The sequence below is a fragment of the Anastrepha obliqua genome, chromosome 5, assembly GCF_027943255.1.
Source record: "Anastrepha obliqua isolate idAnaObli1 chromosome 5, idAnaObli1_1.0, whole genome shotgun sequence".
NCBI classification, from domain to species: domain Eukaryota; kingdom Metazoa; phylum Arthropoda; class Insecta; order Diptera; family Tephritidae; genus Anastrepha; species Anastrepha obliqua.
Window position 1 is genome coordinate 55,359,264 of NC_072896.1, and position 72,089 is coordinate 55,431,352.

At 34.3% G+C, this 72,089-nt stretch overlaps 11 protein-coding genes across 11 annotated transcripts; all 11 read left to right on the forward strand.

Moving 5' to 3' along the window:
* Positions 1-2,341: 2,341 nt before the first annotated feature.
* Positions 2,342-2,802, forward strand: LOC129248772 (uncharacterized). Its single transcript, XM_054888388.1, has 2 exons — positions 2,342-2,390; positions 2,484-2,802. The coding sequence occupies exons 1-2, from the start codon at positions 2,377-2,379 to the stop codon at positions 2,800-2,802; spliced, it is 333 nt and encodes a 110-aa protein (XP_054744363.1). The 5' UTR covers positions 2,342-2,376.
* A 5,237-nt stretch (positions 2,803-8,039) lies between these two features.
* Positions 8,040-8,390, forward strand: LOC129249462 (histone H2A-like; the record flags this gene model as incomplete). Its single annotated transcript, XM_054889289.1, has 1 exon — positions 8,040-8,390. A coding segment is annotated over exon 1 (351 nt), but the record flags the coding sequence as incomplete, so codon positions are not given.
* Positions 8,391-13,856: 5,466 nt separating this feature from the next.
* LOC129249424 (histone H2A-like) lies at positions 13,857-14,207 on the forward strand (the record flags this gene model as incomplete). Its single annotated transcript, XM_054889235.1, has 1 exon — positions 13,857-14,207. A coding segment is annotated over exon 1 (351 nt), but the record flags the coding sequence as incomplete, so codon positions are not given.
* A 5,452-nt stretch (positions 14,208-19,659) lies between these two features.
* LOC129249423 (histone H2A-like) lies at positions 19,660-20,010 on the forward strand (the record flags this gene model as incomplete). The annotated part of the gene is made up of 1 exon (XM_054889234.1): positions 19,660-20,010. A coding segment is annotated over exon 1 (351 nt), but the record flags the coding sequence as incomplete, so codon positions are not given.
* A 5,459-nt stretch (positions 20,011-25,469) lies between these two features.
* Positions 25,470-25,820, forward strand: LOC129249422 (histone H2A-like; the record flags this gene model as incomplete). The annotated part of the gene is made up of 1 exon (XM_054889232.1): positions 25,470-25,820. A coding segment is annotated over exon 1 (351 nt), but the record flags the coding sequence as incomplete, so codon positions are not given.
* Positions 25,821-31,279: 5,459 nt separating this feature from the next.
* Positions 31,280-31,630, forward strand: LOC129249420 (histone H2A-like; the record flags this gene model as incomplete). Its single annotated transcript, XM_054889230.1, has 1 exon — positions 31,280-31,630. A coding segment is annotated over exon 1 (351 nt), but the record flags the coding sequence as incomplete, so codon positions are not given.
* Positions 31,631-37,089: 5,459 nt separating this feature from the next.
* Positions 37,090-37,440, forward strand: LOC129249421 (histone H2A-like; the record flags this gene model as incomplete). The annotated part of the gene is made up of 1 exon (XM_054889231.1): positions 37,090-37,440. A coding segment is annotated over exon 1 (351 nt), but the record flags the coding sequence as incomplete, so codon positions are not given.
* Positions 37,441-42,899: 5,459 nt separating this feature from the next.
* Positions 42,900-43,250, forward strand: LOC129249417 (histone H2A-like; the record flags this gene model as incomplete). The annotated part of the gene is made up of 1 exon (XM_054889227.1): positions 42,900-43,250. A coding segment is annotated over exon 1 (351 nt), but the record flags the coding sequence as incomplete, so codon positions are not given.
* Positions 43,251-48,709: 5,459 nt separating this feature from the next.
* LOC129249419 (histone H2A-like) lies at positions 48,710-49,060 on the forward strand (the record flags this gene model as incomplete). The annotated part of the gene is made up of 1 exon (XM_054889229.1): positions 48,710-49,060. A coding segment is annotated over exon 1 (351 nt), but the record flags the coding sequence as incomplete, so codon positions are not given.
* A 5,461-nt stretch (positions 49,061-54,521) lies between these two features.
* On the forward strand, positions 54,522-54,872 carry LOC129249418 (histone H2A-like; the record flags this gene model as incomplete). The annotated part of the gene is made up of 1 exon (XM_054889228.1): positions 54,522-54,872. A coding segment is annotated over exon 1 (351 nt), but the record flags the coding sequence as incomplete, so codon positions are not given.
* Positions 54,873-60,333: 5,461 nt separating this feature from the next.
* LOC129246840 (histone H2A-like) lies at positions 60,334-60,684 on the forward strand (the record flags this gene model as incomplete). The annotated part of the gene is made up of 1 exon (XM_054885493.1): positions 60,334-60,684. A coding segment is annotated over exon 1 (351 nt), but the record flags the coding sequence as incomplete, so codon positions are not given.
* Positions 60,685-72,089: the final 11,405 nt, after the last annotated feature.

Genomic DNA, 72,089 nt, shown 5'->3' on the forward strand with positions numbered 1-72,089 from the left:
TTTAGAAGTGGCAGATCTACCTTAGGAGCCATGCAAGATGTAATACCTAGCGTAGAAGATGCCCAGGCAGGTAATTGATACTCCAAACGCTTAGTATTACTAGCCACACTGGATATTAGAAATGCTTTCAACAGTTTAAATTGGGACGACGTAATTGAAGCCTTAAAGGTAAAATTCAAGATCCCGAATAATCTATTGAAGATTATTCGCAGCTATCTAAGCAAACGCGAGAAGGTTGTAAGTCCAAACAAATAACAGCAGGTGCGGCCCAAGGATCAATACTCGGACGTGAACTCTGGAACATAAGCTACGATGAAATCCTTCGAATGGAGATGCCTAAAGATGTGCATTTAGTGGGATACGCGGATGACATTGCAGCTGTAATAATCCCCCGAAACACTGACGAAGCCAAAAGGAAGTTAAATCAGGTGATGATCCGAGTTCAGATATGGCTAGAAGTCCATGGATTAAAGCTGGCCACAGAGAAAACAGAGCTAATCCTTCTAACGAACATACGTATCCCATTAGAAGTAGACATACATGTACTTGATACCACTTTATCGACAAAAAGAGTGGTCAAGTACCTAGGAGTGCAATTAGACACAAGGCTAACCTACTGGGCGCATATAAACCATGCTGCCACAAGAGCTGCCAAGGTAAGCGGCATGTTAAGTAACTCATGGCAATCCTTGGAGGTCCAACGCAGTACAAGCGAAAACTTTTAATGGACACGACGAACTCGATTCTCTTATACGGATGCGAAATATGGGCAGATTCGCTAAGGGTGCAATGCCGGCGGAAAACTTTGCAATCTGCGCAACGCACCTACGCTCTCAGAGTGGCTTCGTCATACAGAACAGTATCTGAAGCAGCGGTGTTAGTTATTAGCGGAACCATCCCTATAGATATTCTAGCACAAGAGCGCAAACGGAGATGGGAGGCAAAAAACACAGGAGTCCCAGGACCATGCTTCTCCGAGATTAGAATTCAAACGTTCACACTTTGAGAGGCTACATGGAACTCTGAACGGTACGGTAGATGGACAGCTAATACCCGATCTAAAAAAGTAGGTAGAAAGAAAGTACGGTGAGGTCAACTATTACCTCACACTGTTTTTGTCCGGACATGGGTTATTTCGCAAGTATTTGTGGCGAATAGGAAAAGTGTGCCAACCAAACTGCATATATAGAGATACTGAGTATGATGATGCGGAGCACACCTTCTTTAAATGCGAGAGGTGGAACATAGAGAGAACAGGTCTGCAACGAGCTATTGGTGTATTTAAACCTGAAGAAATCATCGAGAAAATGATGATAGACGAAGAAAAATGGAATGCCATCACAAATTTTGTGGAGGATATTATCCGAAAAAAGAAGCGCGAAATGGAAAGCTATGCTGAAGAGCATTGAGCATAGGTTTCTCAAAACAGACGTCCCTGGACGCAGGTGAGTAAGTAAGTGCCATTCTTAGGACGTCATCTTGGCCCTCTACCTCGAAGCAATGCGGAAGCAGTCCCGGGGTGGAGGGAAAAATCCAAGAGAAGAGGAGGGATATTTTTAGTGGAATCACCACACACGTAGTAGCGACGGTTACTATATGGTGCGAAGGCATTTTTAACCCAACCTCACCGCCACAAAAAAAAATATAAAAAAATGGGATATTCTTTTAAAAATGTATCATAATTAACTATTGGTAAATTATTTATACTAGAACCATAATATGAATTTTTAAAATCTAGAAACATATTATATAATGTATCAAATTTATTTTGATTAATAGATAGTTGCATATCATAGTTTGGATATCTATTTGTATTTAATTTAACTACAACATTTTCTAGCACAAGGAATTGCCCGTGAAGAGTGCCGCTTTAGTATGGCTCGACTTCGTGCTTCTCAATCACAAGAGCAAAGCGAGGCAGCCTGTGAAACGGCTCGGTTGGCAATGCGAAATCGTCGAACGAATAACAGAGATCAACAAGTAGTTTTAGTAATTCAAACGAATGTACCACTGTTGAATCGCCAACAAAAAGATGTTTATGAAACATTAATGAAGGCAATTGACGATAGAAATGGTAGTTTATATTTCCTTGAGGCCCGTGATGGAACTGGTAAGACATTCCTCATGTCAGTAATTTTAGCCACTGTTCGTGCGAGATCCAACATTGCGCTTGCAGTTGCTTCTTCTGGAATAGCAGCTACATTGGCTGTGTTCGTAAATGCAACATGACGCGCAAACTACAATTGCATAACAAACAGAACGTTCAGAAATGCCAATATCGCAGAACTGCAATAATCAAGCGTTCAAAAAGACAACAACTCTATCAGTTGTCACACATAATTTCTATCAAAAAATTGTTTACTGCATTTAACTACGATGTCTGATGAAAAGTAAGCAAAACTGTTTTATTTTAATTGTTGTATTGAAATTTAGTTAAATTATGTTAATAATAATTGTATAGATTACTATTTTTACATTTTTAGTGAAAATCTCAGTAATGCGGAGACACAGTTATTGCTGAGAGTACGGTTGAATATGGAGGACGAGTTTAAATCGGGTAGAAGGAAAAAAAATGTATTGTGGAAGAAAGTTGTGACCGAAGTTAAAAATGTAAATCCCAATATAAGACTGGACAGTACCACAGCGCAGAGAAAATGCTTAAATCTCTTGGTAACGTACAAGCGCATTAAGAAAAGAAATAATTCTTCCGGTAGAGAAGCTACATCCTGGAGGTATTTTGAGGACTTCGGCGAAGTTTATGATACAAGGCACTCAATGACTCCTCCAACAGCAAATTATTAAAGTGAAACTATAAATTATTAATTTTCATAAAACTTATAAAACCTTACTTTAAAAGTGGCCCAATTCATTCGGAAACGGGAATAGAAAATGTCCTCGGGAAACGACTTTATTGTTTTAATAAACGATTTGTTTTTAGGTATTTTTCTTTTTAAAGACAAACATTTGTACCTAAACGTTTTTCTCTTTGACTTCAATAGCCTTCTTTTTCTTAAATTTAAAGAAAATCTATCTTTTCTTTGCTCACAAATTTCGTCTAGTGTTGAATTCAGCAAAATTTCCATTTTAGTATTATACGCGTTCAAAAATGCAAACAAACGTATTTGCAAATTGTCAAAAATTGTATAAGAAGTATCAAATGTCAAACTTGCAGTGTTGCCACTGATGCTTATGCTGCAAGTCATGTCGCATTTACGCACACAGCCATTGTTAGAAGGATGCCGTACGGCTATTCAGCATTAAAAGTGCCGTTAAGAATCAACAAGTCATATTTCAAAAAACTCAGCAATGGCCAAAGTTTTATCAGCATTGAAAATCATCATCTGGGACGACTGGCGCATAAACGTGCATTAGAAGCACTTGACCGAACATTGAAAGATATACGCACTGGCTCAAGATGTTTTGGAAGCGCAGTGATTTTACTGTCTAGCGACTTCCGCCAAATACTGCCAGTAATTCCAAGATGAACGGCTGCTGACGAAACAAACGCTTGCCTCAAATCATCGAATATGGCGCTATGTAAAGAAACTTCAGCTGGCAACAAACATGAGAGTTGCATTACGTAATGATACATCTACTGAAGATTTCTCTAACTATCGGTAATGGCATTGGAACAATGTAGAGGGTCTTAGACACTCCAAAAAGTTCCTAAGTTTCAACTCTGAAAGAGCCAACATGGCCCTCACGTTAAACAAAAAGAGCATTCGCACTCTCACAGGCGCCCTCACGGGTCACTTCACCTGCAACAAACACTTACATAAATTAGGCATAACTAACACCAGCACCTGCAGATTCTGCTGCGAAGATGAGGAGTCTATGGAACATCTCATTATCGAATGTCCGGGGTTGACGCATAGAAGGAAAAGGTTTTTAAACAAGTTCATGCTTACAGATGAAGACCTTCAATCACTCCCTCAGAAGGAGCTGGTACAATTCATAAGCATACTTAACAGTCAATAGACAGCATAGGGTGCACAATAGATCAATATGGTCGCAGTGCTAAAGGGCTACTCCTTAACCCTTTACAACCGTTAACCATTAACCATCGGTAATGGTCGAGTACCTGTCGACGAATCGAGCAGATTGATTTCATTTCCTCAGAATTTCTGTAACTTTGTCTCATCGAAAGACGAACTTATCAGTAAAGTATTCCCAAACATCATTAATAACTACAAAAATAATGAATGGTTGAGTGAGCGAGCAATTTTAGCGGCTAAGAATAAAGATCTAGATGACCTAAGCTGCATAATTCAAAATGATATCATTGGAACAATGCATTCATTCAAATCTATTGACTGTGTAGCAAATGAAGATGAAGCCACCAACTATCCAATTGAATTTTTAAACTCCTTGGATGTGCCTGGCTTACCACCGCACAATTTATGCCTAAAAGTTGGCTCCGTAGTAATCATGCTTCGAACCATAAGCCCAGCAAAACTTTACAACGGTACGCGTTTGGTGGTAAATAAATTGATGAACAATGAGATTTACGCGACGATACTCAGAGGAAAATTCGAAAGTGAAGAAGTTCTCTTTCCGAGGATCCCGATGATCCCAACCGATCTTCCGTTTGAGTTTAAAAGACTTCAATTTCCGATCCGTCTTACATTCGCCATGACCATTAAAAAATCACACGGCCAATCCTTAAAAGTTTGTGGTCTGAATCTAGAAAATCAATGTTGCTCACTTGGTCAATTATATGTGATATGTTCACGGGTCGGAAAACCATCTGCGTTATTTGTTCTTGTACCTGATAATAAAACAAAAAATGTCGTGTATCACAAGGTGCTTAACTGAAGAGTGCAATCTATTAAAGCTTCATTGAAATACTTGATTAATAAAAAATGAACTTAAAAAAATCAAAAATCTGCTTTTTTATTGCCTCTAGGGCGGAACAAAGTTAGCCGGGTCAGCTAGTTATAACTATAAAGGTTGGTACTCAATGGTTATACTAGGCCTCGTTTACCACATATGTTTTTATTGTACATAAATTTTCATAGGTTTAGGTTTATGCATATAAATGTTGGGGCACCCGGCTGCTGCAATGATTCTCAAATTTTCCAGCAGTCGTTCTTAAAGCAAATTCCTCAAACCCCTCTTCTCAGCGAGGGGGAACCGACATACTATACTTAAGGCCGCAACTTCAGCGCAGAACACAAACCAGACTCAACCGCTTAGATTTGATGCTCCTTTTAAATTAAATTTATTCATTATTTTATTATTAAAGGAATGGAGCCTAATTGAAGTACTAGAAACTTTTTGTTCGACTAGTTTTAAATTAAAAGTTTGAATTCAATTTATCTGCAAATTTAAAATAAAAATAGTTCATTTATCACATAATTGGTTATCTCCTATTTGAGTCCTTTTTGGGAGAATATAAATAAGTTTTAAAATTATGCCAAAGACATTCCAAATAATAATGATAACCTAATGTATAATCAAAAGAAACATAAGTTTAAAACTCGTAGATAAATACAAATGTATGTTAGGATAATCCTTGGGCAATAAATGAAATGAAATATCACATAATTGTAAAGAATTGTTTTTAAGTACCATTCTAAATATAAAGATTTATACCCGCCAATGATATGGTGTCCGTTACTGTAGCACTCCACTTCTCGCTAAAAAGCATGTACACCAAGGAATGAATGCAAAAAAAAAAAAAAATATATATATGGATATATCTGAAGGTGACGTATTCATTTGCTGAATTAGTAAATTAATTTGTCATATAGCAGCACTAAATAGCACTGGAACGTGAAAATTTGATTATCATCTTTTCGCTCTGCTTCTCAAATTTTAAAGAGAGTTAAACAACATATCGAATTCCAGAAATTATCTTTATTTACCAGTGCTCTATTGGTGTAGTGCGTACAGTGCATAAAGTGAGTGAAGTGTTTAAAGTGTATAATACATACGTGGAATTTGAATTGAGGTTTTATTCTACAATATATAAATAAAGATGTCTGATTCAGTTGCTGTTGTCAATGTAAGCTCCCCAGTAGCTACTGCTGCTACTATTGCTGAAAAGAAAGTTGTTGCCAAAAAGGTTAAGGCAGCTAAGCCCAAAAAGCCGTCGGTTGCCCCTACCCATCCACCAACACAACAAATGGTCGACGCATCAATTAAGAATTTAAAGGAACGTGGCGGTTCATCACTTTTGGCGATTAAGAAATATATTAGTGCGACATACAAATGTGATGCCCAAAAATTGGCACCATTCATTAAACGCTATTTGAAATCGGCTGTTACAAGTGGCAAATTAATTCAAACCAAAGGAAAAGGTGCGTCCGGTTCATTCAAACTATCAGTTGCAGCCAGTAAATCAAGCGAGGGAAAATTGAAATCAAAAGCCGTAAAATCAGCAGAGAAGGTTAAGGCTAAAAAGAAGGCAGCAGATAGTGGTGCATCAAAGAAAAAATCATTGAGTAAAGTCAAAAAGGCGGCAAGTGGTGAGAAAAAGGTAAAAAAATCTGTTGCCAGTAAGAAAACAGCTGAAAAGAAGAAAACTGAAAAGGCTAAGGCGAAAGATGCAAAAAAGGGTGGTGCATTAAAAGTGAAACCAACTAAAGCCAAATCTGCAACTGCTAAGCCAAAAGCAGCTAAAGCAAAAGCAACTGCTGCTAAAACCAAGAAGTCTGCATCTAATAAAAAGCCAGCCGCAAAAAAACCTACAGCAGCAGGTAAAAAGTAAATAATTTACGGTGTTTGTAAGTGAGTTATAAACGGAACCTTCATGGTAAATTAATAATAAGCCCTTTTCAGGGCTACAAAATCTCTTAACAAAAAGATCAAAAGTGAATTTATTCCTTACAGTGTGTAGAAAACATTAAAAAAATAAAAACCAAGTAGTTCAACAAACTCAACAACAAAATCATATTTAATAGACTAATGAAACCATATGAACATATTCTTCAATATTAAGGAATTTTAAAATTAATTTCAATGTGCATACATACATATCGCACCCTAAATACAAAAGGGACACAACTCAAAATGTTCCTTCTGCTCAAATATGAACGAAACGTTATCAATAAAACGGTCCGCGAATGACATATGGCAAAAATAAATTTTTTGTTTTTTGATAGGACTGTTATAAGCTTACATGGCAAATTTCAGCGTGATATGTCACATAGTTTGTTTTCTGTGCTACTGTAAACAAGTCAAGCTCGAGTTTGGAAAATTTTGAGTTGTGACCCTTTTGTATTTAGGGTGCGATATGTAGAGATATTAATTAAGACATTTTTTCATTCTCTTTGTTAATTTATATTTTATGGCCCTGAAAAGGGCCTTGTTTTGTTAATATATTTATATACCTTTAGTTCAGTTGGAAAAATTATTTGGAACTGGTATATTTGGTAACAGCTTTGGTACCTTCACTGACGGCATGTTTGGCCAATTCACCGGGCAAGAGTAAACGTACAGCAGTTTGAATTTCGCGACTGGTGATGGTTGAACGTTTGTTATAGTGAGCTAAACGCGACGCTTCCGCAGCAATGCGCTCAAAGATGTCATTCACAAAACTATTCATAATGCTCATGGCCTTGGATGAAATACCGGTATCAGGATGTACTTGTTTCAACACTTTATAGATGTAGATGGCATAACTTTCCTTCCTCTTACGCTTCTTTTTCTTATCATTTTTAGTAATATTCTTTTGAGCCTTACCGGCTTTCTTCGCTGCTTTTCCACTAGTTTTTGGCGGCATTTTAATTTCTTCACAACTTTGACGATTTTATGATTTTATTTTCACTCACACTATTTGTCACTTATTATACCTACCATGCGTCATGTGCATGCTTTAGTGTATATTTGCCGACCAACTCTTCGGCGAGACAATACGAAGTAGTAGTACACACACGATGCTCAACAGCACAGCATAAGGGTTGGTGCTCAGCATAGCGAAAAAGTATATAAGCAGCGCACATTTTGTGTATCAGTGAATAGTGTGCTTATACTTTGAGTATAATACAGTACAGTGCTTTGTCGTGTAGTGAAGTGAACAATCTATAGCAGTGAAAATGTCAGGCCGTGGTAAAGGTGGTAAAGTTAAGGGAAAGGCAAAGTCCCGTTCAAATCGTGCTGGTCTTCAATTTCCAGTTGGTCGTATTCATCGTTTGTTGCGCAAAGGCAATTATGCTGAGCGTGTTGGTGCCGGTGCTCCAGTTTATCTAGCTGCAGTTATGGAATATTTAGCAGCTGAAGTTCTTGAATTGGCTGGTAATGCTGCTCGTGATAACAAAAAGACAAGAATCATCCCACGTCATTTACAATTGGCCATCCGCAACGATGAAGAATTGAATAAATTGTTGTCCGGTGTAACTATTGCTCAAGGTGGTGTTTTGCCTAATATTCAAGCTGTACTTTTGCCAAAGAAGACCGAAAAGAAAGCATAAAGTGAAAAATATAGGCGAATTATAATTATAAATACCGACGCAAACAAACCGTCCTTTTCAGGACGACAAAATACATTTACAAAGAGATTTAAATAATTTCTCACTAAATGTGTTATTTTTTCATACATATTATCGAATGTGAATAGACGCATGTATATTTGCGCCAAAACTGCGGCATATAAACTGGTTATTTATACATATTCACTCATACATGTGTATACATGCCTACTGACTGTACGCTCGTGTATAAATGAAGTGGAGTAGATAAAGAAATGCATATGTATGTTTGTATGCATGTACTACGTACGTTAACGAAAACACAAAAATATCTACACATATATGTTTACGCATAAATATTCCAATAAAATGTTTGATCTTTTTCGTTAAACGAATTGTGGTCCCGAAAAGGACCGTTTTTTCATAATAGTTTTCTTATTCATTTAATATTCTTAATAAAGAACGTGGCATCCCATTAGGTGTATTATATTTTTATACATATTACCGAATTGCGCCAAAATTGCTGCTTATAAACTGGTTATGTGTGCATATACATACGTACATAAACGTGTATACATGCATGCCGACTATACTTAAAAACACACGAGTATAAATGATATGGAGTAGATAAAGAACTGTATAGGTATATACTACATACATTTACGAAAACACAAAAATATCTACACATAGAGCCTATTCGTAAATGCATCACTGCGCTGCATAATATGATTATTCTGCACTGCCACTGCTAATCAGCACACATCTGTTGCATCAGCCATTTTTATGATTTGTGTTTTGCTGCTATTTGCGCACAATATACTGCATTGTTGCCTTTTCGACCACTTATGAGTTGCAGCGTTGCCAATTTTTGCATTTACGAACAGGTCCATATATAGGCATAAATATTTCAATAAAATTTTTGATCTTTTTCGTTTAACAAATTGTGGTCCTGAAAAGGACCGATTTTTTGTAAGTTTTCTTATTGATTTAAGCACGTTCACCACGAATACGTCTGGCCAATTGAATATCTTTTGGCATAATTGTAACACGCTTAGCATGGATGGCACACAAATTGGTATCTTCAAAAAGACCAACCAAGTATGCTTCACTTGCTTCTTGTAGAGCCATAACAGCAGAACTTTGGAAACGTAGATCTGTTTTGAAATCTTGCGCTATTTCACGAACCAAGCGCTGGAATGGCAATTTGCGTATCAATAATTCGGTACTCTTTTGATAGCGACGAATTTCACGCAACGCCACTGTACCTGGACGATAACGATGTGGCTTTTTAACTCCACCAGTTGCTGGTGCACTTTTGCGTGCAGCTTTTGTCGCCAATTGTTTACGTGGTGCCTTTCCACCAGTCGATTTTCGGGCTGTTTGCTTTGTACGAGCCATTTTTCACTACTCACTACTCACTTTATTATTTTCCCACACTTGAACACTACAGAACACTATACACTGTACTAATAACAAATTGTATGACGTTCACATCTTAAGTCGCAATTTCCTCTAATACGTTTCATAAGTCCATGTATTATGTAGGTATGTGTTAAAGCGAGATAGATGTATGGTGTACCTTTTGTCTTGGGTATTGCAGTTGTGAGATTTTGGTATAAATAGATGTGCTCTCGCTTCTGTTATTTCATTGGTGGTGAAGTGTCACAGTGTTAAAGTGTTAAATTCTTACTTGTGCAAATAGTAAATACTAAAAAATGACTGGTCGCGGCAAAGGTGGTAAAGGATTGGGAAAAGGTGGCGCCAAACGTCATCGCAAAGTTTTACGTGATAACATCCAAGGTATCACTAAACCAGCTATTCGACGTTTAGCTCGTCGTGGTGGTGTAAAACGTATATCTGGTTTGATATATGAAGAAACCCGTGGTGTTTTAAAAGTATTTTTGGAGAATGTTATCCGTGATGCAGTTACCTATACTGAACATGCCAAAAGGAAAACAGTTACAGCTATGGATGTTGTGTACGCTTTAAAGAGACAAGGCCGTACTTTATACGGTTTCGGCGGTTAAATAATTTCTTGCGTTCATATTTAAAAAACATAAAAACGGTCCTTTTCAGGACCACAATATTATTTTAACAAAGACTCAAAATTTTGTACAATTAAGATTTTTAAACAAAATCACAATTCTGTGATTCTATATTTCATGTGCACAAGTACATAGGTACATACTCATTATACAACTAAATAGATTATGACTGTATTTTAACACCCAGGCCTCTAACCTGATATATAATATTTAATTTTTAAATAATTTTTTTTCGCTAAATAAATACAACTTTTTAAAAATATATATGTAGTTAAAATTATATTTTTATATTTATATTTATTTCTTTAACTTTGGAATCCAATCATACTCTTACTACCTTTGCCTTTTGCCTTCGCCAAGCATACAAGTTGTATACGTGTATGTAAGCACGTATGTATGTATGTACATATGGGAATTTTGTACCTTGCTTTGACATATATTGCAAATTTTTTAAAGAAAAAGTTAAATTTTTTTATTAATTAAAATAATATTTAATTAATTAAATAAAAAATTTTGTATGCACACACACACATATATATATATATATATTTAAAAACGCAATTGATTAGTGAATATTTGCATTAATATCAAAAAATTAAGTATTATATTAAAATAAAATTTACATAATTCACATTAGTGAGATTTATTTATTTCATTACCATCTTTCATTTCAACCAAAACTAAAGTTTTCAATATTCATCAAAATATTGAATGATTTCATGCATCCAACTAACGCCACTGACAATTGCTCTGGTGATACCATGGAGATATTTAATTTTATTTTTTCAAACATATTATTTTAAGTAATATATAAAATAAAATGTTTAGATGATTGATAATTTGATATATTTTATATTTTCAATAGGAATAATTGATTTATATTACGGAGTTTTAAGAAAATCGACTAAAATTAGCGAAAATTTAATATTTTGAGTACAAAGTTTCGACTAAAACACTCGTTACAAGAAAAATATTGATTTTATTCCAATTTAAGTATGTTGATATGAAAGTGACACATGCATACTATCGTTTTACATATTCATTTGTTGAATTAGTAAATTCAGTGAATTTTAGTGAATTAAATAAATCTTAAAGTTTGTCATATAGCAGCACTAAATAGCACTGGAACGTGAAAATTTGATTATCATCTTTTCGCTCTGCTTCTCAAATTTTAAAGAGAGTTAAACAACATATCGAATTCCAGAAATTATCTTTATTTACCAGTGCTCTATTGGTGTAGTGCGTACAGTGCATAAAGTGAGTGAAGTGTTTAAAGTGTATAATACATACTTGGAATTTGAATTGAGGTTTTAATCTACAATATATAAATAAAGATGTCTGATTCAGTTGCTGTTGTCAATGTAAGCTCCCCAGTAGCTACTGCTGCTACTATTGCTGAAAAGAAAGTTGTTGCCAAAAAGGTTAAGGCAGCTAAGCCCAAAAAGCCGTCGGTTGCCCCTACCCATCCACCAACACAACAAATGGTCGACGCATCAATTAAGAATTTAAAGGAACGTGGCGGTTCATCACTTTTGGCGATTAAGAAATATATTAGTGCGACATACAAATGTGATGCCCAAAAATTGGCACCATTCATTAAACGCTATTTGAAATCGGCTGTTACAAGTGGCAAATTAATTCAAACCAAAGGAAAAGGTGCGTCCGGTTCATTCAAACTATCAGTTGCAGCCAGTAAATCAAGCGAGGGAAAATTGAAATCAAAAGCCGTAAAATCAGCAGAGAAGGTTAAGGCTAAAAAGAAGGCAGCAGATAGTGGTGCATCAAAGAAAAAATCATTGAGTAAAGTCAAAAAGGCGGCAAGTGGTGAGAAAAAGGTAAAAAAATCTGTTGCCAGTAAGAAAACAGCTGAAAAGAAGAAAACTGAAAAGGCTAAGGCGAAAGATGCAAAAAAGGGTGGTGCATTAAAAGTGAAACCAACTAAAGCCAAATCTGCAACTGCTAAGCCAAAAGCAGCTAAAGCAAAAGCAACTGCTGCTAAAACCAAGAAGTCTGCATCTAATAAAAAGCCAGCCGCAAAAAAACCTACAGCAGCAGGTAAAAAGTAAATAATTTACGGTGTTTGTAAGTGAGTTATAAACGGAACCTTCATGGTAAATTAATAATAAGCCCTTTTCAGGGCTACAAAATCTCTTAACAAAAAGATCAAAAGTGAATTTATTCCTTACAGTGTGTAGAAAACATTAAAAAAATAAAAACCAAGTAGTTCAACAAACTCAACAACAAAATCATATTTAATAGACTAATGAAACCATATGAACATATTCTTCAATATTAAGGAATTTTAAAATTAATTTCAATGTGCATACATACATATCGCACCCTAAATACAAAAGGGACACAACTCAAAATGTTCCTTCTGCTCAAATATGAACGAAACGTTATCAATAAAACGGTCCGCGAATGACATATGGCAAAAATAAATTTTTTGTTTTTTGATAGGACTGTTATAAGCTTACATGGCAAATTTCAGCGTGATATGTCACATAGTTTGTTTTCTGTGCTACTGTAAACAAGTCAAGCTCGAGTTTGGAAAATTTTGAGTTGTGACCCTTTTGTATTTAGGGTGCGATATGTAGAGATATTAATTAAGACATTTTTTCATTCTCTTTGTTAATTTATATTTTATGGCCCTGAAAAGGGCCTTGTTTTGTTAATATATTTATATACCTTTAGTTCAGTTGGAAAAATTATTTGGAACTGGTATATTTGGTAACAGCTTTGGTACCTTCACTGACGGCATGTTTGGCCAATTCACCGGGCAAGAGTAAACGTACAGCAGTTTGAATTTCGCGACTGGTGATGGTTGAACGTTTGTTATAGTGAGCTAAACGCGACGCTTCCGCAGCAATGCGCTCAAAGATGTCATTCACAAAACTATTCATAATGCTCATGGCCTTGGATGAAATACCGGTATCAGGATGTACTTGTTTCAACACTTTATAGATGTAGATGGCATAACTTTCCTTCCTCTTACGCTTCTTTTTCTTATCATTTTTAGTAATATTCTTTTGAGCCTTACCGGCTTTCTTCGCTGCTTTTCCACTAGTTTTTGGCGGCATTTTAATTTCTTCACAACTTTGACGATTTTATGATTTTATTTTCACTCACACTATTTGTCACTTATTATACCTACCATGCGTCATGTGCATGCTTTAGTGTATATTTGCCGACCAACTCTCTGATAAACGGCGAGACAATACGAAGTAGTAGTACACACACGATGCTCAACAGCACAGCATAAGGGTTGGTGCTCAGCATAGCGAAAAAGTATATAAGCAGCGCACATTTTGTGTATCAGTGAATAGTGTGCTTATACTTTGAGTATAATACAGTACAGTGCTTTGTCGTGTAGTGAAGTGAACAATCTATAGCAGTGAAAATGTCAGGCCGTGGTAAAGGTGGTAAAGTTAAGGGAAAGGCAAAGTCCCGTTCAAATCGTGCTGGTCTTCAATTTCCAGTTGGTCGTATTCATCGTTTGTTGCGCAAAGGCAATTATGCTGAGCGTGTTGGTGCCGGTGCTCCAGTTTATCTAGCTGCAGTTATGGAATATTTAGCAGCTGAAGTTCTTGAATTGGCTGGTAATGCTGCTCGTGATAACAAAAAGACAAGAATCATCCCACGTCATTTACAATTGGCCATCCGCAACGATGAAGAATTGAATAAATTGTTGTCCGGTGTAACTATTGCTCAAGGTGGTGTTTTGCCTAATATTCAAGCTGTACTTTTGCCAAAGAAGACCGAAAAGAAAGCATAAAGTGAAAAATATAGGCGAATTATAATTATAAATACCGACGCAAACAAACCGTCCTTTTCAGGACGACAAAATACATTTACAAAGAGATTTAAATAATTTCTCACTAAATGTGTTATTTTTTCATACATATTATCGAATGTGAATAGACGCATGTATATTTGCGCCAAAACTGCGGCATATAAACTGGTTATTTATACATATTCACTCATACATGTGTATACATGCCTACTGACTGTACGCTCGTGTATAAATGAAGTGGAGTAGATAAAGAAATGCATATGTATGTTTGTATGCATGTACTACGTACGTTAACGAAAACACAAAAATATCTACACATATATGTTTACGCATAAATATTCCAATAAAATGTTTGATCTTTTTCGTTAAACGAATTGTGGTCCCGAAAAGGACCGTTTTTTCATAATAGTTTTCTTATTCATTTAATATTCTTAATAAAGAACGTGGCATCCCATTAGGTGTATTATATTTTTATACATATTACCGAATTGCGCCAAAATTGCTGCTTATAAACTGGTTATGTGTGCATATACATACGTACATAAACGTGTATACATGCATGCCGACTATACTTAAAAACACACGAGTATAAATGATATGGAGTAGATAAAGAACTGTATAGGTATATACTACATACATTTACGAAAACACAAAAATATCTACACATAGAGCCTATTCGTAAATGCATCACTGCGCTGCATAATATGATTATTCTGCACTGCCACTGCTAATCAGCACACATCTGTTGCATCAGCCATTTTTATGATTTGTGTTTTGCTGCTATTTGCGCACAATATACTGCATTGTTGCCTTTTCGACCACTTATGAGTTGCAGCGTTGCCAATTTTTGCATTTACGAACAGGTCCATATATAGGCATAAATATTTCAATAAAATTTTTGATCTTTTTCGTTTAACAAATTGTGGTCCTGAAAAGGACCGATTTTTTGTAAGTTTTCTTATTGATTTAAGCACGTTCACCACGAATACGTCTGGCCAATTGAATATCTTTTGGCATAATTGTAACACGCTTAGCATGGATGGCACACAAATTGGTATCTTCAAAAAGACCAACCAAGTATGCTTCACTTGCTTCTTGTAGAGCCATAACAGCAGAACTTTGGAAACGTAGATCTGTTTTGAAATCTTGCGCTATTTCACGAACCAAGCGCTGGAATGGCAATTTGCGTATCAATAATTCGGTACTCTTTTGATAGCGACGAATTTCACGCAACGCCACTGTACCTGGACGATAACGATGTGGCTTTTTAACTCCACCAGTTGCTGGTGCACTTTTGCGTGCAGCTTTTGTCGCCAATTGTTTACGTGGTGCCTTTCCACCAGTCGATTTTCGGGCTGTTTGCTTTGTACGAGCCATTTTTCACTACTCACTTTATTATTTTCCCACACTTGAACACTACAGAACACTATACACTGTACTAATAACAAATTGTATGACGTTCACATCTTAAGTCGCAATTTCCTCTAATACGTTTCATAAGTCCATGTATTATGTAGGTATGTGTTAAAGCGAGATAGATGTATGGTGTACCTTTTGTCTTGGGTATTGCAGTTGTGAGATTTTGGTATAAATAGATGTGCTCTCGCTTCTGTTATTTCATTGGTGGTGAAGTGTCACAGTGTTAAAGTGTTAAATTCTTACTTGTGCAAATAGTAAATACTAAAAAATGACTGGTCGCGGCAAAGGTGGTAAAGGATTGGGAAAAGGTGGCGCCAAACGTCATCGCAAAGTTTTACGTGATAACATCCAAGGTATCACTAAACCAGCTATTCGACGTTTAGCTCGTCGTGGTGGTGTAAAACGTATATCTGGTTTGATATATGAAGAAACCCGTGGTGTTTTAAAAGTATTTTTGGAGAATGTTATCCGTGATGCAGTTACCTATACTGAACATGCCAAAAGGAAAACAGTTACAGCTATGGATGTTGTGTACGCTTTAAAGAGACAAGGCCGTACTTTATACGGTTTCGGCGGTTAAATAATTTCTTGCGTTCATATTTAAAAAACATAAAAACGGTCCTTTTCAGGACCACAATATTATTTTAACAAAGACTCAAAATTTTGTACAATTAAGATTTTTAAACAAAATCACAATTCTGTGATTCTATATTTCATGTGCACAAGTACATAGGTACATACTCATTATACAACTAAATAGATTATGACTGTATTTTAACACCCAGGCCTCTAACCTGATATATAATATTTAATTTTTAAATAATTTTTTTTCGCTAAATAAATACAACTTTTTAAAAATATATATGTAGTTAAAATTATATTTTTATATTTATATTTATTTCTTTAACTTTGGAATCCAATCATACTCTTACTACCTTTGCCTTTTGCCTTCGCCAAGCATACAAGTTGTATACGTGTATGTAAGCACGTATGTATGTATGTACATATGGGAATTTTGTACCTTGCTTTGACATATATTGCAAATTTTTTAAAGAAAAAGTTAAATTTTTTTATTAATTAAAATAATATTTAATTAATTAAATAAAAAATTTTGTATGCACACACACACATATATATATATATATATTTAAAAACGCAATTGATTAGTGAATATTTGCATTAATATCAAAAAATTAAGTATTATATTAAAATAAAATTTACATAATTCACATTAGTGAGATTTATTTATTTCATTACCATCTTTCATTTCAACCAAAACTAAAGTTTTCAATATTCATCAAAATATTGGATGATTTCATGCATCCAACTAACGCCACTGACAATTGCTCTGGTGATACCATGGAGATATTTAATTTTATTTTTTCAAACATATTATTTTAAGTAATATATAAAATAAAATGTTTAGATGATTGATAATTTGATATATTTTATATTTTCAATAGGAATAATTGATTTATATTACGGAGTTTTAAGAAAATCGACTAAAATTAGCGAAAATTTAATATTTTGAGTACAAAGTTTCGACTAAAACACTCGTTACAAGAAAAATATTGATTTTATTCCAATTTAAGTATGTTGATATGAAAGTGACACATGCATACTATCGTTTTACATATTCATTTGTTGAATTAGTAAATTCAGTGAATTTTAGTGAATTAAATAAATCTTAAAGTTTGTCATATAGCAGCACTAAATAGCACTGGAACGTGAAAATTTGATTATCATCTTTTCGCTCTGCTTCTCAAATTTTAAAGAGAGTTAAACAACATATCGAATTCCAGAAATTATCTTTATTTACCAGTGCTCTATTGGTGTAGTGCGTACAGTGCATAAAGTGAGTGAAGTGTTTAAAGTGTATAATACATACTTGGAATTTGAATTGAGGTTTTAATCTACAATATATAAATAAAGATGTCTGATTCAGTTGCTGTTGTCAATGTAAGCTCCCCAGTAGCTACTGCTGCTACTATTGCTGAAAAGAAAGTTGTTGCCAAAAAGGTTAAGGCAGCTAAGCCCAAAAAGCCGTCGGTTGCCCCTACCCATCCACCAACACAACAAATGGTCGACGCATCAATTAAGAATTTAAAGGAACGTGGCGGTTCATCACTTTTGGCGATTAAGAAATATATTAGTGCGACATACAAATGTGATGCCCAAAAATTGGCACCATTCATTAAACGCTATTTGAAATCGGCTGTTACAAGTGGCAAATTAATTCAAACCAAAGGAAAAGGTGCGTCCGGTTCATTCAAACTATCAGTTGCAGCCAGTAAATCAAGCGAGGGAAAATTGAAATCAAAAGCCGTAAAATCAGCAGAGAAGGTTAAGGCTAAAAAGAAGGCAGCAGATAGTGGTGCATCAAAGAAAAAATCATTGAGTAAAGTCAAAAAGGCGGCAAGTGGTGAGAAAAAGGTAAAAAAATCTGTTGCCAGTAAGAAAACAGCTGAAAAGAAGAAAACTGAAAAGGCTAAGGCGAAAGATGCAAAAAAGGGTGGTGCATTAAAAGTGAAACCAACTAAAGCCAAATCTGCAACTGCTAAGCCAAAAGCAGCTAAAGCAAAAGCAACTGCTGCTAAAACCAAGAAGTCTGCATCTAATAAAAAGCCAGCCGCAAAAAAACCTACAGCAGCAGGTAAAAAGTAAATAATTTACGGTGTTTGTAAGTGAGTTATAAACGGAACCTTCATGGTAAATTAATAATAAGCCCTTTTCAGGGCTACAAAATCTCTTAACAAAAAGATCAAAAGTGAATTTATTCCTTACAGTGTGTAGAAAACATTAAAAAAATAAAAACCAAGTAGTTCAACAAACTCAACAACAAAATCATATTTAATAGACTAATGAAACCATATGAACATATTCTTCAATATTAAGGAATTTTAAAATTAATTTCAATGTGCATACATACATATCGCACCCTAAATACAAAAGGGACACAACTCAAAATGTTCCTTCTGCTCAAATATGAACGAAACGTTATCAATAAAACGGTCCGCGAATGACATATGGCAAAAATAAATTTTTTGTTTTTTGATAGGACTGTTATAAGCTTACATGGCAAATTTCAGCGTGATATGTCACATAGTTTGTTTTCTGTGCTACTGTAAACAAGTCAAGCTCGAGTTTGGAAAATTTTGAGTTGTGACCCTTTTGTATTTAGGGTGCGATATGTAGAGATATTAATTAAGACATTTTTTCATTCTCTTTGTTAATTTATATTTTATGGCCCTGAAAAGGGCCTTGTTTTGTTAATATATTTATATACCTTTAGTTCAGTTGGAAAAATTATTTGGAACTGGTATATTTGGTAACAGCTTTGGTACCTTCACTGACGGCATGTTTGGCCAATTCACCGGGCAAGAGTAAACGTACAGCAGTTTGAATTTCGCGACTGGTGATGGTTGAACGTTTGTTATAGTGAGCTAAACGCGACGCTTCCGCAGCAATGCGCTCAAAGATGTCATTCACAAAACTATTCATAATGCTCATGGCCTTGGATGAAATACCGGTATCAGGATGTACTTGTTTCAACACTTTATAGATGTAGATGGCATAACTTTCCTTCCTCTTACGCTTCTTTTTCTTATCATTTTTAGTAATATTCTTTTGAGCCTTACCGGCTTTCTTCGCTGCTTTTCCACTAGTTTTTGGCGGCATTTTAATTTCTTCACAACTTTGACGATTTTATGATTTTATTTTCACTCACACTATTTGTCACTTATTATACCTACCATGCGTCATGTGCATGCTTTAATGTATATTTGCCGACCAACTCTTCGGCGAGACAATACGAAGTAGTAGTACACACACGATGCTCAACAGCACAGCATAAGGGTTGGTGCTCAGCATAGCGAAAAAGTATATAAGCAGCGCACATTTTGTGTATCAGTGAATAGTGTGCTTATACTTTGAGTATAATACAGTACAGTGCTTTGTCGTGTAGTGAAGTGAACAATCTATAGCAGTGAAAATGTCAGGCCGTGGTAAAGGTGGTAAAGTTAAGGGAAAGGCAAAGTCCCGTTCAAATCGTGCTGGTCTTCAATTTCCAGTTGGTCGTATTCATCGTTTGTTGCGCAAAGGCAATTATGCTGAGCGTGTTGGTGCCGGTGCTCCAGTTTATCTAGCTGCAGTTATGGAATATTTAGCAGCTGAAGTTCTTGAATTGGCTGGTAATGCTGCTCGTGATAACAAAAAGACAAGAATCATCCCACGTCATTTACAATTGGCCATCCGCAACGATGAAGAATTGAATAAATTGTTGTCCGGTGTAACTATTGCTCAAGGTGGTGTTTTGCCTAATATTCAAGCTGTACTTTTGCCAAAGAAGACCGAAAAGAAAGCATAAAGTGAAAAATATAGGCGAATTATAATTATAAATACCGACGCAAACAAACCGTCCTTTTCAGGACGACAAAATACATTTACAAAGAGATTTAAATAATTTCTCACTAAATGTGTTATTTTTTCATACATATTATCGAATGTGAATAGACGCATGTATATTTGCGCCAAAACTGCGGCATATAAACTGGTTATTTATACATATTCACTCATACATGTGTATACATGCCTACTGACTGTACGCTCGTGTATAAATGAAGTGGAGTAGATAAAGAAATGCATATGTATGTTTGTATGCATGTACTACGTACGTTAACGAAAACACAAAAATATCTACACATATATGTTTACGCATAAATATTCCAATAAAATGTTTGATCTTTTTCGTTAAACGAATTGTGGTCCCGAAAAGGACCGTTTTTTCATAATAGTTTTCTTATTCATTTAATATTCTTAATAAAGAACGTGGCATCCCATTAGGTGTATTATATTTTTATACATATTACCGAATTGCGCCAAAATTGCTGCTTATAAACTGGTTATGTGTGCATATACATACGTACATAAACGTGTATACATGCATGCCGACTATACTTAAAAACACACGAGTATAAATGATATGGAGTAGATAAAGAACTGTATAGGTATATACTACATACATTTACGAAAACACAAAAATATCTACACATAGAGCCTATTCGTAAATGCATCACTGCGCTGCATAATATGATTATTCTGCACTGCCACTGCTAATCAGCACACATCTGTTGCATCAGCCATTTTTATGATTTGTGTTTTGCTGCTATTTGCGCACAATATACTGCATTGTTGCCTTTTCGACCACTTATGAGTTGCAGCGTTGCCAATTTTTGCATTTACGAACAGGTCCATATATAGGCATAAATATTTCAATAAAATTTTTGATCTTTTTCGTTTAACAAATTGTGGTCCTGAAAAGGACCGATTTTTTGTAAGTTTTCTTATTGATTTAAGCACGTTCACCACGAATACGTCTGGCCAATTGAATATCTTTTGGCATAATTGTAACACGCTTAGCATGGATGGCACACAAATTGGTATCTTCAAAAAGACCAACCAAGTATGCTTCACTTGCTTCTTGTAGAGCCATAACAGCAGAACTTTGGAAACGTAGATCTGTTTTGAAATCTTGCGCTATTTCACGAACCAAGCGCTGGAATGGCAATTTGCGTATCAATAATTCGGTACTCTTTTGATAGCGACGAATTTCACGCAACGCCACTGTACCTGGACGATAACGATGTGGCTTTTTAACTCCACCAGTTGCTGGTGCACTTTTGCGTGCAGCTTTTGTCGCCAATTGTTTACGTGGTGCCTTTCCACCAGTCGATTTTCGGGCTGTTTGCTTTGTACGAGCCATTTTTCACTACTCACTTTATTATTTTCCCACACTTGAACACTACAGAACACTATACACTGTACTAATAACAAATTGTATGACGTTCACATCTTAAGTCGCAATTTCCTCTAATACGTTTCATAAGTCCATGTATTATGTAGGTATGTGTTAAAGCGAGATAGATGTATGGTGTACCTTTTGTCTTGGGTATTGCAGTTGTGAGATTTTGGTATAAATAGATGTGCTCTCGCTTCTGTTATTTCATTGGTGGTGAAGTGTCACAGTGTTAAAGTGTTAAATTCTTACTTGTGCAAATAGTAAATACTAAAAAATGACTGGTCGCGGCAAAGGTGGTAAAGGATTGGGAAAAGGTGGCGCCAAACGTCATCGCAAAGTTTTACGTGATAACATCCAAGGTATCACTAAACCAGCTATTCGACGTTTAGCTCGTCGTGGTGGTGTAAAACGTATATCTGGTTTGATATATGAAGAAACCCGTGGTGTTTTAAAAGTATTTTTGGAGAATGTTATCCGTGATGCAGTTACCTATACTGAACATGCCAAAAGGAAAACAGTTACAGCTATGGATGTTGTGTACGCTTTAAAGAGACAAGGCCGTACTTTATACGGTTTCGGCGGTTAAATAATTTCTTGCGTTCATATTTAAAAAACATAAAAACGGTCCTTTTCAGGACCACAATATTATTTTAACAAAGACTCAAAATTTTGTACAATTAAGATTTTTAAACAAAATCACAATTCTGTGATTCTATATTTCATGTGCACAAGTACATAGGTACATACTCATTATACAACTAAATAGATTATGACTGTATTTTAACACCCAGGCCTCTAACCTGATATATAATATTTAATTTTTAAATAATTTTTTTTCGCTAAATAAATACAACTTTTTAAAAATATATATGTAGTTAAAATTATATTTTTATATTTATATTTATTTCTTTAACTTTGGAATCCAATCATACTCTTACTACCTTTGCCTTTTGCCTTCGCCAAGCATACAAGTTGTATACGTGTATGTAAGCACGTATGTATGTATGTACATATGGGAATTTTGTACCTTGCTTTGACATATATTGCAAATTTTTTAAAGAAAAAGTTAAATTTTTTTATTAATTAAAATAATATTTAATTAATTAAATAAAAAATTTTGTATGCACACACACACATATATATATATATATATTTAAAAACGCAATTGATTAGTGAATATTTGCATTAATATCAAAAAATTAAGTATTATATTAAAATAAAATTTACATAATTCACATTAGTGAGATTTATTTATTTCATTACCATCTTTCATTTCAACCAAAACTAAAGTTTTCAATATTCATCAAAATATTGGATAATTTCATGCATCCAACTAACGCCACTGACAATTGCTCTGGTGATACCATGGAGATATTTAATTTTATTTTTTCAAACATATTATTTTAAGTAATATATAAAATAAAATGTTTAGATGATTGATAATTTGATATATTTTATATTTTCAATAGGAATAATTGATTTATATTACGGAGTTTTAAGAAAATCGACTAAAATTAGCGAAAATTTAATATTTTGAGTACAAAGTTTCGACTAAAACACTCGTTACAAGAAAAATATTGATTTTATTCCAATTTAAGTATGTTGATATGAAAGTGACACATGCATACTATCGTTTTACATATTCATTTGTTGAATTAGTAAATTCAGTGAATTTTAGTGAATTAAATAAATCTTAAAGTTTGTCATATAGCAGCACTAAATAGCACTGGAACGTGAAAATTTGATTATCATCTTTTCGCTCTGCTTCTCAAATTTTAAAGAGAGTTAAACAACATATCGAATTCCAGAAATTATCTTTATTTACCAGTGCTCTATTGGTGTAGTGCGTACAGTGCATAAAGTGAGTGAAGTGTTTAAAGTGTATAATACATACTTGGAATTTGAATTGAGGTTTTAATCTACAATATATAAATAAAGATGTCTGATTCAGTTGCTGTTGTCAATGTAAGCTCCCCAGTAGCTACTGCTGCTACTATTGCTGAAAAGAAAGTTGTTGCCAAAAAGGTTAAGGCAGCTAAGCCCAAAAAGCCGTCGGTTGCCCCTACCCATCCACCAACACAACAAATGGTCGACGCATCAATTAAGAATTTAAAGGAACGTGGCGGTTCATCACTTTTGGCGATTAAGAAATATATTAGTGCGACATACAAATGTGATGCCCAAAAATTGGCACCATTCATTAAACGCTATTTGAAATCGGCTGTTACAAGTGGCAAATTAATTCAAACCAAAGGAAAAGGTGCGTCCGGTTCATTCAAACTATCAGTTGCAGCCAGTAAATCAAGCGAGGGAAAATTGAAATCAAAAGCCGTAAAATCAGCAGAGAAGGTTAAGGCTAAAAAGAAGGCAGCAGATAGTGGTGCATCAAAGAAAAAATCATTGAGTAAAGTCAAAAAGGCGGCAAGTGGTGAGAAAAAGGTAAAAAAATCTGTTGCCAGTAAGAAAACAGCTGAAAAGAAGAAAACTGAAAAGGCTAAGGCGAAAGATGCAAAAAAGGGTGGTGCATTAAAAGTGAAACCAACTAAAGCCAAATCTGCAACTGCTAAGCCAAAAGCAGCTAAAGCAAAAGCAACTGCTGCTAAAACCAAGAAGTCTGCATCTAATAAAAAGCCAGCCGCAAAAAAACCTACAGCAGCAGGTAAAAAGTAAATAATTTACGGTGTTTGTAAGTGAGTTATAAACGGAACCTTCATGGTAAATTAATAATAAGCCCTTTTCAGGGCTACAAAATCTCTTAACAAAAAGATCAAAAGTGAATTTATTCCTTACAGTGTGTAGAAAACATTAAAAAAATAAAAACCAAGTAGTTCAACAAACTCAACAACAAAATCATATTTAATAGACTAATGAAACCATATGAACATATTCTTCAATATTAAGGAATTTTAAAATTAATTTCAATGTGCATACATACATATCGCACCCTAAATACAAAAGGGACACAACTCAAAATGTTCCTTCTGCTCAAATATGAACGAAACGTTATCAATAAAACGGTCCGCGAATGACATATGGCAAAAATAAATTTTTTGTTTTTTGATAGGACTGTTATAAGCTTACATGGCAAATTTCAGCGTGATATGTCACATAGTTTGTTTTCTGTGCTACTGTAAACAAGTCAAGCTCGAGTTTGGAAAATTTTGAGTTGTGACCCTTTTGTATTTAGGGTGCGATATGTAGAGATATTAATTAAGACATTTTTTCATTCTCTTTGTTAATTTATATTTTATGGCCCTGAAAAGGGCCTTGTTTTGTTAATATATTTATATACCTTTAGTTCAGTTGGAAAAATTATTTGGAACTGGTATATTTGGTAACAGCTTTGGTACCTTCACTGACGGCATGTTTGGCCAATTCACCGGGCAAGAGTAAACGTACAGCAGTTTGAATTTCGCGACTGGTGATGGTTGAACGTTTGTTATAGTGAGCTAAACGCGACGCTTCCGCAGCAATGCGCTCAAAGATGTCATTCACAAAACTATTCATAATGCTCATGGCCTTGGATGAAATACCGGTATCAGGATGTACTTGTTTCAACACTTTATAGATGTAGATGGCATAACTTTCCTTCCTCTTACGCTTCTTTTTCTTATCATTTTTAGTAATATTCTTTTGAGCCTTACCGGCTTTCTTCGCTGCTTTTCCACTAGTTTTTGGCGGCATTTTAATTTCTTCACAACTTTGACGATTTTATGATTTTATTTTCACTCACACTATTTGTCACTTATTATACCTACCATGCGTCATGTGCATGCTTTAGTGTATATTTGCCGACCAACTCTCTGATAAACGGCGAGACAATACGAAGTAGTAGTACACACACGATGCTCAACAGCACAGCATAAGGGTTGGTGCTCAGCATAGCGAAAAAGTATATAAGCAGCGCACATTTTGTGTATCAGTGAATAGTGTGCTTATACTTTGAGTATAATACAGTACAGTGCTTTGTCGTGTAGTGAAGTGAACAATCTATAGCAGTGAAAATGTCAGGCCGTGGTAAAGGTGGTAAAGTTAAGGGAAAGGCAAAGTCCCGTTCAAATCGTGCTGGTCTTCAATTTCCAGTTGGTCGTATTCATCGTTTGTTGCGCAAAGGCAATTATGCTGAGCGTGTTGGTGCCGGTGCTCCAGTTTATCTAGCTGCAGTTATGGAATATTTAGCAGCTGAAGTTCTTGAATTGGCTGGTAATGCTGCTCGTGATAACAAAAAGACAAGAATCATCCCACGTCATTTACAATTGGCCATCCGCAACGATGAAGAATTGAATAAATTGTTGTCCGGTGTAACTATTGCTCAAGGTGGTGTTTTGCCTAATATTCAAGCTGTACTTTTGCCAAAGAAGACCGAAAAGAAAGCATAAAGTGAAAAATATAGGCGAATTATAATTATAAATACCGACGCAAACAAACCGTCCTTTTCAGGACGACAAAATACATTTACAAAGAGATTTAAATAATTTCTCACTAAATGTGTTATTTTTTCATACATATTATCGAATGTGAATAGACGCATGTATATTTGCGCCAAAACTGCGGCATATAAACTGGTTATTTATACATATTCACTCATACATGTGTATACATGCCTACTGACTGTACGCTCGTGTATAAATGAAGTGGAGTAGATAAAGAAATGCATATGTATGTTTGTATGCATGTACTACGTACGTTAACGAAAACACAAAAATATCTACACATATATGTTTACGCATAAATATTCCAATAAAATGTTTGATCTTTTTCGTTAAACGAATTGTGGTCCCGAAAAGGACCGTTTTTTCATAATAGTTTTCTTATTCATTTAATATTCTTAATAAAGAACGTGGCATCCCATTAGGTGTATTATATTTTTATACATATTACCGAATTGCGCCAAAATTGCTGCTTATAAACTGGTTATGTGTGCATATACATACGTACATAAACGTGTATACATGCATGCCGACTATACTTAAAAACACACGAGTATAAATGATATGGAGTAGATAAAGAACTGTATAGGTATATACTACATACATTTACGAAAACACAAAAATATCTACACATAGAGCCTATTCGTAAATGCATCACTGCGCTGCATAATATGATTATTCTGCACTGCCACTGCTAATCAGCACACATCTGTTGCATCAGCCATTTTTATGATTTGTGTTTTGCTGCTATTTGCGCACAATATACTGCATTGTTGCCTTTTCGACCACTTATGAGTTGCAGCGTTGCCAATTTTTGCATTTACGAACAGGTCCATATATAGGCATAAATATTTCAATAAAATTTTTGATCTTTTTCGTTTAACAAATTGTGGTCCTGAAAAGGACCGATTTTTTGTAAGTTTTCTTATTGATTTAAGCACGTTCACCACGAATACGTCTGGCCAATTGAATATCTTTTGGCATAATTGTAACACGCTTAGCATGGATGGCACACAAATTGGTATCTTCAAAAAGACCAACCAAGTATGCTTCACTTGCTTCTTGTAGAGCCATAACAGCAGAACTTTGGAAACGTAGATCTGTTTTGAAATCTTGCGCTATTTCACGAACCAAGCGCTGGAATGGCAATTTGCGTATCAATAATTCGGTACTCTTTTGATAGCGACGAATTTCACGCAACGCCACTGTACCTGGACGATAACGATGTGGCTTTTTAACTCCACCAGTTGCTGGTGCACTTTTGCGTGCAGCTTTTGTCGCCAATTGTTTACGTGGTGCCTTTCCACCAGTCGATTTTCGGGCTGTTTGCTTTGTACGAGCCATTTTTCACTACTCACTTTATTATTTTCCCACACTTGAACACTACAGAACTGTACTAACTATACACTGTACTAATAACAAATTGTATGACGTTCACATCTTAAGTCGCAATTTCCTCTAATACGTTTCATAAGTCCATGTATTATGTAGGTATGTGTTAAAGCGAGATAGATGTATGGTGTACCTTTTGTCTTGGGTATTGCAGTTGTGAGATTTTGGTATAAATAGATGTGCTCTCGCTTCTGTTATTTCATTGGTGGTGAAGTGTCACAGTGTTAAAGTGTTAAATTCTTACTTGTGCAAATAGTAAATACTAAAAAATGACTGGTCGCGGCAAAGGTGGTAAAGGATTGGGAAAAGGTGGCGCCAAACGTCATCGCAAAGTTTTACGTGATAACATCCAAGGTATCACTAAACCAGCTATTCGACGTTTAGCTCGTCGTGGTGGTGTAAAACGTATATCTGGTTTGATATATGAAGAAACCCGTGGTGTTTTAAAAGTATTTTTGGAGAATGTTATCCGTGATGCAGTTACCTATACTGAACATGCCAAAAGGAAAACAGTTACAGCTATGGATGTTGTGTACGCTTTAAAGAGACAAGGCCGTACTTTATACGGTTTCGGCGGTTAAATAATTTCTTGCGTTCATATTTAAAAAACATAAAAACGGTCCTTTTCAGGACCACAATATTATTTTAACAAAGACTCAAAATTTTGTACAATTAAGATTTTTAAACAAAATCACAATTCTGTGATTCTATATTTCATGTGCACAAGTACATAGGTACATACTCATTATACAACTAAATAGATTATGACTGTATTTTAACACCCAGGCCTCTAACCTGATATATAATATTTAATTTTTAAATAATTTTTTTTCGCTAAATAAATACAACTTTTTAAAAATATATATGTAGTTAAAATTATATTTTTATATTTATATTTATTTCTTTAACTTTGGAATCCAATCATACTCTTACTACCTTTGCCTTTTGCCTTCGCCAAGCATACAAGTTGTATACGTGTATGTAAGCACGTATGTATGTATGTACATATGGGAATTTTGTACCTTGCTTTGACATATATTGCAAATTTTTTAAAGAAAAAGTTAAATTTTTTTATTAATTAAAATAATATTTAATTAATTAAATAAAAAATTTTGTATGCACACACACACATATATATATATATATATTTAAAAACGCAATTGATTAGTGAATATTTGCATTAATATCAAAAAATTAAGTATTATATTAAAATAAAATTTACATAATTCACATTAGTGAGATTTATTTATTTCATTACCATCTTTCATTTCAACCAAAACTAAAGTTTTCAATATTCATCAAAATATTGGATAATTTCATGCATCCAACTAACGCCACTGACAATTGCTCTGGTGATACCATGGAGATATTTAATTTTATTTTTTCAAACATATTATTTTAAGTAATATATAAAATAAAATGTTTAGATGATTGATAATTTGATATATTTTATATTTTCAATAGGAATAATTGATTTATATTACGGAGTTTTAAGAAAATCGACTAAAATTAGCGAAAATTTAATATTTTGAGTACAAAGTTTCGACTAAAACACTCGTTACAAGAAAAATATTGATTTTATTCCAATTTAAGTATGTTGATATGAAAGTGACACATGCATACTATCGTTTTACATATTCATTTGTTGAATTAGTAAATTCAGTGAATTTTAGTGAATTAAATAAATCTTAAAGTTTGTCATATAGCAGCACTAAATAGCACTGGAACGTGAAAATTTGATTATCATCTTTTCGCTCTGCTTCTCAAATTTTAAAGAGAGTTAAACAACATATCGAATTCCAGAAATTATCTTTATTTACCAGTGCTCTATTGGTGTAGTGCGTACAGTGCATAAAGTGAGTGAAGTGTTTAAAGTGTATAATACATACTTGGAATTTGAATTGAGGTTTTAATCTACAATATATAAATAAAGATGTCTGATTCAGTTGCTGTTGTCAATGTAAGCTCCCCAGTAGCTACTGCTGCTACTATTGCTGAAAAGAAAGTTGTTGCCAAAAAGGTTAAGGCAGCTAAGCCCAAAAAGCCGTCGGTTGCCCCTACCCATCCACCAACACAACAAATGGTCGACGCATCAATTAAGAATTTAAAGGAACGTGGCGGTTCATCACTTTTGGCGATTAAGAAATATATTAGTGCGACATACAAATGTGATGCCCAAAAATTGGCACCATTCATTAAACGCTATTTGAAATCGGCTGTTACAAGTGGCAAATTAATTCAAACCAAAGGAAAAGGTGCGTCCGGTTCATTCAAACTATCAGTTGCAGCCAGTAAATCAAGCGAGGGAAAATTGAAATCAAAAGCCGTAAAATCAGCAGAGAAGGTTAAGGCTAAAAAGAAGGCAGCAGATAGTGGTGCATCAAAGAAAAAATCATTGAGTAAAGTCAAAAAGGCGGCAAGTGGTGAGAAAAAGGTAAAAAAATCTGTTGCCAGTAAGAAAACAGCTGAAAAGAAGAAAACTGAAAAGGCTAAGGCGAAAGATGCAAAAAAGGGTGGTGCATTAAAAGTGAAACCAACTAAAGCCAAATCTGCAACTGCTAAGCCAAAAGCAGCTAAAGCAAAAGCAACTGCTGCTAAAACCAAGAAGTCTGCATCTAATAAAAAGCCAGCCGCAAAAAAACCTACAGCAGCAGGTAAAAAGTAAATAATTTACGGTGTTTGTAAGTGAGTTATAAACGGAACCTTCATGGTAAATTAATAATAAGCCCTTTTCAGGGCTACAAAATCTCTTAACAAAAAGATCAAAAGTGAATTTATTCCTTACAGTGTGTAGAAAACATTAAAAAAATAAAAACCAAGTAGTTCAACAAACTCAACAACAAAATCATATTTAATAGACTAATGAAACCATATGAACATATTCTTCAATATTAAGGAATTTTAAAATTAATTTCAATGTGCATACATACATATCGCACCCTAAATACAAAAGGGACACAACTCAAAATGTTCCTTCTGCTCAAATATGAACGAAACGTTATCAATAAAACGGTCCGCGAATGACATATGGCAAAAATAAATTTTTTGTTTTTTGATAGGACTGTTATAAGCTTACATGGCAAATTTCAGCGTGATATGTCACATAGTTTGTTTTCTGTGCTACTGTAAACAAGTCAAGCTCGAGTTTGGAAAATTTTGAGTTGTGACCCTTTTGTATTTAGGGTGCGATATGTAGAGATATTAATTAAGACATTTTTTCATTCTCTTTGTTAATTTATATTTTATGGCCCTGAAAAGGGCCTTGTTTTGTTAATATATTTATATACCTTTAGTTCAGTTGGAAAAATTATTTGGAACTGGTATATTTGGTAACAGCTTTGGTACCTTCACTGACGGCATGTTTGGCCAATTCACCGGGCAAGAGTAAACGTACAGCAGTTTGAACTTCGCGACTGGTGATGGTTGAACGTTTGTTATAGTGAGCTAAACGCGACGCTTCCGCAGCAATGCGCTCAAAGATGTCATTCACAAAACTATTCATAATGCTCATGGCCTTGGATGAAATACCGGTATCAGGATGTACTTGTTTCAACACTTTATAGATGTAGATGGCATAACTTTCCTTCCTCTTACGCTTCTTTTTCTTATCATTTTTAGTAATATTCTTTTGAGCCTTACCGGCTTTCTTCGCTGCTTTTCCACTAGTTTTTGGCGGCATTTTAATTTCTTCACAACTTTGACGATTTTATGATTTTATTTTCACTCACACTATTTGTCACTTATTATACCTACCATGCGTCATGTGCATGCTTTAGTGTATATTTGCCGACCAACTCTTCGGCGAGACAATACGAAGTAGTAGTACACACACGATGCTCAACAGCACAGCATAAGGGTTGGTGCTCAGCATAGCGAAAAAGTATATAAGCAGCGCACATTTTGTGTATCAGTGAATAGTGTGCTTATACTTTGAGTATAATACAGTACAGTGCTTTGTCGTGTAGTGAAGTGAACAATCTATAGCAGTGAAAATGTCAGGCCGTGGTAAAGGTGGTAAAGTTAAGGGAAAGGCAAAGTCCCGTTCAAATCGTGCTGGTCTTCAATTTCCAGTTGGTCGTATTCATCGTTTGTTGCGCAAAGGCAATTATGCTGAGCGTGTTGGTGCCGGTGCTCCAGTTTATCTAGCTGCAGTTATGGAATATTTAGCAGCTGAAGTTCTTGAATTGGCTGGTAATGCTGCTCGTGATAACAAAAAGACAAGAATCATCCCACGTCATTTACAATTGGCCATCCGCAACGATGAAGAATTGAATAAATTGTTGTCCGGTGTAACTATTGCTCAAGGTGGTGTTTTGCCTAATATTCAAGCTGTACTTTTGCCAAAGAAGACCGAAAAGAAAGCATAAAGTGAAAAATATAGGCGAATTATAATTATAAATACCGACGCAAACAAACCGTCCTTTTCAGGACGACAAAATACATTTACAAAGAGATTTAAATAATTTCTCACTAAATGTGTTATTTTTTCATACATATTATCGAATGTGAATAGACGCATGTATATTTGCGCCAAAACTGCGGCATATAAACTGGTTATTTATACATATTCACTCATACATGTGTATACATGCCTACTGACTGTACGCTCGTGTATAAATGAAGTGGAGTAGATAAAGAAATGCATATGTATGTTTGTATGCATGTACTACGTACGTTAACGAAAACACAAAAATATCTACACATATATGTTTACGCATAAATATTCCAATAAAATGTTTGATCTTTTTCGTTAAACGAATTGTGGTCCCGAAAAGGACCGTTTTTTCATAATAGTTTTCTTATTCATTTAATATTCTTAATAAAGAACGTGGCATCCCATTAGGTGTATTATATTTTTATACATATTACCGAATTGCGCCAAAATTGCTGCTTATAAACTGGTTATGTGTGCATATACATACGTACATAAACGTGTATACATGCATGCCGACTATACTTAAAAACACACGAGTATAAATGATATGGAGTAGATAAAGAACTGTATAGGTATATACTACATACATTTACGAAAACACAAAAATATCTACACATAGAGCCTATTCGTAAATGCATCACTGCGCTGCATAATATGATTATTCTGCACTGCCACTGCTAATCAGCACACATCTGTTGCATCAGCCATTTTTATGATTTGTGTTTTGCTGCTATTTGCGCACAATATACTGCATTGTTGCCTTTTCGACCACTTATGAGTTGCAGCGTTGCCAATTTTTGCATTTACGAACAGGTCCATATATAGGCATAAATATTTCAATAAAATTTTTGATCTTTTTCGTTTAACAAATTGTGGTCCTGAAAAGGACCGATTTTTTGTAAGTTTTCTTATTGATTTAAGCACGTTCACCACGAATACGTCTGGCCAATTGAATATCTTTTGGCATAATTGTAACACGCTTAGCATGGATGGCACACAAATTGGTATCTTCAAAAAGACCAACCAAGTATGCTTCACTTGCTTCTTGTAGAGCCATAACAGCAGAACTTTGGAAACGTAGATCTGTTTTGAAATCTTGCGCTATTTCACGAACCAAGCGCTGGAATGGCAATTTGCGTATCAATAATTCGGTACTCTTTTGATAGCGACGAATTTCACGCAACGCCACTGTACCTGGACGATAACGATGTGGCTTTTTAACTCCACCAGTTGCTGGTGCACTTTTGCGTGCAGCTTTTGTCGCCAATTGTTTACGTGGTGCCTTTCCACCAGTCGATTTTCGGGCTGTTTGCTTTGTACGAGCCATTTTTCACTACTCACTTTATTATTTTCCCACACTTGAACACTACAGAACTGTACTAACTATACACTGTACTAATAACAAATTGTATGACGTTCACATCTTAAGTCGCAATTTCCTCTAATACGTTTCATAAGTCCATGTATTATGTAGGTATGTGTTAAAGCGAGATAGATGTATGGTGTACCTTTTGTCTTGGGTATTGCAGTTGTGAGATTTTGGTATAAATAGATGTGCTCTCGCTTCTGTTATTTCATTGGTGGTGAAGTGTCACAGTGTTAAAGTGTTAAATTCTTACTTGTGCAAATAGTAAATACTAAAAAATGACTGGTCGCGGCAAAGGTGGTAAAGGATTGGGAAAAGGTGGCGCCAAACGTCATCGCAAAGTTTTACGTGATAACATCCAAGGTATCACTAAACCAGCTATTCGACGTTTAGCTCGTCGTGGTGGTGTAAAACGTATATCTGGTTTGATATATGAAGAAACCCGTGGTGTTTTAAAAGTATTTTTGGAGAATGTTATCCGTGATGCAGTTACCTATACTGAACATGCCAAAAGGAAAACAGTTACAGCTATGGATGTTGTGTACGCTTTAAAGAGACAAGGCCGTACTTTATACGGTTTCGGCGGTTAAATAATTTCTTGCGTTCATATTTAAAAAACATAAAAACGGTCCTTTTCAGGACCACAATATTATTTTAACAAAGACTCAAAATTTTGTACAATTAAGATTTTTAAACAAAATCACAATTCTGTGATTCTATATTTCATGTGCACAAGTACATAGGTACATACTCATTATACAACTAAATAGATTATGACTGTATTTTAACACCCAGGCCTCTAACCTGATATATAATATTTAATTTTTAAATAATTTTTTTTCGCTAAATAAATACAACTTTTTAAAAATATATATGTAGTTAAAATTATATTTTTATATTTATATTTATTTCTTTAACTTTGGAATCCAATCATACTCTTACTACCTTTGCCTTTTGCCTTCGCCAAGCATACAAGTTGTATACGTGTATGTAAGCACGTATGTATGTATGTACATATGGGAATTTTGTACCTTGCTTTGACATATATTGCAAATTTTTTAAAGAAAAAGTTAAATTTTTTTATTAATTAAAATAATATTTAATTAATTAAATAAAAAATTTTGTATGCACACACACACATATATATATATATATATTTAAAAACGCAATTGATTAGTGAATATTTGCATTAATATCAAAAAATTAAGTATTATATTAAAATAAAATTTACATAATTCACATTAGTGAGATTTATTTATTTCATTACCATCTTTCATTTCAACCAAAACTAAAGTTTTCAATATTCATCAAAATATTGGATAATTTCATGCATCCAACTAACGCCACTGACAATTGCTCTGGTGATACCATGGAGATATTTAATTTTATTTTTTCAAACATATTATTTTAAGTAATATATAAAATAAAATGTTTAGATGATTGATAATTTGATATATTTTATATTTTCAATAGGAATAATTGATTTATATTACGGAGTTTTAAGAAAATCGACTAAAATTAGCGAAAATTTAATATTTTGAGTACAAAGTTTCGACTAAAACACTCGTTACAAGAAAAATATTGATTTTATTCCAATTTAAGTATGTTGATATGAAAGTGACACATGCATACTATCGTTTTACATATTCATTTGTTGAATTAGTAAATTCAGTGAATTTTAGTGAATTAAATAAATCTTAAAGTTTGTCATATAGCAGCACTAAATAGCACTGGAACGTGAAAATTTGATTATCATCTTTTCGCTCTGCTTCTCAAATTTTAAAGAGAGTTAAACAACATATCGAATTCCAGAAATTATCTTTATTTACCAGTGCTCTATTGGTGTAGTGCGTACAGTGCATAAAGTGAGTGAAGTGTTTAAAGTGTATAATACATACTTGGAATTTGAATTGAGGTTTTAATCTACAATATATAAATAAAGATGTCTGATTCAGTTGCTGTTGTCAATGTAAGCTCCCCAGTAGCTACTGCTGCTACTATTGCTGAAAAGAAAGTTGTTGCCAAAAAGGTTAAGGCAGCTAAGCCCAAAAAGCCGTCGGTTGCCCCTACCCATCCACCAACACAACAAATGGTCGACGCATCAATTAAGAATTTAAAGGAACGTGGCGGTTCATCACTTTTGGCGATTAAGAAATATATTAGTGCGACATACAAATGTGATGCCCAAAAATTGGCACCATTCATTAAACGCTATTTGAAATCGGCTGTTACAAGTGGCAAATTAATTCAAACCAAAGGAAAAGGTGCGTCCGGTTCATTCAAACTATCAGTTGCAGCCAGTAAATCAAGCGAGGGAAAATTGAAATCAAAAGCCGTAAAATCAGCAGAGAAGGTTAAGGCTAAAAAGAAGGCAGCAGATAGTGGTGCATCAAAGAAAAAATCATTGAGTAAAGTCAAAAAGGCGGCAAGTGGTGAGAAAAAGGTAAAAAAATCTGTTGCCAGTAAGAAAACAGCTGAAAAGAAGAAAACTGAAAAGGCTAAGGCGAAAGATGCAAAAAAGGGTGGTGCATTAAAAGTGAAACCAACTAAAGCCAAATCTGCAACTGCTAAGCCAAAAGCAGCTAAAGCAAAAGCAACTGCTGCTAAAACCAAGAAGTCTGCATCTAATAAAAAGCCAGCCGCAAAAAAACCTACAGCAGCAGGTAAAAAGTAAATAATTTACGGTGTTTGTAAGTGAGTTATAAACGGAACCTTCATGGTAAATTAATAATAAGCCCTTTTCAGGGCTACAAAATCTCTTAACAAAAAGATCAAAAGTGAATTTATTCCTTACAGTGTGTAGAAAACATTAAAAAAATAAAAACCAAGTAGTTCAACAAACTCAACAACAAAATCATATTTAATAGACTAATGAAACCATATGAACATATTCTTCAATATTAAGGAATTTTAAAATTAATTTCAATGTGCATACATACATATCGCACCCTAAATACAAAAGGGACACAACTCAAAATGTTCCTTCTGCTCAAATATGAACGAAACGTTATCAATAAAACGGTCCGCGAATGACATATGGCAAAAATAAATTTTTTGTTTTTTGATAGGACTGTTATAAGCTTACATGGCAAATTTCAGCGTGATATGTCACATAGTTTGTTTTCTGTGCTACTGTAAACAAGTCAAGCTCGAGTTTGGAAAATTTTGAGTTGTGACCCTTTTGTATTTAGGGTGCGATATGTAGAGATATTAATTAAGACATTTTTTCATTCTCTTTGTTAATTTATATTTTATGGCCCTGAAAAGGGCCTTGTTTTGTTAATATATTTATATACCTTTAGTTCAGTTGGAAAAATTATTTGGAACTGGTATATTTGGTAACAGCTTTGGTACCTTCACTGACGGCATGTTTGGCCAATTCACCGGGCAAGAGTAAACGTACAGCAGTTTGAACTTCGCGACTGGTGATGGTTGAACGTTTGTTATAGTGAGCTAAACGCGACGCTTCCGCAGCAATGCGCTCAAAGATGTCATTCACAAAACTATTCATAATGCTCATGGCCTTGGATGAAATACCGGTATCAGGATGTACTTGTTTCAACACTTTATAGATGTAGATGGCATAACTTTCCTTCCTCTTACGCTTCTTTTTCTTATCATTTTTAGTAATATTCTTTTGAGCCTTACCGGCTTTCTTCGCTGCTTTTCCACTAGTTTTTGGCGGCATTTTAATTTCTTCACAACTTTGACGATTTTATGATTTTATTTTCACTCACACTATTTGTCACTTATTATACCTACCATGCGTCATGTGCATGCTTTAGTGTATATTTGCCGACCAACTCTTCGGCGAGACAATACGAAGTAGTAGTACACACACGATGCTCAACAGCACAGCATAAGGGTTGGTGCTCAGCATAGCGAAAAAGTATATAAGCAGCGCACATTTTGTGTATCAGTGAATAGTGTGCTTATACTTTGAGTATAATACAGTACAGTGCTTTGTCGTGTAGTGAAGTGAACAATCTATAGCAGTGAAAATGTCAGGCCGTGGTAAAGGTGGTAAAGTTAAGGGAAAGGCAAAGTCCCGTTCAAATCGTGCTGGTCTTCAATTTCCAGTTGGTCGTATTCATCGTTTGTTGCGCAAAGGCAATTATGCTGAGCGTGTTGGTGCCGGTGCTCCAGTTTATCTAGCTGCAGTTATGGAATATTTAGCAGCTGAAGTTCTTGAATTGGCTGGTAATGCTGCTCGTGATAACAAAAAGACAAGAATCATCCCACGTCATTTACAATTGGCCATCCGCAACGATGAAGAATTGAATAAATTGTTGTCCGGTGTAACTATTGCTCAAGGTGGTGTTTTGCCTAATATTCAAGCTGTACTTTTGCCAAAGAAGACCGAAAAGAAAGCATAAAGTGAAAAATATAGGCGAATTATAATTATAAATACCGACGCAAACAAACCGTCCTTTTCAGGACGACAAAATACATTTACAAAGAGATTTAAATAATTTCTCACTAAATGTGTTATTTTTTCATACATATTATCGAATGTGAATAGACGCATGTATATTTGCGCCAAAACTGCGGCATATAAACTGGTTATTTATACATATTCACTCATACATGTGTATACATGCCTACTGACTGTACGCTCGTGTATAAATGAAGTGGAGTAGATAAAGAAATGCATATGTATGTTTGTATGCATGTACTACGTACGTTAACGAAAACACAAAAATATCTACACATATATGTTTACGCATAAATATTCCAATAAAATGTTTGATCTTTTTCGTTAAACGAATTGTGGTCCCGAAAAGGACCGTTTTTTCATAATAGTTTTCTTATTCATTTAATATTCTTAATAAAGAACGTGGCATCCCATTAGGTGTATTATATTTTTATACATATTACCGAATTGCGCCAAAATTGCTGCTTATAAACTGGTTATGTGTGCATATACATACGTACATAAACGTGTATACATGCATGCCGACTATACTTAAAAACACACGAGTATAAATGATATGGAGTAGATAAAGAACTGTATAGGTATATACTACATACATTTACGAAAACACAAAAATATCTACACATAGAGCCTATTCGTAAATGCATCACTGCGCTGCATAATATGATTATTCTGCACTGCCACTGCTAATCAGCACACATCTGTTGCATCAGCCATTTTTATGATTTGTGTTTTGCTGCTATTTGCGCACAATATACTGCATTGTTGCCTTTTCGACCACTTATGAGTTGCAGCGTTGCCAATTTTTGCATTTACGAACAGGTCCATATATAGGCATAAATATTTCAATAAAATTTTTGATCTTTTTCGTTTAACAAATTGTGGTCCTGAAAAGGACCGATTTTTTGTAAGTTTTCTTATTGATTTAAGCACGTTCACCACGAATACGTCTGGCCAATTGAATATCTTTTGGCATAATTGTAACACGCTTAGCATGGATGGCACACAAATTGGTATCTTCAAAAAGACCAACCAAGTATGCTTCACTTGCTTCTTGTAGAGCCATAACAGCAGAACTTTGGAAACGTAGATCTGTTTTGAAATCTTGCGCTATTTCACGAACCAAGCGCTGGAATGGCAATTTGCGTATCAATAATTCGGTACTCTTTTGATAGCGACGAATTTCACGCAACGCCACTGTACCTGGACGATAACGATGTGGCTTTTTAACTCCACCAGTTGCTGGTGCACTTTTGCGTGCAGCTTTTGTCGCCAATTGTTTACGTGGTGCCTTTCCACCAGTCGATTTTCGGGCTGTTTGCTTTGTACGAGCCATTTTTCACTACTCACTACTCACTTTATTATTTTCCCACACTTGAACACTACAGAACACTATACACTGTACTAATAACAAATTGTATGACGTTCACATCTTAAGTCGCAATTTCCTCTAATACGTTTCATAAGTCCATGTATTATGTAGGTATGTGTTAAAGCGAGATAGATGTATGGTGTACCTTTTGTCTTGGGTATTGCAGTTGTGAGATTTTGGTATAAATAGATGTGCTCTCGCTTCTGTTATTTCATTGGTGGTGAAGTGTCACAGTGTTAAAGTGTTAAATTCTTACTTGTGCAAATAGTAAATACTAAAAAATGACTGGTCGCGGCAAAGGTGGTAAAGGATTGGGAAAAGGTGGCGCCAAACGTCATCGCAAAGTTTTACGTGATAACATCCAAGGTATCACTAAACCAGCTATTCGACGTTTAGCTCGTCGTGGTGGTGTAAAACGTATATCTGGTTTGATATATGAAGAAACCCGTGGTGTTTTAAAAGTATTTTTGGAGAATGTTATCCGTGATGCAGTTACCTATACTGAACATGCCAAAAGGAAAACAGTTACAGCTATGGATGTTGTGTACGCTTTAAAGAGACAAGGCCGTACTTTATACGGTTTCGGCGGTTAAATAATTTCTTGCGTTCATATTTAAAAAACATAAAAACGGTCCTTTTCAGGACCACAATATTATTTTAACAAAGACTCAAAATTTTGTACAATTAAGATTTTTAAACAAAATCACAATTCTGTGATTCTATATTTCATGTGCACAAGTACATAGGTACATACTCATTATACAACTAAATAGATTATGACTGTATTTTAACACCCAGGCCTCTAACCTGATATATAATATTTAATTTTTAAATAATTTTTTTTCGCTAAATAAATACAACTTTTTAAAAATATATATGTAGTTAAAATTATATTTTTATATTTATATTTATTTCTTTAACTTTGGAATCCAATCATACTCTTACTACCTTTGCCTTTTGCCTTCGCCAAGCATACAAGTTGTATACGTGTATGTAAGCACGTATGTATGTATGTACATATGGGAATTTTGTACCTTGCTTTGACATATATTGCAAATTTTTTAAAGAAAAAGTTAAATTTTTTTATTAATTAAAATAATATTTAATTAATTAAATAAAAAATTTTGTATGCACACACACACATATATATCTATATATATTTAAAAACGCAATTGATTAGTGAATATTTGCATTAATATCAAAAAATTAAGTATTATATTAAAATAAAATTTACATAATTCACATTAGTGAGATTTATTTATTTCATTACCATCTTTCATTTCAACCAAAACTAAAGTTTTCAATATTCATCAAAATATTGGATGATTTCATGCATCCAACTAACGCCACTGACAATTGCTCTGGTGATACCATGGAGATATTTAATTTTATTTTTTCAAACATATTATTTTAAGTAATATATAAAATAAAATGTTTAGATGATTGATAATTTGATATATTTTATATTTTCAATAGGAATAATTGATTTATATTACGGAGTTTTAAGAAAATCGACTAAAATTAGCGAAAATTTAATATTTTGAGTACAAAGTTTCGACTAAAACACTCGTTACAAGAAAAATATTGATTTTATTCCAATTTAAGTATGTTGATATGAAAGTGACACATGCATACTATCGTTTTACATATTCATTTGTTGAATTAGTAAATTCAGTGAATTTTAGTGAATTAAATAAATCTTAAAGTTTGTCATATAGCAGCACTAAATAGCACTGGAACGTGAAAATTTGATTATCATCTTTTCGCTCTGCTTCTCAAATTTTAAAGAGAGTTAAACAACATATCGAATTCCAGAAATTATCTTTATTTACCAGTGCTCTATTGGTGTAGTGCGTACAGTGCATAAAGTGAGTGAAGTGTTTAAAGTGTATAATACATACTTGGAATTTGAATTGAGGTTTTAATCTACAATATATAAATAAAGATGTCTGATTCAGTTGCTGTTGTCAATGTAAGCTCCCCAGTAGCTACTGCTGCTACTATTGCTGAAAAGAAAGTTGTTGCCAAAAAGGTTAAGGCAGCTAAGCCCAAAAAGCCGTCGGTTGCCCCTACCCATCCACCAACACAACAAATGGTCGACGCATCAATTAAGAATTTAAAGGAACGTGGCGGTTCATCACTTTTGGCGATTAAGAAATATATTAGTGCGACATACAAATGTGATGCCCAAAAATTGGCACCATTCATTAAACGCTATTTGAAATCGGCTGTTACAAGTGGCAAATTAATTCAAACCAAAGGAAAAGGTGCGTCCGGTTCATTCAAACTATCAGTTGCAGCCAGTAAATCAAGCGAGGGAAAATTGAAATCAAAAGCCGTAAAATCAGCAGAGAAGGTTAAGGCTAAAAAGAAGGCAGCAGATAGTGGTGCATCAAAGAAAAAATCATTGAGTAAAGTCAAAAAGGCGGCAAGTGGTGAGAAAAAGGTAAAAAAATCTGTTGCCAGTAAGAAAACAGCTGAAAAGAAGAAAACTGAAAAGGCTAAGGCGAAAGATGCAAAAAAGGGTGGTGCATTAAAAGTGAAACCAACTAAAGCCAAATCTGCAACTGCTAAGCCAAAAGCAGCTAAAGCAAAAGCAACTGCTGCTAAAACCAAGAAGTCTGCATCTAATAAAAAGCCAGCCGCAAAAAAACCTACAGCAGCAGGTAAAAAGTAAATAATTTACGGTGTTTGTAAGTGAGTTATAAACGGAACCTTCATGGTAAATTAATAATAAGCCCTTTTCAGGGCTACAAAATCTCTTAACAAAAAGATCAAAAGTGAATTTATTCCTTACAGTGTGTAGAAAACATTAAAAAAATAAAAACCAAGTAGTTCAACAAACTCAACAACAAAATCATATTTAATAGACTAATGAAACCATATGAACATATTCTTCAATATTAAGGAATTTTAAAATTAATTTCAATGTGCATACATACATATCGCACCCTAAATACAAAAGGGACACAACTCAAAATGTTCCTTCTGCTCAAATATGAACGAAACGTTATCAATAAAACGGTCCGCGAATGACATATGGCAAAAATAAATTTTTTGTTTTTTGATAGGACTGTTATAAGCTTACATGGCAAATTTCAGCGTGATATGTCACATAGTTTGTTTTCTGTGCTACTGTAAACAAGTCAAGCTCGAGTTTGGAAAATTTTGAGTTGTGACCCTTTTGTATTTAGGGTGCGATATGTAGAGATATTAATTAAGACATTTTTTCATTCTCTTTGTTAATTTATATTTTATGGCCCTGAAAAGGGCCTTGTTTTGTTAATATATTTATATACCTTTAGTTCAGTTGGAAAAATTATTTGGAACTGGTATATTTGGTAACAGCTTTGGTACCTTCACTGACGGCATGTTTGGCCAATTCACCGGGCAAGAGTAAACGTACAGCAGTTTGAATTTCGCGACTGGTGATGGTTGAACGTTTGTTATAGTGAGCTAAACGCGACGCTTCCGCAGCAATGCGCTCAAAGATGTCATTCACAAAACTATTCATAATGCTCATGGCCTTGGATGAAATACCGGTATCAGGATGTACTTGTTTCAACACTTTATAGATGTAGATGGCATAACTTTCCTTCCTCTTACGCTTCTTTTTCTTATCATTTTTAGTAATATTCTTTTGAGCCTTACCGGCTTTCTTCGCTGCTTTTCCACTAGTTTTTGGCGGCATTTTAATTTCTTCACAACTTTGACGATTTTATGATTTTATTTTCACTCACACTATTTGTCACTTATTATACCTACCATGCGTCATGTGCATGCTTTAGTGTATATTTGCCGACCAACTCTTCGGCGAGACAATACGAAGTAGTAGTACACACACGATGCTCAACAGCACAGCATAAGGGTTGGTGCTCAGCATAGCGAAAAAGTATATAAGCAGCGCACATTTTGTGTATCAGTGAATAGTGTGCTTATACTTTGAGTATAATACAGTACAGTGCTTTGTCGTGTAGTGAAGTGAACAATCTATAGCAGTGAAAATGTCAGGCCGTGGTAAAGGTGGTAAAGTTAAGGGAAAGGCAAAGTCCCGTTCAAATCGTGCTGGTCTTCAATTTCCAGTTGGTCGTATTCATCGTTTGTTGCGCAAAGGCAATTATGCTGAGCGTGTTGGTGCCGGTGCTCCAGTTTATCTAGCTGCAGTTATGGAATATTTAGCAGCTGAAGTTCTTGAATTGGCTGGTAATGCTGCTCGTGATAACAAAAAGACAAGAATCATCCCACGTCATTTACAATTGGCCATCCGCAACGATGAAGAATTGAATAAATTGTTGTCCGGTGTAACTATTGCTCAAGGTGGTGTTTTGCCTAATATTCAAGCTGTACTTTTGCCAAAGAAGACCGAAAAGAAAGCATAAAGTGAAAAATATAGGCGAATTATAATTATAAATACCGACGCAAACAAACCGTCCTTTTCAGGACGACAAAATACATTTACAAAGAGATTTAAATAATTTCTCACTAAATGTGTTATTTTTTCATACATATTATCGAATGTGAATAGACGCATGTATATTTGCGCCAAAACTGCGGCATATAAACTGGTTATTTATACATATTCACTCATACATGTGTATACATGCCTACTGACTGTACGCTCGTGTATAAATGAAGTGGAGTAGATAAAGAAATGCATATGTATGTTTGTATGCATGTACTACGTACGTTAACGAAAACACAAAAATATCTACACATATATGTTTACGCATAAATATTCCAATAAAATGTTTGATCTTTTTCGTTAAACGAATTGTGGTCCCGAAAAGGACCGTTTTTTCATAATAGTTTTCTTATTCATTTAATATTCTTAATAAAGAACGTGGCATCCCATTAGGTGTATTATATTTTTATACATATTACCGAATTGCGCCAAAATTGCTGCTTATAAACTGGTTATGTGTGCATATACATACGTACATAAACGTGTATACATGCATGCCGACTATACTTAAAAACACACGAGTATAAATGATATGGAGTAGATAAAGAACTGTATAGGTATATACTACATACATTTACGAAAACACAAAAATATCTACACATAGAGCCTATTCGTAAATGCATCACTGCGCTGCATAATATGATTATTCTGCACTGCCACTGCTAATCAGCACACATCTGTTGCATCAGCCATTTTTATGATTTGTGTTTTGCTGCTATTTGCGCACAATATACTGCATTGTTGCCTTTTCGACCACTTATGAGTTGCAGCGTTGCCAATTTTTGCATTTACGAACAGGTCCATATATAGGCATAAATATTTCAATAAAATTTTTGATCTTTTTCGTTTAACAAATTGTGGTCCTGAAAAGGACCGATTTTTTGTAAGTTTTCTTATTGATTTAAGCACGTTCACCACGAATACGTCTGGCCAATTGAATATCTTTTGGCATAATTGTAACACGCTTAGCATGGATGGCACACAAATTGGTATCTTCAAAAAGACCAACCAAGTATGCTTCACTTGCTTCTTGTAGAGCCATAACAGCAGAACTTTGGAAACGTAGATCTGTTTTGAAATCTTGCGCTATTTCACGAACCAAGCGCTGGAATGGCAATTTGCGTATCAATAATTCGGTACTCTTTTGATAGCGACGAATTTCACGCAACGCCACTGTACCTGGACGATAACGATGTGGCTTTTTAACTCCACCAGTTGCTGGTGCACTTTTGCGTGCAGCTTTTGTCGCCAATTGTTTACGTGGTGCCTTTCCACCAGTCGATTTTCGGGCTGTTTGCTTTGTACGAGCCATTTTTCACTACTCACTTTATTATTTTCCCACACTTGAACACTACAGAACTGTACTAACTATACACTGTACTAATAACAAATTGTATGACGTTCACATCTTAAGTCGCAATTTCCTCTAATACGTTTCATAAGTCCATGTATTATGTAGGTATGTGTTAAAGCGAGATAGATGTATGGTGTACCTTTTGTCTTGGGTATTGCAGTTGTGAGATTTTGGTATAAATAGATGTGCTCTCGCTTCTGTTATTTCATTGGTGGTGAAGTGTCACAGTGTTAAAGTGTTAAATTCTTACTTGTGCAAATAGTAAATACTAAAAAATGACTGGTCGCGGCAAAGGTGGTAAAGGATTGGGAAAAGGTGGCGCCAAACGTCATCGCAAAGTTTTACGTGATAACATCCAAGGTATCACTAAACCAGCTATTCGACGTTTAGCTCGTCGTGGTGGTGTAAAACGTATATCTGGTTTGATATATGAAGAAACCCGTGGTGTTTTAAAAGTATTTTTGGAGAATGTTATCCGTGATGCAGTTACCTATACTGAACATGCCAAAAGGAAAACAGTTACAGCTATGGATGTTGTGTACGCTTTAAAGAGACAAGGCCGTACTTTATACGGTTTCGGCGGTTAAATAATTTCTTGCGTTCATATTTAAAAAACATAAAAACGGTCCTTTTCAGGACCACAATATTATTTTAACAAAGACTCAAAATTTTGTACAATTAAGATTTTTAAACAAAATCACAATTCTGTGATTCTATATTTCATGTGCACAAGTACATAGGTACATACTCATTATACAACTAAATAGATTATGACTGTATTTTAACACCCAGGCCTCTAACCTGATATATAATATTTAATTTTTAAATATTTTTTTTTCGCTAAATAAATACAACTTTTTAAAAATATATATGTAGTTAAAATTATATTTTTATATTTATATTTATTTCTTTAACTTTGGAATCCAATCATACTCTTACTACCTTTGCCTTTTGCCTTCGCCAAGCATACAAGTTGTATACGTGTATGTAAGCACGTATGTATGTATGTACATATGGGAATTTTGTACCTTGCTTTGACATATATTGCAAATTTTTTAAAGAAAAAGTTAAATTTTTTTATTAATTAAAATAATATTTAATTAATTAAATAAAAAATTTTGTATGCACACACACACATATATATATATATATATTTAAAAACGCAATTGATTAGTGAATATTTGCATTAATATCAAAAAATTAAGTATTATATTAAAATAAAATTTACATAATTCACATTAGTGAGATTTATTTATTTCATTACCATCTTTCATTTCAACCAAAACTAAAGTTTTCAATATTCATCAAAATATTGGATAATTTCATGCATCCAACTAACGCCACTGACAATTGCTCTGGTGATACCATGGAGATATTTAATTTTATTTTTTCAAACATATTATTTTAAGTAATATATAAAATAAAATGTTTAGATGATTGATAATTTGATATATTTTATATTTTCAATAGGAATAATTGATTTATATTACGGAGTTTTAAGAAAATCGACTAAAATTAGCGAAAATTTAATATTTTGAGTACAAAGTTTCGACTAAAACACTCGTTACAAGAAAAATATTGATTTTATTCCAATTTAAGTATGTTGATATGAAAGTGACACATGCATACTATCGTTTTACATATTCATTTGTTGAATTAGTAAATTCAGTGAATTTTAGTGAATTAAATAAATCTTAAAGTTTGTCATATAGCAGCACTAAATAGCACTGGAACGTGAAAATTTGATTATCATCTTTTCGCTCTGCTTCTCAAATTTTAAAGAGAGTTAAACAACATATCGAATTCCAGAAATTATCTTTATTTACCAGTGCTCTATTGGTGTAGTGCGTACAGTGCATAAAGTGAGTGAAGTGTTTAAAGTGTATAATACATACTTGGAATTTGAATTGAGGTTTTAATCTACAATATATAAATAAAGATGTCTGATTCAGTTGCTGTTGTCAATGTAAGCTCCCCAGTAGCTACTGCTGCTACTATTGCTGAAAAGAAAGTTGTTGCCAAAAAGGTTAAGGCAGCTAAGCCCAAAAAGCCGTCGGTTGCCCCTACCCATCCACCAACACAACAAATGGTCGACGCATCAATTAAGAATTTAAAGGAACGTGGCGGTTCATCACTTTTGGCGATTAAGAAATATATTAGTGCGACATACAAATGTGATGCCCAAAAATTGGCACCATTCATTAAACGCTATTTGAAATCGGCTGTTACAAGTGGCAAATTAATTCAAACCAAAGGAAAAGGTGCGTCCGGTTCATTCAAACTATCAGTTGCAGCCAGTAAATCAAGCGAGGGAAAATTGAAATCAAAAGCCGTAAAATCAGCAGAGAAGGTTAAGGCTAAAAAGAAGGCAGCAGATAGTGGTGCATCAAAGAAAAAATCATTGAGTAAAGTCAAAAAGGCGGCAAGTGGTGAGAAAAAGGTAAAAAAATCTGTTGCCAGTAAGAAAACAGCTGAAAAGAAGAAAACTGAAAAGGCTAAGGCGAAAGATGCAAAAAAGGGTGGTGCATTAAAAGTGAAACCAACTAAAGCCAAATCTGCAACTGCTAAGCCAAAAGCAGCTAAAGCAAAAGCAACTGCTGCTAAAACCAAGAAGTCTGCATCTAATAAAAAGCCAGCCGCAAAAAAACCTACAGCAGCAGGTAAAAAGTAAATAATTTACGGTGTTTGTAAGTGAGTTATAAACGGAACCTTCATGGTAAATTAATAATAAGCCCTTTTCAGGGCTACAAAATCTCTTAACAAAAAGATCAAAAGTGAATTTATTCCTTACAGTGTGTAGAAAACATTAAAAAAATAAAAACCAAGTAGTTCAACAAACTCAACAACAAAATCATATTTAATAGACTAATGAAACCATATGAACATATTCTTCAATATTAAGGAATTTTAAAATTAATTTCAATGTGCATACATACATATCGCACCCTAAATACAAAAGGGACACAACTCAAAATGTTCCTTCTGCTCAAATATGAACGAAACGTTATCAATAAAACGGTCCGCGAATGACATATGGCAAAAATAAATTTTTTGTTTTTTGATAGGACTGTTATAAGCTTACATGGCAAATTTCAGCGTGATATGTCACATAGTTTGTTTTCTGTGCTACTGTAAACAAGTCAAGCTCGAGTTTGGAAAATTTTGAGTTGTGACCCTTTTGTATTTAGGGTGCGATATGTAGAGATATTAATTAAGACATTTTTTCATTCTCTTTGTTAATTTATATTTTATGGCCCTGAAAAGGGCCTTGTTTTGTTAATATATTTATATACCTTTAGTTCAGTTGGAAAAATTATTTGGAACTGGTATATTTGGTAACAGCTTTGGTACCTTCACTGACGGCATGTTTGGCCAATTCACCGGGCAAGAGTAAACGTACAGCAGTTTGAATTTCGCGACTGGTGATGGTTGAACGTTTGTTATAGTGAGCTAAACGCGACGCTTCCGCAGCAATGCGCTCAAAGATGTCATTCACAAAACTATTCATAATGCTCATGGCCTTGGATGAAATACCGGTATCAGGATGTACTTGTTTCAACACTTTATAGATGTAGATGGCATAACTTTCCTTCCTCTTACGCTTCTTTTTCTTATCATTTTTAGTAATATTCTTTTGAGCCTTACCGGCTTTCTTCGCTGCTTTTCCACTAGTTTTTGGCGGCATTTTAATTTCTTCACAACTTTGACGATTTTATGATTTTATTTTCACTCACACTATTTGTCACTTATTATACCTACCATGCGTCATGTGCATGCTTTAGTGTATATTTGCCGACCAACTCTTCGGCGAGACAATACGAAGTAGTAGTACACACACGATGCTCAACAGCACAGCATAAGGGTTGGTGCTCAGCATAGCGAAAAAGTATATAAGCAGCGCACATTTTGTGTATCAGTGAATAGTGTGCTTATACTTTGAGTATAATACAGTACAGTGCTTTGTCGTGTAGTGAAGTGAACAATCTATAGCAGTGAAAATGTCAGGCCGTGGTAAAGGTGGTAAAGTTAAGGGAAAGGCAAAGTCCCGTTCAAATCGTGCTGGTCTTCAATTTCCAGTTGGTCGTATTCATCGTTTGTTGCGCAAAGGCAATTATGCTGAGCGTGTTGGTGCCGGTGCTCCAGTTTATCTAGCTGCAGTTATGGAATATTTAGCAGCTGAAGTTCTTGAATTGGCTGGTAATGCTGCTCGTGATAACAAAAAGACAAGAATCATCCCACGTCATTTACAATTGGCCATCCGCAACGATGAAGAATTGAATAAATTGTTGTCCGGTGTAACTATTGCTCAAGGTGGTGTTTTGCCTAATATTCAAGCTGTACTTTTGCCAAAGAAGACCGAAAAGAAAGCATAAAGTGAAAAATATAGGCGAATTATAATTATAAATACCGACGCAAACAAACCGTCCTTTTCAGGACGACAAAATACATTTACAAAGAGATTTAAATAATTTCTCACTAAATGTGTTATTTTTTCATACATATTATCGAATGTGAATAGACGCATGTATATTTGCGCCAAAACTGCGGCATATAAACTGGTTATTTATACATATTCACTCATACATGTGTATACATGCCTACTGACTGTACGCTCGTGTATAAATGAAGTGGAGTAGATAAAGAAATGCATATGTATGTTTGTATGCATGTACTACGTACGTTAACGAAAACACAAAAATATCTACACATATATGTTTACGCATAAATATTCCAATAAAATGTTTGATCTTTTTCGTTAAACGAATTGTGGTCCCGAAAAGGACCGTTTTTTCATAATAGTTTTCTTATTCATTTAATATTCTTAATAAAGAACGTGGCATCCCATTAGGTGTATTATATTTTTATACATATTACCGAATTGCGCCAAAATTGCTGCTTATAAACTGGTTATGTGTGCATATACATACGTACATAAACGTGTATACATGCATGCCGACTATACTTAAAAACACACGAGTATAAATGATATGGAGTAGATAAAGAACTGTATAGGTATATACTACATACATTTACGAAAACACAAAAATATCTACACATAGAGCCTATTCGTAAATGCATCACTGCGCTGCATAATATGATTATTCTGCACTGCCACTGCTAATCAGCACACATCTGTTGCATCAGCCATTTTTATGATTTGTGTTTTGCTGCTATTTGCGCACAATATACTGCATTGTTGCCTTTTCGACCACTTATGAGTTGCAGCGTTGCCAATTTTTGCATTTACGAACAGGTCCATATATAGGCATAAATATTTCAATAAAATTTTTGATCTTTTTCGTTTAACAAATTGTGGTCCTGAAAAGGACCGATTTTTTGTAAGTTTTCTTATTGATTTAAGCACGTTCACCACGAATACGTCTGGCCAATTGAATATCTTTTGGCATAATTGTAACACGCTTAGCATGGATGGCACACAAATTGGTATCTTCAAAAAGACCAACCAAGTATGCTTCACTTGCTTCTTGTAGAGCCATAACAGCAGAACTTTGGAAACGTAGATCTGTTTTGAAATCTTGCGCTATTTCACGAACCAAGCGCTGGAATGGCAATTTGCGTATCAATAATTCGGTACTCTTTTGATAGCGACGAATTTCACGCAACGCCACTGTACCTGGACGATAACGATGTGGCTTTTTAACTCCACCAGTTGCTGGTGCACTTTTGCGTGCAGCTTTTGTCGCCAATTGTTTACGTGGTGCCTTTCCACCAGTCGATTTTCGGGCTGTTTGCTTTGTACGAGCCATTTTTCACTACTCACTTTATTATTTTCCCACACTTGAACACTACAGAACTGTACTAACTATACACTGTACTAATAACAAATTGTATGACGTTCACATCTTAAGTCGCAATTTCCTCTAATACGTTTCATAAGTCCATGTATTATGTAGGTATGTGTTAAAGCGAGATAGATGTATGGTGTACCTTTTGTCTTGGGTATTGCAGTTGTGAGATTTTGGTATAAATAGATGTGCTCTCGCTTCTGTTATTTCATTGGTGGTGAAGTGTCACAGTGTTAAAGTGTTAAATTCTTACTTGTGCAAATAGTAAATACTAAAAAATGACTGGTCGCGGCAAAGGTGGTAAAGGATTGGGAAAAGGTGGCGCCAAACGTCATCGCAAAGTTTTACGTGATAACATCCAAGGTATCACTAAACCAGCTATTCGACGTTTAGCTCGTCGTGGTGGTGTAAAACGTATATCTGGTTTGATATATGAAGAAACCCGTGGTGTTTTAAAAGTATTTTTGGAGAATGTTATCCGTGATGCAGTTACCTATACTGAACATGCCAAAAGGAAAACAGTTACAGCTATGGATGTTGTGTACGCTTTAAAGAGACAAGGCCGTACTTTATACGGTTTCGGCGGTTAAATAATTTCTTGCGTTCATATTTAAAAAACATAAAAACGGTCCTTTTCAGGACCACAATATTATTTTAACAAAGACTCAAAATTTTGTACAATTAAGATTTTTAAACAAAATCACAATTCTGTGATTCTATATTTCATGTGCACAAGTACATAGGTACATACTCATTATACAACTAAATAGATTATGACTGTATTTTAACACCCAGGCCTCTAACCTGATATATAATATTTAATTTTTAAATAATTTTTTTTCGCTAAATAAATACAACTTTTTAAAAATATATATGTAGTTAAAATTATATTTTTATATTTATATTTATTTCTTTAACTTTGGAATCCAATCATACTCTTACTACCTTTGCCTTTTGCCTTCGCCAAGCATACAAGTTGTATACGTGTATGTAAGCACGTATGTATGTATGTACATATGGGAATTTTGTACCTTGCTTTGACATATATTGCAAATTTTTTAAAGAAAAAGTTAAATTTTTTTATTAATTAAAATAATATTTAATTAATTAAATAAAAAATTTTGTATGCACACACACACATATATATATATATATATATTTAAAAACGCAATTGATTAGTGAATATTTGCATTAATATCAAAAAATTAAGTATTATATTAAAATAAAATTTACATAATTCACATTAGTGAGATTTATTTATTTCATTACCATCTTTCATTTCAACCAAAACTAAAGTTTTCAATATTCATCAAAATATTGGATGATTTCATGCATCCAACTAACGCCACTGACAATTGCTCTGGTGATACCATGGAGATATTTAATTTTATTTTTTCAAACATATTATTTTAAGTAATATATAAAATAAAATGTTTAGATGATTGATAATTTGATATATTTTATATTTTCAATAGGAATAATTGATTTATATTACGGAGTTTTAAGAAAATCGACTAAAATTAGCGAAAATTTAATATTTTGAGTACAAAGTTTCGACTAAAACACTCGTTACAAGAAAAATATTGATTTTATTCCAATTTAAGTATGTTGATATGAAAGTGACACATGCATACTATCGTTTTACATATTCATTTGTTGAATTAGTAAATTCAGTGAATTTTAGTGAATTAAATAAATCTTAAAGTTTGTCATATAGCAGCACTAAATAGCACTGGAACGTGAAAATTTGATTATCATCTTTTCGCTCTGCTTCTCAAATTTTAAAGAGAGTTAAACAACATATCGAATTCCAGAAATTATCTTTATTTACCAGTGCTCTATTGGTGTAGTGCGTACAGTGCATAAAGTGAGTGAAGTGTTTAAAGTGTATAATACATACGTGGAATTTGAATTGAGGTTTTATTCTACAATATATAAATAAAGATGTCTGATTCAGTTGCTGTTGTCAATGTAAGCTCCCCAGTAGCTACTGCTGCTACTATTGCTGAAAAGAAAGTTGTTGCCAAAAAGGTTAAGGCAGCTAAGCCCAAAAAGCCGTCGGTTGCCCCTACCCATCCACCAACACAACAAATGGTCGACGCATCAATTAAGAATTTAAAGGAACGTGGCGGTTCATCACTTTTGGCGATTAAGAAATATATTAGTGCGACATACAAATGTGATGCCCAAAAATTGGCACCATTCATTAAACGCTATTTGAAATCGGCTGTTACAAGTGGCAAATTAATTCAAACCAAAGGAAAAGGTGCGTCCGGTTCATTCAAACTATCAGTTGCAGCCAGTAAATCAAGCGAGGGAAAATTGAAATCAAAAGCCGTAAAATCAGCAGAGAAGGTTAAGGCTAAAAAGAAGGCAGCAGATAGTGGTGCATCAAAGAAAAAATCATTGAGTAAAGTCAAAAAGGCGGCAAGTGGTGAGAAAAAGGTAAAAAAATCTGTTGCCAGTAAGAAAACAGCTGAAAAGAAGAAAACTGAAAAGGCTAAGGCGAAAGATGCAAAAAAGGGTGGTGCATTAAAAGTGAAACCAACTAAAGCCAAATCTGCAACTGCTAAGCCAAAAGCAGCTAAAGCAAAAGCAACTGCTGCTAAAACCAAGAAGTCTGCATCTAATAAAAAGCCAGCCGCAAAAAAACCTACAGCAGCAGGTAAAAAGTAAATAATTTACGGTGTTTGTAAGTGAGTTATAAACGGAACCTTCATGGTAAATTAATAATAAGCCCTTTTCAGGGCTACAAAATCTCTTAACAAAAAGATCAAAAGTGAATTTATTCCTTACAGTGTGTAGAAAACATTAAAAAAATAAAAACCAAGTAGTTCAACAAACTCAACAACAAAATCATATTTAATAGACTAATGAAACCATATGAACATATTCTTCAATATTAAGGAATTTTAAAATTAATTTCAATGTGCATACATACATATCGCACCCTAAATACAAAAGGGACACAACTCAAAATGTTCCTTCTGCTCAAATATGAACGAAACGTTATCAATAAAACGGTCCGCGAATGACATATGGCAAAAATAAATTTTTTGTTTTTTGATAGGACTGTTATAAGCTTACATGGCAAATTTCAGCGTGATATGTCACATAGTTTGTTTTCTGTGCTACTGTAAACAAGTCAAGCTCGAGTTTGGAAAATTTTGAGTTGTGACCCTTTTGTATTTAGGGTGCGATATGTAGAGATATTAATTAAGACATTTTTTCATTCTCTTTGTTAATTTATATTTTATGGCCCTGAAAAGGGCCTTGTTTTGTTAATATATTTATATACCTTTAGTTCAGTTGGAAAAATTATTTGGAACTGGTATATTTGGTAACAGCTTTGGTACCTTCACTGACGGCATGTTTGGCCAATTCACCGGGCAAGAGTAAACGTACAGCAGTTTGAATTTCGCGACTGGTGATGGTTGAACGTTTGTTATAGTGAGCTAAACGCGACGCTTCCGCAGCAATGCGCTCAAAGATGTCATTCACAAAACTATTCATAATGCTCATGGCCTTGGATGAAATACCGGTATCAGGATGTACTTGTTTCAACACTTTATAGATGTAGATGGCATAACTTTCCTTCCTCTTACGCTTCTTTTTCTTATCATTTTTAGTAATATTCTTTTGAGCCTTACCGGCTTTCTTCGCTGCTTTTCCACTAGTTTTTGGCGGCATTTTAATTTCTTCACAACTTTGACGATTTTATGATTTTATTTTCACTCACACTATTTGTCACTTATTATACCTACCATGCGTCATGTGCATGCTTTAGTGTATATTTGCCGACCAACTCTTCGGCGAGACAATACGAAGTAGTAGTACACACACGATGCTCAACAGCACAGCATAAGGGTTGGTGCTCAGCATAGCGAAAAAGTATATAAGCAGCGCACATTTTGTGTATCAGTGAATAGTGTGCTTATACTTTGAGTATAATACAGTACAGTGCTTTGTCGTGTAGTGAAGTGAACAATCTATAGCAGTGAAAATGTCAGGCCGTGGTAAAGGTGGTAAAGTTAAGGGAAAGGCAAAGTCCCGTTCAAATCGTGCTGGTCTTCAATTTCCAGTTGGTCGTATTCATCGTTTGTTGCGCAAAGGCAATTATGCTGAGCGTGTTGGTGCCGGTGCTCCAGTTTATCTAGCTGCAGTTATGGAATATTTAGCAGCTGAAGTTCTTGAATTGGCTGGTAATGCTGCTCGTGATAACAAAAAGACAAGAATCATCCCACGTCATTTACAATTGGCCATCCGCAACGATGAAGAATTGAATAAATTGTTGTCCGGTGTAACTATTGCTCAAGGTGGTGTTTTGCCTAATATTCAAGCTGTACTTTTGCCAAAGAAGACCGAAAAGAAAGCATAAAGTGAAAAATATAGGCGAATTATAATTATAAATACCGACGCAAACAAACCGTCCTTTTCAGGACGACAAAATACATTTACAAAGAGATTTAAATAATTTCTCACTAAATGTGTTATTTTTTCATACATATTATCGAATGTGAATAGACGCATGTATATTTGCGCCAAAACTGCGGCATATAAACTGGTTATTTATACATATTCACTCATACATGTGTATACATGCCTACTGACTGTACGCTCGTGTATAAATGAAGTGGAGTAGATAAAGAAATGCATATGTATGTTTGTATGCATGTACTACGTACGTTAACGAAAACACAAAAATATCTACACATATATGTTTACGCATAAATATTCCAATAAAATGTTTGATCTTTTTCGTTAAACGAATTGTGGTCCCGAAAAGGACCGTTTTTTCATAATAGTTTTCTTATTCATTTAATATTCTTAATAAAGAACGTGGCATCCCATTAGGTGTATTATATTTTTATACATATTACCGAATTGCGCCAAAATTGCTGCTTATAAACTGGTTATGTGTGCATATACATACGTACATAAACGTGTATACATGCATGCCGACTATACTTAAAAACACACGAGTATAAATGATATGGAGTAGATAAAGAACTGTATAGGTATATACTACATACATTTACGAAAACACAAAAATATCTACACATAGAGCCTATTCGTAAATGCATCACTGCGCTGCATAATATGATTATTCTGCACTGCCACTGCTAATCAGCACACATCTGTTGCATCAGCCATTTTTATGATTTGTGTTTTGCTGCTATTTGCGCACAATATACTGCATTGTTGCCTTTTCGACCACTTATGAGTTGCAGCGTTGCCAATTTTTGCATTTACGAACAGGTCCATATATAGGCATAAATATTTCAATAAAATTTTTGATCTTTTTCGTTTAACAAATTGTGGTCCTGAAAAGGACCGATTTTTTGTAAGTTTTCTTATTGATTTAAGCACGTTCACCACGAATACGTCTGGCCAATTGAATATCTTTTGGCATAATTGTAACACGCTTAGCATGGATGGCACACAAATTGGTATCTTCAAAAAGACCAACCAAGTATGCTTCACTTGCTTCTTGTAGAGCCATAACAGCAGAACTTTGGAAACGTAGATCTGTTTTGAAATCTTGCGCTATTTCACGAACCAAGCGCTGGAATGGCAATTTGCGTATCAATAATTCGGTACTCTTTTGATAGCGACGAATTTCACGCAACGCCACTGTACCTGGACGATAACGATGTGGCTTTTTAACTCCACCAGTTGCTGGTGCACTTTTGCGTGCAGCTTTTGTCGCCAATTGTTTACGTGGTGCCTTTCCACCAGTCGATTTTCGGGCTGTTTGCTTTGTACGAGCCATTTTTCACTACTCACTTTATTATTTTCCCACACTTGAACACTACAGAACTGTACTAACTATACACTGTACTAATAACAAATTGTATGACGTTCACATCTTAAGTCGCAATTTCCTCTAATACGTTTCATAAGTCCATGTATTATGTAGGTATGTGTTAAAGCGAGATAGATGTATGGTGTACCTTTTGTCTTGGGTATTGCAGTTGTGAGATTTTGGTATAAATAGATGTGCTCTCGCTTCTGTTATTTCATTGGTGGTGAAGTGTCACAGTGTTAAAGTGTTAAATTCTTACTTGTGCAAATAGTAAATACTAAAAAATGACTGGTCGCGGCAAAGGTGGTAAAGGATTGGGAAAAGGTGGCGCCAAACGTCATCGCAAAGTTTTACGTGATAACATCCAAGGTATCACTAAACCAGCTATTCGACGTTTAGCTCGTCGTGGTGGTGTAAAACGTATATCTGGTTTGATATATGAAGAAACCCGTGGTGTTTTAAAAGTATTTTTGGAGAATGTTATCCGTGATGCAGTTACCTATACTGAACATGCCAAAAGGAAAACAGTTACAGCTATGGATGTTGTGTACGCTTTAAAGAGACAAGGCCGTACTTTATACGGTTTCGGCGGTTAAATAATTTCTTGCGTTCATATTTAAAAAACATAAAAACGGTCCTTTTCAGGACCACAATATTATTTTAACAAAGACTCAAAATTTTGTACAATTAAGATTTTTAAACAAAATCACAATTCTGTGATTCTATATTTCATGTGCACAAGTACATAGGTACATACTCATTATACAACTAAATAGATTATGACTGTATTTTAACACCCAGGCCTCTAACCTGATATATAATATTTAATTTTTAAATAATTTTTTTTCGCTAAATAAATACAACTTTTTAAAAATATATATGTAGTTAAAATTATATTTTTATATTTATATTTATTTCTTTAACTTTGGAATCCAATCATACTCTTACTACCTTTGCCTTTTGCCTTCGCCAAGCATACAAGTTGTATACGTGTATGTAAGCACGTATGTATGTATGTACATATGGGAATTTTGTACCTTGCTTTGACATATATTGCAAATTTTTTAAAGAAAAAGTTAAATTTTTTTATTAATTAAAATAATATTTAATTAATTAAATAAAAAATTTTGTATGCACACACACACATATATATATATATATATATTTAAAAACGCAATTGATTAGTGAATATTTGCATTAATATCAAAAAATTAAGTATTATATTAAAATAAAATTTACATAATTCACATTAGTGAGATTTATTTATTTCATTACCATCTTTCATTTCAACCAAAACTAAAGTTTTCAATATTCATCAAAATATTGGATGATTTCATGCATCCAACTAACGCCACTGACAATTGCTCTGGTGATACCATGGAGATATTTAATTTTATTTTTTCAAACATATTATTTTAAGTAATATATAAAATAAAATGTTTAGATGATTGATAATTTGATATATTTTATATTTTCAATAGGAATAATTGATTTATATTACGGAGTTTTAAGAAAATCGACTAAAATTAGCGAAAATTTAATATTTTGAGTACAAAGTTTCGACTAAAACACTCGTTACAAGAAAAATATTGATTTTATTCCAATTTAAGTATGTTGATATGAAAGTGACACATGCATACTATCGTTTTACATATTCATTTGTTGAATTAGTAAATTCAGTGAATTTTAGTGAATTAAATAAATCTTAAAGTTTGTCATATAGCAGCACTAAATAGCACTGGAACGTGAAAATTTGATTATCATCTTTTCGCTCTGCTTCTCAAATTTTAAAGAGAGTTAAACAACATATCGAATTCCAGAAATTATCTTTATTTACCAGTGCTCTATTGGTGTAGTGCGTACAGTGCATAAAGTGAGTGAAGTGTTTAAAGTGTATAATACATACGTGGAATTTGAATTGAGGTTTTATTCTACAATATATAAATAAAGATGTCTGATTCAGTTGCTGTTGTCAATGTAAGCTCCCCAGTAGCTACTGCTGCTACTATTGCTGAAAAGAAAGTTGTTGCCAAAAAGGTTAAGGCAGCTAAGCCCAAAAAGCCGTCGGTTGCCCCTACCCATCCACCAACACAACAAATGGTCGACGCATCAATTAAGAATTTAAAGGAACGTGGCGGTTCATCACTTTTGGCGATTAAGAAATATATTAGTGCGACATACAAATGTGATGCCCAAAAATTGGCACCATTCATTAAACGCTATTTGAAATCGGCTGTTACAAGTGGCAAATTAATTCAAACCAAAGGAAAAGGTGCGTCCGGTTCATTCAAACTATCAGTTGCAGCCAGTAAATCAAGCGAGGGAAAATTGAAATCAAAAGCCGTAAAATCAGCAGAGAAGGTTAAGGCTAAAAAGAAGGCAGCAGATAGTGGTGCATCAAAGAAAAAATCATTGAGTAAAGTCAAAAAGGCGGCAAGTGGTGAGAAAAAGGTAAAAAAATCTGTTGCCAGTAAGAAAACAGCTGAAAAGAAGAAAACTGAAAAGGCTAAGGCGAAAGATGCAAAAAAGGGTGGTGCATTAAAAGTGAAACCAACTAAAGCCAAATCTGCAACTGCTAAGCCAAAAGCAGCTAAAGCAAAAGCAACTGCTGCTAAAACCAAGAAGTCTGCATCTAATAAAAAGCCAGCCGCAAAAAAACCTACAGCAGCAGGTAAAAAGTAAATAATTTACGGTGTTTGTAAGTGAGTTATAAACGGAACCTTCATGGTAAATTAATAATAAGCCCTTTTCAGGGCTACAAAATCTCTTAACAAAAAGATCAAAAGTGAATTTATTCCTTACAGTGTGTAGAAAACATTAAAAAAATAAAAACCAAGTAGTTCAACAAACTCAACAACAAAATCATATTTAATAGACTAATGAAACCATATGAACATATTCTTCAATATTAAGGAATTTTAAAATTAATTTCAATGTGCATACATACATATCGCACCCTAAATACAAAAGGGACACAACTCAAAATGTTCCTTCTGCTCAAATATGAACGAAACGTTATCAATAAAACGGTCCGCGAATGACATATGGCAAAAATAAATTTTTTGTTTTTTGATAGGACTGTTATAAGCTTACATGGCAAATTTCAGCGTGATATGTCACATAGTTTGTTTTCTGTGCTACTGTAAACAAGTCAAGCTCGAGTTTGGAAAATTTTGAGTTGTGACCCTTTTGTATTTAGGGTGCGATATGTAGAGATATTAATTAAGACATTTTTTCATTCTCTTTGTTAATTTATATTTTATGGCCCTGAAAAGGGCCTTGTTTTGTTAATATATTTATATACCTTTAGTTCAGTTGGAAAAATTATTTGGAACTGGTATATTTGGTAACAGCTTTGGTACCTTCACTGACGGCATGTTTGGCCAATTCACCGGGCAAGAGTAAACGTACAGCAGTTTGAATTTCGCGACTGGTGATGGTTGAACGTTTGTTATAGTGAGCTAAACGCGACGCTTCCGCAGCAATGCGCTCAAAGATGTCATTCACAAAACTATTCATAATGCTCATGGCCTTGGATGAAATACCGGTATCAGGATGTACTTGTTTCAACACTTTATAGATGTAGATGGCATAACTTTCCTTCCTCTTACGCTTCTTTTTCTTATCATTTTTAGTAATATTCTTTTGAGCCTTACCGGCTTTCTTCGCTGCTTTTCCACTAGTTTTTGGCGGCATTTTAATTTCTTCACAACTTTGACGATTTTATGATTTTATTTTCACTCACACTATTTGTCACTTATTATACCTACCATGCGTCATGTGCATGCTTTAGTGTATATTTGCCGACCAACTCTTCGGCGAGACAATACGAAGTAGTAGTACACACACGATGCTCAACAGCACAGCATAAGGGTTGGTGCTCAGCATAGCGAAAAAGTATATAAGCAGCGCACATTTTGTGTATCAGTGAATAGTGTGCTTATACTTTGAGTATAATACAGTACAGTGCTTTGTCGTGTAGTGAAGTGAACAATCTATAGCAGTGAAAATGTCAGGCCGTGGTAAAGGTGGTAAAGTTAAGGGAAAGGCAAAGTCCCGTTCAAATCGTGCTGGTCTTCAATTTCCAGTTGGTCGTATTCATCGTTTGTTGCGCAAAGGCAATTATGCTGAGCGTGTTGGTGCCGGTGCTCCAGTTTATCTAGCTGCAGTTATGGAATATTTAGCAGCTGAAGTTCTTGAATTGGCTGGTAATGCTGCTCGTGATAACAAAAAGACAAGAATCATCCCACGTCATTTACAATTGGCCATCCGCAACGATGAAGAATTGAATAAATTGTTGTCCGGTGTAACTATTGCTCAAGGTGGTGTTTTGCCTAATATTCAAGCTGTACTTTTGCCAAAGAAGACCGAAAAGAAAGCATAAAGTGAAAAATATAGGCGAATTATAATTATAAATACCGACGCAAACAAACCGTCCTTTTCAGGACGACAAAATACATTTACAAAGAGATTTAAATAATTTCTCACTAAATGTGTTATTTTTTCATACATATTATCGAATGTGAATAGACGCATGTATATTTGCGCCAAAACTGCGGCATATAAACTGGTTATTTATACATATTCACTCATACATGTGTATACATGCCTACTGACTGTACGCTCGTGTATAAATGAAGTGGAGTAGATAAAGAAATGCATATGTATGTTTGTATGCATGTACTACGTACGTTAACGAAAACACAAAAATATCTACACATATATGTTTACGCATAAATATTCCAATAAAATGTTTGATCTTTTTCGTTAAACGAATTGTGGTCCCGAAAAGGACCGTTTTTTCATAATAGTTTTCTTATTCATTTAATATTCTTAATAAAGAACGTGGCATCCCATTAGGTGTATTATATTTTTATACATATTACCGAATTGCGCCAAAATTGCTGCTTATAAACTGGTTATGTGTGCATATACATACGTACATAAACGTGTATACATGCATGCCGACTATACTTAAAAACACACGAGTATAAATGATATGGAGTAGATAAAGAACTGTATAGGTATATACTACATACATTTACGAAAACACAAAAATATCTACACATAGAGCCTATTCGTAAATGCATCACTGCGCTGCATAATATGATTATTCTGCACTGCCACTGCTAATCAGCACACATCTGTTGCATCAGCCATTTTTATGATTTGTGTTTTGCTGCTATTTGCGCACAATATACTGCATTGTTGCCTTTTCGACCACTTATGAGTTGCAGCGTTGCCAATTTTTGCATTTACGAACAGGTCCATATATAGGCATAAATATTTCAATAAAATTTTTGATCTTTTTCGTTTAACAAATTGTGGTCCTGAAAAGGACCGATTTTTTGTAAGTTTTCTTATTGATTTAAGCACGTTCACCACGAATACGTCTGGCCAATTGAATATCTTTTGGCATAATTGTAACACGCTTAGCATGGATGGCACACAAATTGGTATCTTCAAAAAGACCAACCAAGTATGCTTCACTTGCTTCTTGTAGAGCCATAACAGCAGAACTTTGGAAACGTAGATCTGTTTTGAAATCTTGCGCTATTTCACGAACCAAGCGCTGGAATGGCAATTTGCGTATCAATAATTCGGTACTCTTTTGATAGCGACGAATTTCACGCAACGCCACTGTACCTGGACGATAACGATGTGGCTTTTTAACTCCACCAGTTGCTGGTGCACTTTTGCGTGCAGCTTTTGTCGCCAATTGTTTACGTGGTGCCTTTCCACCAGTCGATTTTCGGGCTGTTTGCTTTGTACGAGCCATTTTTCACTACTCACTTTATTATTTTCCCACACTTGAACACTACAGAACACTATACACTGTACTAATAACAAATTGTATGACGTTCACATCTTAAGTCGCAATTTCCTCTAATACGTTTCATAAGTCCATGTATTATGTAGGTATGTGTTAAAGCGAGATAGATGTATGGTGTACCTTTTGTCTTGGGTATTGCAGTTGTGAGATTTTGGTATAAATAGATGTGCTCTCGCTTCTGTTATTTCATTGGTGGTGAAGTGTCACAGTGTTAAAGTGTTAAATTCTTACTTGTGCAAATAGTAAATACTAAAAAATGACTGGTCGCGGCAAAGGTGGTAAAGGATTGGGAAAAGGTGGCGCCAAACGTCATCGCAAAGTTTTACGTGATAACATCCAAGGTATCACTAAACCAGCTATTCGACGTTTAGCTCGTCGTGGTGGTGTAAAACGTATATCTGGTTTGATATATGAAGAAACCCGTGGTGTTTTAAAAGTATTTTTGGAGAATGTTATCCGTGATGCAGTTACCTATACTGAACATGCCAAAAGGAAAACAGTTACAGCTATGGATGTTGTGTACGCTTTAAAGAGACAAGGCCGTACTTTATACGGTTTCGGCGGTTAAATAATTTCTTGCGTTCATATTTAAAAAACATAAAAACGGTCCTTTTCAGGACCACAATATTATTTTAACAAAGACTCAAAATTTTGTACAATTAAGATTTTTAAACAAAATCACAATTCTGTGATTCTATATTTCATGTGCACAAGTACATAGGTACATACTCATTATACAACTAAATAGATTATGACTGTATTTTAACACCCAGGCCTCTAACCTCATATATAATATTTAATTTTTAAATAATTTTTTTTCGCTAAATAAATACAACTTTTTAAAAATATATATGTAGTTAAAATTATATTTTTATATTTATATTTATTTCTTTAACTTTGGAATCCAATCATACTCTTACTACCTTTGCCTTTTGCCTTCGCCAAGCATACAAGTTGTATACGTGTATGTAAGCACGTATGTATGTATGTACATATGGGAATTTTGTACCTTGCTTTGACATATATTGCAAATTTTTTAAAGAAAAAGTTAAATTTTTTTATTAATTAAAATAATATTTAATTAATTAAATAAAAAATTTTGTATGCACACACACACATATATATATATATATATATTTAAAAACGCAATTGATTAGTGAATATTTGCATTAATATCAAAAAATTAAGTATTATATTAAAATAAAATTTACATAATTCACATTAGTGAGATTTATTTATTTCATTACCATCTTTCATTTCAACCAAAACTAAAGTTTTCAATATTCATCAAAATATTGGATGATTTCATGCATCCAACTAACGCCACTGACAATTGCTCTGGTGATACCATGGAGATATTTAATTTTATTTTTTCAAACATATTATTTTAAGTAATATATAAAATAAAATGTTTAGATGATTGATAATTTGATATATTTTATATTTTCAATAGGAATAATTGATTTATATTACGGAGTTTTAAGAAAATCGACTAAAATTAGCGAAAATTTAATATTTTGAGTACAAAGTTTCGACTAAAACACTCGTTACAAGAAAAATATTGATTTTATTCCAATTTAAGTATGTTGATATGAAAGTGACACATGCATACTATCGTTTTACATATTCATTTGTTGAATTAGTAAATTCAGTGAATTTTAGTGAATTAAATAAATCTTAAAGTTTGTCATATAGCAGCACTAAATAGCACTGGAACGTGAAAATTTGATTATCATCTTTTCGCTCTGCTTCTCAAATTTTAAAGAGAGTTAAACAACATATCGAATTCCAGAAATTATCTTTATTTACCAGTGCTCTATTGGTGTAGTGCGTACAGTGCATAAAGTGAGTGAAGTGTTTAAAGTGTATAATACATACGTGGAATTTGAATTGAGGTTTTATTCTACAATATATAAATAAAGATGTCTGATTCAGTTGCTGTTGTCAATGTAAGCTCCCCAGTAGCTACTGCTGCTACTATTGCTGAAAAGAAAGTTGTTGCCAAAAAGGTTAAGGCAGCTAAGCCCAAAAAGCCGTCGGTTGCCCCTACCCATCCACCAACACAACAAATGGTCGACGCATCAATTAAGAATTTAAAGGAACGTGGCGGTTCATCACTTTTGGCGATTAAGAAATATATTAGTGCGACATACAAATGTGATGCCCAAAAATTGGCACCATTCATTAAACGCTATTTGAAATCGGCTGTTACAAGTGGCAAATTAATTCAAACCAAAGGAAAAGGTGCGTCCGGTTCATTCAAACTATCAGTTGCAGCCAGTAAATCAAGCGAGGGAAAATTGAAATCAAAAGCCGTAAAATCAGCAGAGAAGGTTAAGGCTAAAAAGAAGGCAGCAGATAGTGGTGCATCAAAGAAAAAATCATTGAGTAAAGTCAAAAAGGCGGCAAGTGGTGAGAAAAAGGTAAAAAAATCTGTTGCCAGTAAGAAAACAGCTGAAAAGAAGAAAACTGAAAAGGCTAAGGCGAAAGATGCAAAAAAGGGTGGTGCATTAAAAGTGAAACCAACTAAAGCCAAATCTGCAACTGCTAAGCCAAAAGCAGCTAAAGCAAAAGCAACTGCTGCTAAAACCAAGAAGTCTGCATCTAATAAAAAGCCAGCCGCAAAAAAACCTACAGCAGCAGGTAAAAAGTAAATAATTTACGGTGTTTGTAAGTGAGTTATAAACGGAACCTTCATGGTAAATTAATAATAAGCCCTTTTCAGGGCTACAAAATCTCTTAACAAAAAGATCAAAAGTGAATTTATTCCTTACAGTGTGTAGAAAACATTAAAAAAATAAAAACCAAGTAGTTCAACAAACTCAACAACAAAATCATATTTAATAGACTAATGAAACCATATGAACATATTCTTCAATATTAAGGAATTTTAAAATTAATTTCAATGTGCATACATACATATCGCACCCTAAATACAAAAGGGACACAACTCAAAATGTTCCTTCTGCTCAAATATGAACGAAACGTTATCAATAAAACGGTCCGCGAATGACATATGGCAAAAATAAATTTTTTGTTTTTTGATAGGACTGTTATAAGCTTACATGGCAAATTTCAGCGTGATATGTCACATAGTTTGTTTTCTGTGCTACTGTAAACAAGTCAAGCTCGAGTTTGGAAAATTTTGAGTTGTGACCCTTTTGTATTTAGGGTGCGATATGTAGAGATATTAATTAAGACATTTTTTCATTCTCTTTGTTAATTTATATTTTATGGCCCTGAAAAGGGCCTTGTTTTGTTAATATATTTATATACCTTTAGTTCAGTTGGAAAAATTATTTGGAACTGGTATATTTGGTAACAGCTTTGGTACCTTCACTGACGGCATGTTTGGCCAATTCACCGGGCAAGAGTAAACGTACAGCAGTTTGAATTTCGCGACTGGTGATGGTTGAACGTTTGTTATAGTGAGCTAAACGCGACGCTTCCGCAGCAATGCGCTCAAAGATGTCATTCACAAAACTATTCATAATGCTCATGGCCTTGGATGAAATACCGGTATCAGGATGTACTTGTTTCAACACTTTATAGATGTAGATGGCATAACTTTCCTTCCTCTTACGCTTCTTTTTCTTATCATTTTTAGTAATATTCTTTTGAGCCTTACCGGCTTTCTTCGCTGCTTTTCCACTAGTTTTTGGCGGCATTTTAATTTCTTCACAACTTTGACGATTTTATGATTTTATTTTCACTCACACTATTTGTCACTTATTATACCTACCATGCGTCATGTGCATGCTTTAGTGTATATTTGCCGACCAACTCTTCGGCGAGACAATACGAAGTAGTAGTACACACACGATGCTCAACAGCACAGCATAAGGGTTGGTGCTCAGCATAGCGAAAAAGTATATAAGCAGCGCACATTTTGTGTATCAGTGAATAGTGTGCTTATACTTTGAGTATAATACAGTACAGTGCTTTGTCGTGTAGTGAAGTGAACAATCTATAGCAGTGAAAATGTCAGGCCGTGGTAAAGGTGGTAAAGTTAAGGGAAAGGCAAAGTCCCGTTCAAATCGTGCTGGTCTTCAATTTCCAGTTGGTCGTATTCATCGTTTGTTGCGCAAAGGCAATTATGCTGAGCGTGTTGGTGCCGGTGCTCCAGTTTATCTAGCTGCAGTTATGGAATATTTAGCAGCTGAAGTTCTTGAATTGGCTGGTAATGCTGCTCGTGATAACAAAAAGACAAGAATCATCCCACGTCATTTACAATTGGCCATCCGCAACGATGAAGAATTGAATAAATTGTTGTCCGGTGTAACTATTGCTCAAGGTGGTGTTTTGCCTAATATTCAAGCTGTACTTTTGCCAAAGAAGACCGAAAAGAAAGCATAAAGTGAAAAATATAGGCGAATTATAATTATAAATACCGACGCAAACAAACCGTCCTTTTCAGGACGACAAAATACATTTACAAAGAGATTTAAATAATTTCTCACCAAATGTGTTATTTTTTCATACATATTATCGAATGTGAATAGACGCATGTATATTTGCGCCAAAACTGCGGCATATAAACTGGTTATTTATACATATTCACTCATACATGTGTATACATGCCTACTGACTGTACGCTCGTGTATAAATGAAGTGGAGTAGATAAAGAAATGCATATGTATGTTTGTATGCATGTACTACGTACGTTAACGAAAACACAAAAATATCTACACATATATGTTTACGCATAAATATTCCAATAAAATGTTTGATCTTTTTCGTTAAACGAATTGTGGTCCCGAAAAGGACCGTTTTTTTCATAATAGTTTTCTTATTCATTTAATATTCTTAATAAAGAACGTGGCATCCCATTAGGTGTATTATATTTTTATACATATTACCGAATTGCGCCAAAATTGCTGCTTATAAACTGGTTATGTGTGCATATACATACGTACATAAACGTGTATACATGCATGCCGACTATACTTAAAAACACACGAGTATAAATGATATGGAGTAGATAAAGAACTGTATAGGTATATACTACATACATTTACGAAAACACAAAAATATCTACACATAGAGCCTATTCGTAAATGCATCACTGCGCTGCATAATATGATTATTCTGCACTGCCACTGCTAATCAGCACACATCTGTTGCATCAGCCATTTTTATGATTTGTGTTTTGCTGCTATTTGCGCACAATATACTGCATTGTTGCATTTTCGACCACTTATGAGTTGCAGCGTTGCCAATTTTTGCATTTACGAACAGGTCCATATATAGGCATAAATATTTCAATAAAATTTTTGATCTTTTTCGTTTAACAAATTGTGGTCCTGAAAAGGACCGATTTTTTGTAAGTTTTCTTATTGATTTAAGCACGTTCACCACGAATACGTCTGGCCAATTGAATATCTTTTGGCATAATTGTAACACGCTTAGCATGGATGGCACACAAATTGGTATCTTCAAAAAGACCAACCAAGTATGCTTCACTTGCTTCTTGTAGAGCCATAACAGCAGAACTTTGGAAACGTAGATCTGTTTTGAAATCTTGCGCTATTTCACGAACCAAGCGCTGGAATGGCAATTTGCGTATCAATAATTCGGTACTCTTTTGATAGCGACGAATTTCACGCAACGCCACTGTACCTGGACGATAACGATGTGGCTTTTTAACTCCACCAGTTGCTGGTGCACTTTTGCGTGCAGCTTTTGTCGCCAATTGTTTACGTGGTGCCTTTCCACCAGTCGATTTTCGGGCTGTTTGCTTTGTACGAGCCATTTTTCACTACTCACTACTCACTTTATTATTTTCCCACACTTGAACACTACAGAACTGTACTAACTATACACTGTACTAATAACAAATTGTATGACGTTCACATCTTAAGTCGCAATTTCCTCTAATACGTTTCATAAGTCCATGTATTATGTAGGTATGTGTTAAAGCGAGATAGATGTATGGTGTACCTTTTGTCTTGGGTATTGCAGTTGTGAGATTTTGGTATAAATAGATGTGCTCTCGCTTCTGTTATTTCATTGGTGGTGAAGTGTCACAGTGTTAAAGTGTTAAATTCTTACTTGTGCAAATAGTAAATACTAAAAAATGACTGGTCGCGGCAAAGGTGGTAAAGGATTGGGAAAAGGTGGCGCCAAACGTCATCGCAAAGTTTTACGTGATAACATCCAAGGTATCACTAAACCAGCTATTCGACGTTTAGCTCGTCGTGGTGGTGTAAAACGTATATCTGGTTTGATATATGAAGAAACCCGTGGTGTTTTAAAAGTATTTTTGGAGAATGTTATCCGTGATGCAGTTACCTATACTGAACATGCCAAAAGGAAAACAGTTACAGCTATGGATGTTGTGTACGCTTTAAAGAGACAAGGCCGTACTTTATACGGTTTCGGCGGTTAAATAATTTCTTGCGTTCATATTTAAAAAACATAAAAACGGTCCTTTTCAGGACCACAATATTATTTTAACAAAGACTCAAAATTTTGTACAATTAAGATTTTTAAACAAAATCACAATTCTGTGATTCTATATTTCATGTGCACAAGTACATAGGTACATACTCATTATACAACTAAATAGATTATGACTGTATTTTAACACCCAGGCCTCTAACCTGATATATAATATTTAATTTTTAAATAATTTTTTTTCGCTAAATAAATACAACTTTTTAAAAATATATATGTAGTTAAAATTATATTTTTATATTTATATTTATTTCTTTAACTTTGGAATCCAATCATACTCTTACTACCTTTGCCTTTTGCCTTCGCCAAGCATACAAGTTGTATACGTGTATGTAAGCACGTATGTATGTATGTACATATGGGAATTTTGTACCTTGCTTTGACATATATTGCAAATTTTTTAAAGAAAAAGTTAAATTTTTTTATTAATTAAAATAATATTTAATTAATTAAATAAAAAATTTTGTATGCACACACACACATATATATATATATATATTTAAAAACGCAATTGATTAGTGAATATTTGCATTAATATCAAAAAATTAAGTATTATATTAAAATAAAATTTACATAATTCACATTAGTGAGATTTATTTATTTCATTACCATCTTTCATTTCAACCAAAACTAAAGTTTTCAATATTCATCAAAATATTGGATGATTTCATGCATCCAACTAACGCCACTGACAATTGCTCTGGTGATACCATGGAGATATTTAATTTTATTTTTTCAAACATATTATTTTAAGTAATATATAAAATAAAATGTTTAGATGATTGATAATTTGATATATTTTATATTTTCAATAGGAATAATTGATTTATATTACGGAGTTTTAAGAAAATCGACTAAAATTAGCGAAAATTTAATATTTTGAGTACAAAGTTTCGACTAAAACACTCGTTACAAGAAAAATATTGATTTTATTCCAATTTAAGTATGTTGATATGAAAGTGACACATGCATACTATCGTTTTACATATTCATTTGTTGAATTAGTAAATTCAGTGAATTTTAGTGAATTAAATAAATCTTAAAGTTTGTCATATAGCAGCACTAAATAGCACTGGAACGTGAAAATTTGATTATCATCTTTTCGCTCTGCTTCTCAAATTTTAAAGAGAGTTAAACAACATATCGAATTCCAGAAATTATCTTTATTTACCAGTGCTCTATTGGTGTAGTGCGTACAGTGCATAAAGTGAGTGAAGTGTTTAAAGTGTATAATACATACTTGGAATTTGAATTGAGGTTTTAATCTACAATATATAAATAAAGATGTCTGATTCAGTTGCTGTTGTCAATGTAAGCTCCCCAGTAGCTACTGCTGCTACTATTGCTGAAAAGAAAGTTGTTGCCAAAAAGGTTAAGGCAGCTAAGCCCAAAAAGCCGTCGGTTGCCCCTACCCATCCACCAACACAACAAATGGTCGACGCATCAATTAAGAATTTAAAGGAACGTGGCGGTTCATCACTTTTGGCGATTAAGAAATATATTAGTGCGACATACAAATGTGATGCCCAAAAATTGGCACCATTCATTAAACGCTATTTGAAATCGGCTGTTACAAGTGGCAAATTAATTCAAACCAAAGGAAAAGGTGCGTCCGGTTCATTCAAACTATCAGTTGCAGCCAGTAAATCAAGCGAGGGAAAATTGAAATCAAAAGCCGTAAAATCAGCAGAGAAGGTTAAGGCTAAAAAGAAGGCAGCAGATAGTGGTGCATCAAAGAAAAAATCATTGAGTAAAGTCAAAAAGGCGGCAAGTGGTGAGAAAAAGGTAAAAAAATCTGTTGCCAGTAAGAAAACAGCTGAAAAGAAGAAAACTGAAAAGGCTAAGGCGAAAGATGCAAAAAAGGGTGGTGCATTAAAAGTGAAACCAACTAAAGCCAAATCTGCAACTGCTAAGCCAAAAGCAGCTAAAGCAAAAGCAACTGCTGCTAAAACCAAGAAGTCTGCATCTAATAAAAAGCCAGCCGCAAAAAAACCTACAGCAGCAGGTAAAAAGTAAATAATTTACGGTGTTTGTAAGTGAGTTATAAACGGAACCTTCATGGTAAATTAATAATAAGCCCTTTTCAGGGCTACAAAATCTCTTAACAAAAAGATCAAAAGTGAATTTATTCCTTACAGTGTGTAGAAAACATTAAAAAAATAAAAACCAAGTAGTTCAACAAACTCAACAACAAAATCATATTTAATAGACTAATGAAACCATATGAACATATTCTTCAATATTAAGGAATTTTAAAATTAATTTCAATGTGCATACATACATATCGCACCCTAAATACAAAAGGGACACAACTCAAAATGTTCCTTCTGCTCAAATATGAACGAAACGTTATCAATAAAACGGTCCGCGAATGACATATGGCAAAAATAAATTTTTTGTTTTTTGATAGGACTGTTATAAGCTTACATGGCAAATTTCAGCGTGATATGTCACATAGTTTGTTTTCTGTGCTACTGTAAACAAGTCAAGCTCGAGTTTGGAAAATTTTGAGTTGTGACCCTTTTGTATTTAGGGTGCGATATGTAGAGATATTAATTAAGACATTTTTTCATTCTCTTTGTTAATTTATATTTTATGGCCCTGAAAAGGGCCTTGTTTTGTTAATATATTTATATACCTTTAGTTCAGTTGGAAAAATTATTTGGAACTGGTATATTTGGTAACAGCTTTGGTACCTTCACTGACGGCATGTTTGGCCAATTCACCGGGCAAGAGTAAACGTACAGCAGTTTGAATTTCGCGACTGGTGATGGTTGAACGTTTGTTATAGTGAGCTAAACGCGACGCTTCCGCAGCAATGCGCTCAAAGATGTCATTCACAAAACTATTCATAATGCTCATGGCCTTGGATGAAATACCGGTATCAGGATGCACTTGCAGAGAACGTTAAATATAGAGAAGTCTCAATGACTTAAATGGCAGCACTTTTCAGGGGTACTCGTTTTGCGCGCGTGGTACACAACAGCGACATTTTTCACAGAACGTTAACAGAAATATGCCCAACTGCAGAAATTTAACAGCTTTTGAGAATTAAGAGCTTGTTTTTTGGAAACTTTCCGTTTTGTGCCAAAGTTAGGTTACAGGTGCTTTTTGTCTCTTTATTTGCATGAAAATTCATTTTTGAATTTGAATTGATTTTGCGTAATTTGCGCCAAAATTTCCATGTCAAACCAAAAGAGTCTAATGAACTTTAGTTTGAGAAAAACTTTTGATTGACGTCGTGCAATTTTCAAACGCTTTCGATTTTCCGAATTTTTTTAAACTTTTTCGATTTAAAAATGAGCAGAACGTGTCGTGTGCGCGGGTGTTATTTAAAAAACAGTGAAGTGAAATTATTTTCTTTCCCACAGGACCCCATATTAGCAGACAAATGGAGGCAGAATTTGCATATTGCCAGGACGGAACATCTTCCACCCCACAACTCATTTGTGTGTGTAAAACACTTTGAGGCATGT